Here is a 72,089-nt window from a genome sequence, read left to right on the forward strand (position 1 = left end):
TTTAATGATTGCTTTGATTTCCTCTTCATTGGAGGTGATGTCCCTCTTTTCATCTTTGATGATGTTAATTTACTTTTCTTCTTTCCTCTTTTTAATTAGATTGACCAGTACTTTGTCAATTTTGTTCGTTTTTCAAAGTACCAGCTCCTTGTCTTATTTATTAAATCAATAGTTCTATCACGTTGGATTTTATTAATTTCTCCCTTAATTTTTAGGATTTCTAGTTTGGTTTTCTGCTGGGGGTTTTTAATTTGATCTCTTTCGAGTTTTTTTATTTGCATTTCCAATTGATTGATCTCTGCTCTCCCTAGTTTGTTAATATATGCATTCAGCGATATGAATTTACCTATGATTACTGCTTTGGCTGCATCCCAAAAGGTTTGAAAGGATATCTCGCCATTTTCATTTTCCTTGGTGAAATTATTAATTATTTCTATTATTTCTTCTCTAACTAAAATATTTTGGAGTATCATGTTGTATAATTTCCAATTAGTTTTTTTTTTTTCGTTTTCCCTGTACCATTACTGATCATTATCTTTATTGCTGTGTGATCAGAAAAGGCAGCATTTTTTATTTCTGCTTTTCTACATTTCTGTGCCACGTTTCTGTGACCTAAAGTATGGTCAATCATTGTGTCTGTGCCATGTGGTGCTGAGAAGAAGGTGTATTCCTTTTTATCCCTATTTATTTTTTCCCATATGTCTATTAATTCTATTTTTTCTAAGATTTCATTCACTTCTTTTACCTCTTTCTTACTTATTTTTTTATTTGATTCATCTAAATTTGATAATGGTTGATTTACGCCTCCCACTAATATGGTTTTACTGTCTATTTCTTCCTTCAATTCTCCTAGTTTCTCCATTAGAAATTTGGGTGCTATAGTATTTGGTGCATACATGTTGATTAGTGATATTTCCTCATTATATAAAGTCCCTTTTAACAAAATATAATTATTTTCCCTATCCCTTTTGATCAGGTCTATTTTTGCTTTGGCTTTATCAGATATCATGATTGCCACTTCTGCATTCTTTCTGTCAGTTGAGGCCCAGAAGGTTTTACTCCATCCGTTAATTCTGACCTTGTGGGTGTCTACCTGCCTCATGTGTGTTTCTTGAAGACAACATATGGTGGGGTTTTGGATTATAACCCATTCTGCTATTCGTTTACTTTTTATGTGTGAGTTCATCCCTTTCACGTTCAAAATTATGACTGTCACTTGTGGACTCCCTGGCATTTTGATATCCTTCCATAATTCTAACCTTTCTTCTTCAGCTCTACCTTTTAGTTCAGTGATATACTTTAAATCAGTCGCTCTTGTCCTCTCCCTTGAGCTGTTTCCCTATCTAGTCCCTCCCTTTTTGTTCCTTCCCCCTCCCCCCTCTTCTTCTGTCCATTTTTTGTGTTCACTCTCCCCTACCCTCCTTGGTTTTCCCTTCTCCTTTACCTTGTTGGGTAAGATAGAATTCAATATCTCAATGGATCTGGATGTTCTTCCCTCTCAGAATTGATTTCCCTGAGAGTAAGGTTTAAGTTAAAATTCTCTTCCTCTCCTTCTTATAGGAGTTTTCTTCCCCTCCCCTTCCCATGTGCATCTTTGTGTGAGAAAGATTATTCTATTTGGTCTTTCTTTTCCCCATATTTACACATTACATTTTCCCCACATGTTAGTATACATAGATTGATATAAATGTAGTCCTTATAGAAGAGAGTTTGAGTAAAAGAAAAAGATAACATTTTTCTCCTTTTCCCTTTCCTTCATATTTACCTTTTCAGGTATTCCATGCTCTTTGTTTTTCGATATCGAACTTTTCACAGAGCTCTGGTCTTTTCTTTGCAAAAACTTGGAAATCTTCTATTTTGTTGAATGCCTATACTTTCCCTTGGAAGTATATAGTCAGTTTTGTTGGATAGCTGATTCTCAGTTGAAGGCTCAGCTCTCTTGCCTTTCTGAAAATCATGTTCCATGCCTTACAATCATTCATAGAGGAACTTGCAAGGTCTTGTATGACCCTGATTGGCATTCTTTTATATCTAAATTGTCTTTTTCTGGCTTCTTGTAGGATTTTTTTCTCTTGTTTGAAAGCTTTGGAATTTGGCAATTACATTCCTGGGAGTTATCTTTTGGCGATTTAGTGTAGAGGGTGTTCTGTGAGCTCTGTCAGTGGCTGTATTGCCCCCTTGTTCTAGAATCTCTGGGCAATTTTCTTTGATTATACCTTGTATTATGATGTTGAGTTTTCTGTTTATTTCTGGCTTTTCTGGAAGTGCAATTATTCTTAAATTATCTCTTCTCCCTCTATTTTCCAAATATGTCACCTTGTCAGTGAGATATTTTATGTTCTCTTTTAATTTCTTTGTCTTTTGGCTTTGCTTTATTAATTCTTGCTCGTTGTCTTCGAGTAGCCTGATTTTGTCTTTTAAAGCCTAGTTTTACTTTTCACTTTGGTCAAACTGGTTTTGTAGATGTGTGAATTTCTTTTGCATTATTTCCCACTTTTCCTCCCAGAGGGCTTCCATCTTTTTGATCATTTCTGATTCAAATTCTTCATGGGTTTGTGGAGAGTTTCCATTTAGCATTTGCTTGTGTTTCCTCTTCTCTCTCCTCTGTATTTTGTATTTTTCCTCCATAAAATGTGTCCAAAGTCTCCCCCTTCTTCTTGTTTTTCTTGGAATTTGCAGACTTCTGTGCTTCTGTGGAGTTTGCCATCTTTATCTGAGTGGGGAGGACTAGCTTTTCTTATCCCTGTCTGATGTTCAGAGGTTTTACCCCTAGGCAGATTGTCTGTTCTATGCAGTTGTTGTTCTGTCTTCCTAGGGAAGCCAGGAATTGCTGGTTTTTCTGTGTTACTATCCTCCTCAGTTCCTTCCCGATGCTTCTCTGTTGCCTTACATCCAAGCTCTGGGCCTGGCTTGGCCCTTTCCACGGGGTGTTTGTTTCTGTGCCTTAGCTGGCCAGTGGAGCAAGAGCTCTGGGGGGTCAGGGCCCAGGCCTTTCCAGAGCTCCAAGGCCTCTTGATAAGATTAATCATCTCTGGGTTGAACTGAGTATGCTTTGATGTAGGGATCTTCCGATAGACTCTTATGGAAGGATCCAGTCAGGGGGCTGCAGGCTCCCCCCATCTATCGCTGTTTCACTGCTGTCTTGGTGCCCCCATGACTGGGTCAGGTTGTTTTCTGGAAGCAGCAATCCGAATAGCCATCTCCAGAGGCCCATTTGCTAGCCCTTTGGGTTACTGTTGTTTCAGAGGACCCTGCTCTCTGAGGGGGGAGGGGACATGGCTTCCTGGAGTTCCGAGGGCTCCTGATAGGATTAACCTCATACTGAGTATGCCCTGAGGCAGGGACCTTTGGTGAGACTCAGATGGAAGGATCTGGTCAGGGGGCTATGGGCTCCCCCAGTCTCTCTCTGTTTCCCTACTGTCTGGGTGCCCCCTCGACTGGGTCAGGTTGTTTTCAGGAAGCTGCCTTCAGGATAGCCGGCCCTGAGGCTCTGAGGTTCCCTCTGCTGCCTCAGACTCAGCACTATGGGTTGGGGGGATGGGTCCTGGGACCTTCCTTCTGCCTACCTCTTAGGTCTGAGTGATCTTGGGTTCTGGCTTTTGGGGGGGGTGTACCTTTTGATCCAGGTTGAGATCCAGGAGGTGGATTCCAGGTCTATGCTGTTGTTCATTTTGAATTTAGGTGCCTTATGTTAGATTTAAAATGGTTGAGGTCTTATAATGTAGTGATTAAAATAGTGGAAGATATAAATTGTGATAGATATAAGAGAGGGTGAGTAATTCGACAGCAGAAACTATGTTTCACTACAGTATCTTGGTTTTTAATCAAACATAAGGTGGTCACCAGGGAAATATTGCCAATTATTCAAATACCCAAGTCAACTGGGTTTTATAGAGATTTTTAATTAATACAAATGTGGAATTAAAGAAAAGAGAGAAAGAGAGAGAAAGGAAATAAGTATGAAGGGCTTTAAGCCAAAATGGCTTAGTCCTGAGTCTTAAGATAGAGAGTGTACTGCTTTGGCTGCATCCCATAAGGTTTGAAAGGATGTCTCACCATTGTCTTTTTCCTCAATGAAATTATTGTTTCTATGATTTCTTCTCTAACTAAGCAATTTTGGGGTATCATATTATTTAATTTCCAATTAATTTTTGATTTGGCTCTCCATGTAACATTTCTGATCAATATTTTTATTGCTTTATAATCTGAAAAGGTTGCATTTATTATTTCTGCTTTTCTGCATTTGAGTGCCATATTTCGGTGACCTAGTGTATGATCTATTTTTGTGAATGTGCCATGTGGTGCTGAAAAGAAGGTGTATTCCTTTTTGTCCCTATTTATTTTTCTCCATATGTCTATTAACTCTAGTTTTTCTAAGATTTCATTCAACTCTTTTACCTCTTTCTTATTTATTTTTTGGTTTGATTTGTCTAAATTTGATAGTGGTTGGTTCAAGTCTCCCACTAATATGGTTTTACTATCTATTTCTTACTTCAGTTCTCCTAGTTTCTCCATTAAAAATTTGGATGCTATACCATTTGGTGCATTCATGCTGATTAGTGATATTTCTTCATTGTCTATACTCCCTTTTAACAGAATATATTTACCTTCCCTATCCCTTTTGATCAGGTCTATTTTTGCTTTGACTTTGTCAGATATCATAATTGCAACTCCTGCCTTCTTTCTATCAGTTGAGGCCCAAGAGGTCTTACTCCATCCTTTAATTCTAACATTGTGAGTATCAACCCACCTCATATGTGTTTCTTGAAGACAACAAATGGTATGGTTTGGGGTTCTAATCCAATCTGCTATTTGTCTACATTTTATGGGTGAGTTCATCCCATTCACATTCAAAGTTATGATTGTCACTTGTGGATTCCCTAGCATTTTGATATCTTCCCCTAGTTCTGACCTTTCTTCTTTAGCTATATCCTTTTGAACCAGTGATTTACTTTAGGTCCGTCCCCCTAGTCCCCTCCCTTGATATGCTTCCCTTTCTAGCCCCCCCTTTTTATGCTCCCTTCCCCTACTCCCTCTCCTTCTCTCCCTTTTTATTCTCACTTCCCCCTCCCCCTTCTTGATTTTCCTTTCTTACCCTGTTGGATAAGATAGAATTCAAGATCCCACTGGATCTAGATGTTCTTCCCTCTCAGATTTGATTTGACTGAGAGTAAGGTTTAAGTAATTCCACTTCACACTCTCTTCCTCTCCTTCTCATATGAGAGTTCTTCCCCTCCCCTTCCCATGTGTATCTTTGTATGGAAAAGATTATTCTATTGAGTCCCCCCCCCTATTTTCTTGAAGTAAATGTTAGTATTATCAATGATTCCCCCCCTCCATTTTTCTTTCTTTGACCCCCTTTCACCAAATCTTCTTGATGCCCCAATCTTTCTCTATGCATGATTCTTCTAACTATTCTTATTATGCATACAATTTTTGAGAGTTACACAATACATTTTCACCACATATTAATATATATAATTTGATATAAATGTAGTCCTTATAGAAGAGAGTTTGACTTAAAGAAAAAGATAATATTCATCTCCTTTTCCCTTTCTTTCATATTTACCTTTTCATGTTTCTATTGCTTTCTGTGATTAGATGTCAAATTTTCCACTAAGTTCTGGTCTTTTCTTAGCAAATGCTTGGAATTCTTCTATTTTGTTGAATGCCCATATTTTCCCCTGGGAATATATAGTCAGTTTTGCTGGGTAGTTGATTCTTGGTTGGAGACCCAGCTCTCTTGCCTTTCTAAACATCGTGTTCCATGCTTTGCGGTCTCTTAGTGTATTAGCCGCTATGTCCTGTGTGATCCTTATGGGTGCCCCCCTATATCTGAAGCTCCTCTTCTTGGCTTCTTGTAGGATTTTCTCCTTTTCTTGGAAGCTCTTGAATTTGACGATTACATTCCTGGGTGTTGTCTTTTGGGGATTTAGTATAGAGTGTGTTCTATGAACCCTTTCTGGGTTCCCAGTGAGCGCTCTGATAGCTTACTCTGGTTTGGTGGGGGGAGGGGAGGTGGGCAGCTCAGTTCACATTTTTGTGAGAGCTTTTCCTCCTCCTTATAGTGTGGAAATGTTCAAACCCCATGTACCTTCGTTTTTGTGGGGTACTGGAGAGTCCCTCCATTCTTCCAAAGGTGATTTTTATGCTCTTTTGAGGTAGTCTTTTTCGTTCAGTGCCAGGGAGGGGAAGCAAGTCACATCTAGATTGCAGCCATGCTTACCTGGAAGTCTCTTTTTCTAATATGTGGTTATTTAGGTATTCTATTTCTTCTTCTGTTTATCTAGGCAACTTATAATCTTGTAAATATTCATATCACCTAGATTGCCATATTTATTGTCATATAGTTGGGCATAATGGTTTTTCATGATTGCCTTAATTTCCTCTTCATTTGAGGTGATGTCTCCCATTACATCTTTGATACTGTTAATTTGATTTTCTTCTTTCCTTTTTTAAATTAGATTGACCAGTACTTTGTCTATTTTATTTCTTTTTCCAAAATACCAGCTTCTAGTCTCATTTATTAATCCAATATTTTTTATTTTTTATTTTATTAATTTATCCTTTAATTTTTAGGATCTTTAATTTAGTTTTCTTCTGATTATTTTTAATATTTTCACCTTCTATTTTTTTTAAATTTGCATGCCCAATTAATTGACCTCTGCTCTCCCTAATTTGTTAATATATGATCTCGAGTATATAAATTTCCCACTGAATACTGCTTTGGCTGCATCCCATAGATTTTGAAAGGATGTCTCATCATTGTCATTTTCTTCCATGAAATTTTTTTTCTATGATTTGTTTTTTAACTAACCTATTTTTGAGAATCATATTATTTAATTTCCAATTAACTTTTTATTGCTTCTCCATGTACCCTTACTAATAATTATTTTATTGCATTATGATCTGAAAACATTGCACTTATTATTTCTGCTATTTTGCACTTTTTGCAATTTTTTATGCCCTTATACATGGTTAATCTTTGTGAATATAACATGTGCTGCTGAAAAGAAAGGTTTTTGTCCTTTATTTTTCTCCACATATTTACTAACTCTAATTATTCTAAGTTTGCATTCACATCTCTTACCTCTTTCTAATTTATTTCTTGGTTTGATTTATCTAGATCTGATAGAGGAAGGTACAGGTCTCCCATTAGTATAGTTTTACTATATATTTCCTCTTTCAATTTCACTAATTTATCCTTTAGAAATATGGATGCTATACCATTTGGTGCATACATGTTGATTACTGATATTTCCTCACTGTCTATACTGCCTTATACCAGCATTGATTACCTTTCCTATCTCTTTTAATTAGATATATTTTTACTTTGGCTTTGTCAGGTATAATAATTGAAATTCCTGCCTCCTTTTTCTCATTTGATGACTAACAGGTTTTGCTCTATCCTTTAATATTAACCCTGCTTGTATCTACTTGCATCATGTGTGTTTCTTGTAGACAACTTATGGTAGGATTTTGGTTTTTAATCCACTTTGCTATTTGTTTGCATTTATGGGTGAGTTCATTCCATTCATGGTTAGAATTATGTTTCCCCCCCCCATGGATTCCCCTACATTTTGATTTCCTTTCCTAGTCCTGCCCCTTTTTCTTTCCCTATTTCCTTCTACACCAGTCTTATTGTTTTAATCAGTTCCTCTTATTCCCACCCTTATTTTAGTTCCCTTTCTCCCTCTACCCCTTCTTATCTCCCTCTTATTTTCTAATGGTTTTTTTACTTTACCCCCACCCTTTCCCTCCCTTGTATTGCTTCCCTCCCTCACAATCTGTTCATTATCCTTCTATTTTTCTATAGGGCACAAATCAGTTCTCTGCCACAACAGATCTGATTGTTCTTCCCTCTTAGAGTCAATTTCAAGGCACATAAGAATTAAATATTTCCTGTCTCCACACTCTTTACTCTTCCAATGTATAGGTGTTTTCCCCCACTACTCTTCTTTATGAAATATAAATTTACACCATTTTGATTTTTTCCCATTTTTCTTAATATTAACATCATTTTACCTCTAGTTTTATATTTATATATTCATACAAAAATATACTATTTATATATATGAATAGTATACACATATAAAATTCCATACACACACACACACACACACATATATCTTGACATTTCATTCCATACAGTTTGTCATGGTTCCCTCTAAATATAAATCTTTTATTTACCCAGGTGATAATAACAATTCTTAAAATAAAATCCCTTTTTTCCATCTTGAATTCAATACTGTATATTGACTTCAAGACAGAAGAGTGGTAAGGGCTAGGCAAGAGGGGATAAGTGACTTGCCCATGGTCATACAGCTGGGAAGTGTCTGAAGCCAGATTTGAACCTAGGACCTCTCATCTCTAGACCTGGTTCTCAACTACTGAGCTACACAGCTGCCCCAGATAACAGTTTTTAAGAGTTACCAGTATCATCTTTTCTTATAGGATTACAAATAATTTGAACTCACTAGGTCTCTATAAAAAAGTGTGTGTGTGTGTGTGTGTGTGTGTGTGTGTGTGTGTGTGTGTGTTTCATTTTCGCAATTACCTTTTGGTGATTCTCTTGAGTTTTGTGTTTGGGCATCACATTTTCTGTTCAGGTCCAGATTTTTCTTTAATAATGTTTGGAAGTCTTCTATTTTATTAAATGACCATACTTTCTCTTGCAAGAATATAGTCAGTTTTGCTGAGTAGTTGATTCTTGTTTGTAGACCCAGGTCCCTTGCTTTCCAAAATATCATATTACATGCCTTCCAGTCCTTTAGTACAGATGCAGCCACATCCTGTGCTATCTTCACTGTGGTTCCATAGTATCTGAATGACTTCTTAGCAGCTTGTAATATTTTTTCCTTGGTCTTGTAATTCTTGAATTTGGCTATACCATTCCTGGGCATTTTCAATTCAGAAATTAATATCAGAGGTTTGGATTCTTTCAATCTCCACTTTTCCCTATTGCTCAAGAATGTTGGGTCACTTTTCTTGGATAATTTCCTATAGTATTATGTCTAGGCTTTTCCTTTTTTTCTTGCTCTTCTGGTAGTCCAATAGTTCTTAAATTATCTCTGCTGGCTCTGTTTTCAAGGTCTGTCATTTTGTGAATGAGGTGTTTCATATTTTCCTAAATTTTTTCATTCTTTTGATTTTGTTTTATAGCTTTTTGCTGCCTCGTGAAGTCATTTGCTTCTAGTTGTTGGATTCTTGTTTTTAAAGACTGAATTTCATCCCTGGCTTTTTGGTCATCCTTCTCATCTTTCATCTCCTTTGCTTCATTTTCAAATTGATTAATTTTGGCTTTCCAGACACTATTTTCTGTTTCCAGATGAATTATTTTGTTTTTAAGTTCTTTTCCCACTTGTCTTCAGTCTTCCTCTCTTAATTGTTTTTTGAATTGTATTTTGACTACTTTCAAAGCATATGTCCAATTAGCTGTAATTTCTGTGCTTTTGCTTGGTGTTCCTTGGTCTTCCTCTGTTCCATTTGCTCTTTGTTCATTGCCTGGATAGAAACTGTTGATTGTAATTTCTTTTTTTCTTTTTCTCTTGTTTACTCATATTTTCTTTCTTCCCCCCTGTAATTGCCTGTAATCGCCTGTAATCTAGTTCCTTTGATTATGTCCTGGACCTGTGGTTTCAGATTATTCTGTCCTAAAATGGTTTCTTCTCTTCTTTGCTGATTGGTCAGGTTAGGTTGATGATACTGATGTACCCTGAGGTCAGATTTTCCCCACCTGGGAAGAGAAGCTAAAAAGTATCAGGGTGGTAAACCCTGTTATCAGGGTTGTAGCCTAAAGTGTTTGCAATCATTTGTCCTTGGGGTTTAGTCAACAAGGCTCTCAGAGCAGTCTGTGGGGGAGGGGTGTTAGAGTTTGAGCTTCCCTGCCCTCTCAAGGATTCATATCTGCCCTACTGATAAGATTGAGACAGGGTGGAGTTAATCTGAAAAGCTGGATGTGTCCTGAGTCCAAAACATTGAGAAATGGGGGGGGCAAGATGGAGTGTCTCAGATGTGACTAAGCTGTCTTCTCTGTGCTTCTCCTCCAGCTACCTACCTTCCTCCTGTGTTCACCTCCCTGAGCCTGGCACAGATGTGTCAGCAAGGTACTCCCTCTGGACTAGTACCTTTGCCTGCCCAGAGATTCCAAACACTGCTGAAGGCTCAGCACTATTGGTGCAGGAGGGGTCCTGGGACCTTCTTTTTTCCTTCCCCTTATACTTGAGTGTTCTGGAATTCAGGCTTTTGGGAAGGTATTCCTTTTAAGTTGAGTCCAGTGGGAGGGTTCCCTAACTGTGTTCTGTTGTTAGATTTAGTTTTCAGTCCCCTTGAAGCATTGTGTTTTTGATTGGTGAGGAAGCATTCTGTGGAAGTCTGAAGTTTTGCTGACTCTAAGCTGCCATCTTGGCTCCACCTCCTGCTTTAGCTTAAATTTCTCTAATTAATATTTATTTAGAGAAGTGATGGTGAACTTATGGCATGGGTGTCAAGGATGGCACACAAAGACCTCTCTGTGGGCATGTGGCAGCTGTAGTCACTTCCCTCACACTCTCTATACTACCTGAGGACATTCGTCACTTCACGCACCTCTCTGACCAGTAGCCCAAAGGGAGACCTTCCTCCCTCCCCTGTGTGTGGGGTAAGAGCAGGGCATACCTGGCACTTGGTGGGGTAAGGGGCATGACACATGGTGTTTGGGGTGGCAGGCAGAGCACTCATTCAAGGGGTTCAGGGCAGGGCCTGGCACACCATCTCTAAAATATTTATCATCACTGATTTATAGCATTCTTTTTTTGCATGACTACAGAGAGCATTTATTCCTTTGATTACATCATATGGCCATTTATCAATTGGAAACTGACATACTTATGAATTTTATTCTATAATTATTTGAGGAATAAGGTCCTTATCAGAGAGATATGTCAATTTTTTGAACCATCATGATTATTGTGTGTTACTCACTATCCTATTTCCCACTTTAGCACCTAAGTACCACAGCCCCAAATTTGTCCTGTTTTCTATCACTCTTCTTAATTTATCTGCTTCTCTTACTACTTTTTTGAAGTAAGATAGATTTCTATGTCCAATTGATTATTTATGTTATTGCTGTTTGGAACTAATTCCATTGAGAATAAGGTTCACCTACTTTTCTCCCTGTCTCCCTCATGATTTGCAGATCAACTCCACCCTGGCTCAGTCTTATCAGTAGGGCAGATATGAAGGCTTCAGAGGGCAGGGAAGCTCAAAATCTAACACCCCTCCTACTGTAAAAGCTCTTTGATGATTACTTAATGTGAGATAATTTACCCCATTCTATTTCTCTTTTCCCCTGTCTTCCAATACATTCCTCTGTTCCATATTTAAAATTTCTGTTTAGATCTCTTCACATCATATTTCACTCCCATTCCTAATTTCTAGGAATGGTATTTCTAACTGTCCTAATAACTGATAAAGTTTTTAAGACTCATAAGGTGCATATTCCCCATCTAGGAATATAAACAGTTTAACTATATTGAATGTCTTTTGACTTCTTTTTCCTACTTACTTTTTTTGTGCTTCTTTTGTGTCATATATTTGAGAGTCAAAATGTTCAATGAGTTCTGATCTTCTTTATTAGTAACATATAAAACATTTCATTTAGTACTAAGTATCCCCCCTGATAGATTATACTCAGTTTTGCTGGTGTGAGATTTAAAATGATTGAGGTCTTAAACTGTAGTGATTAAAATAGTGGAATATATAAATTGTGATAGATATAAAAGAGGGTGAGTAAATTTGACCACAGAAAATATGTTTCACTACAGTGTCTTAGTTTTTAAATCAAATATAAGGTGGTCACCAGGGAAATATTCCCAGTTATTCAAATACCCAAGTCAACTGGGTTTTATAGAGATTTTTAATTAATAATATAATGAGGAATTAGAGAAAGTGTAGGAAAGGAATAATTATGAAGGGCCTCAAACCAATATGGCCTAGACCTAAGTCTTAAGAGAGAGAATCAGTCAGTCAGTCTTTTAACACTCACCACAAGGTCTGCCTAAACAAAGATTCTAGTGACATCAGGCCAGCTCCACCTCAGCTGACTTCACCAGAGAGCCTTCCAGCAAGAGACTGTTCCAAAAGGTCTCTCTCCAGAGCCTCCAGAGTGACAGAGTCCCCTTAGAGGATCTCCAGCGAGACCTCCTTAGATATTGTCCTCCAAGAGCTTCCCTTCTCCAGAGCCTCTCTCAAGAGATTCTTCCCAAGCGATCCTCATGACAGATCCTCCAAAAGGAATTCCTCCAAAAGGATATCTCCTCAAGAGATTCTGCTTTTTCTTATATAGGGGTTTTTCTCCATGTCACCTCCCCTAAGTCCCTACATCTACCAATCACTGTAGACACTTTCCAAAGGACTGCCTATCTAAATTCCTGCTAAGTCAACCAATCTCCTCAGTAAGTCTGAATCAGAACAAATGCTGCTGTGTCGACCAATCTCCTCAGTAAGTCTAAATGAGAGAAAACACAGCTGAGTCAACTAATCTCATCAAGAGAAAACTTGCCCGACCCTTTTAGGTACCTAGCATCCCATTGTATCAATTCTAAAAACAGGCCTGGCTCAAAGAACTCCTTGCCTTATTATAAGCATGGGTCCAAGTACTTTCATTGTTTAGCAAGGAGTTTTCTCTCCTAAAGCAGTCTTAAGTATGGGTAGAGTGGGGGTTCTCCCATTGCAAGGAGTTTTCTCCCCAAAAGCAGTCTTAAGTATGGTTGGAGTAGAGGTCCTCCCATTTCTGATCCTGGCGAGTTCTCACATCAAAATGGGGAATGTTTCTCAGTAGGGAATTTGTTCCAATTAAGAATTCCCTGATGGGGAAATTTTTAACATTCACAAGTCTGAGAGATTTCAAGATTTACACTGGAAATGATCTTTGGTTGGTTGAAGTTCTAGCTCCTTTGCCATGCAGAATATCACATTTAAGACCCTCCAGTTTTTTAATTTAGAAACCACTTAATCTTGTGTTATTCTATCATACCCCAATGTTTGAATTTCTTTTTATAAGCTGCTTATTAATATGGTCTTGCTGATGTTGCATAATTTCTTAACACAGGAACACAAATAAGATAAACAAAGTCTCCAAGCCATGAAGAAATAGGTTTATTGTAAGAGAGCTGGTCTCACAATAAAGTCACTTTTCTGGTCAAAACTGTGAGATTTAAAATGGTTGAGGTCTTAAACTGTAGTGATTAAAATAGTGGAAGATATAAATTGTGATAGATATAAGAGAGGGTGAGTAAATTTGACCGCAGAAATATGTTTCACTACAGTGTCTTGGGTTTTAAAATCAAATATAAGGTGGTGGCCAGGGAAGTATTCCCAATTATTCAAATACCTAAGTCAATTGGGTTTTATAGAGATTTTAATTAACAATACAATGAGTAATCAAAGAAAGAGAGAGAGACTAAGAAAGGAATAAATATGAAAGGCCTCAAGCCAATATGGCCTAGACCTGAGTCTTAAAAGAGAAATCAGTTAGTTTTTTTTTTAACACTTACCACAAGGTCTGACTAAACAAGGATTTTAGTGACACCAGGCCAGCATCCTTCCTCAAAGAGTCTTCCAGCCAGAGAATGTTTCAAAAGGGCTCTCTCTCTCAAGAGCCTCCAGAGCTCCTACCCCAGAGGGACAGAGCCCCTCAGAGGAGCTCCTCAAGGAACTCTTCTTCAGAATGAGATCCTCCAGAATGAGAATCAGAAATCGAGATTCTCCTGCTCTTCTCTGAGCTCTTATTTTTTAAGGGCAAAATTTCCTCTGTCACCTCCCCTAAGTCTTTACATCTACCAATCACTGTAGGTGTTTCTAAAGGACCACCCATTCTTATTCCACATCTAAGAAGGTGTGAATTTTTGAGTAATTCACACCAGGAAAGCTCTGAGTAAGTTTTCCAGTTCTTTGTTCCTTGTAAATTCACAAGTTGCTTGACCTTTATAGGTACTTAGCTTAAGAAAAGTATGGGTTTAAGTACTTTTCATTGTTCAGAAAAGAGTTTACAACTTTATCTTCCCCTAGGGCAGACCCAAGTAGGTAAAGTAGAATTCTCACATTCCTGCTTTAAGTAGAGTTCACTGCCCAAATGGGGAATGGTCTTAATCCAATCTTATAAAGTAGGGTCTGGGAAATTTTAAGGTTTACAAAACCAAAAGACCCAGAGCATTGTTAGAGACATTCCTATATACCCCCAAAGAATATCACAACTTATTTACCAAGTTAAAATAATCCAAGATCATATTAAAAATAGAGGACTTTCTTCTCATTGGTAGAGGAAGTCAGGCCTAGTGATATATACTGGATCACAAGTTCAAGATCTTAATTATGGCTGAGGGTTTGTGACATAGCAATTTTAAGGCCAAGGCCCAAAACTCAGGCCAATATTAACAATAATTACCTATGCTAAAGCAGTTATTTGCTTAATTCAAAACCTTAATACTTATACTAAAATAATCACAAAAAGCCACTAAAATCATCACTTATGATATCATTAGTTACTTATCTTAGAATTTCAATTATGATTAACTCAAATCTACTGATAACATTAAGATATAATCCTTATATGAGGGGGTATGGGATTTTTCACTTACATTATCCCTCCTCTTATCCAAAGAAAGTTTTCTGCAATGCAACAATGAAAATTAATGAAATTTAATTAAGAAAAAATACAGCCCCCAAATCACATGTAAGTACAATAATTAAAAGTACAATAGGGACTAATTAATGTTCCAGGAAATAATTTTTTCTGATCCTACAGTCCAGAAAAAAAAAACACATTGTAGGATCCTTGAGGTTAGACACATGATCAGTGTGTACCTCTCTACTGTTTTCTTGAAGAGCAAAAGATAAAGTTCATGCAGTGCCAATGAAAACTAGCTCAGAAAAGTCCATTCCCAGAGCTGGAGATGAAAGACTTGTTTGTAGTGTGATAAGGAATTTAAAGGAAGAAAATCAGGTTGGCAGCAAAAGGGAATGGAATTGGATGCACTTATATCATCAGAAGTAACCCTGGTTGGAATGCAGAAAGGAAGAGGTCTGAGGTTTCCAAAAGTCAACCTTGGGGAGTGAGTTGAAGGCTGGAGAGCTGAAACCAATTCTGAGACCAAGCTCTGAGCTTCAGGAGATCTCTAAACTTCCCAAAGATCCCATTCCTGGTCAGTCCCTGTCATCATAGAAGCTGATGCTTTATTTCCTCTCTACCATTGAATTGCTACCAGATTCTTCTCTACCACTGCCTATGAAAAGTTAATCAGAGAGAGGAAGAAGTTTAAATTGATTAAGGGAGCCTCTGAGGGGGTTTCCTCTGAGAGGTGAACCAGACCATTTCAACTCTGAGTTTCCTGAGCTACAAGCCTATTCCTACATACTCTGACTCCTGAGTGGATTTTCAGTTAGTGTTAGACATTTTAACAAAGGGACCCAGAGTTACAGCAGTGGAGAATAGGCTCAGCTGGCCAATCAAAAAAAAGTCTTCAGAGAAAGACAGAAGGTGATATCAAGGTAGCTGTAGCAGTCCACAGTGATGTTTACTCTAGAGAGATAATTAGGCTGTAAAGTTGGCCTTAGGAGAGCGAATTCTCTGTCCTGCACATGGCCAGTAAGGAATGTGGCGAAAGGGACTGGCCAGCAGCCCTCACATAAGAGGAAAGATAGATAGAAGTTTATCTCTGGGGGAACCAGGATCTGAAGCCAGGAGGGATGGCAAGAGAGAGAACCAGGCACCAAATACATAAATCGAGCCCACAGACTTTAGCTCCGTCCTTCCACTTCATAGATACATGAGACAGTGAGAAGACCATAACACAACATCATGGGCGACAGAAATAAGCTTAGAGATCAATAGAGACAAGCCACAGTCCTTAAACCCATGCTGTTAGCATGGACTGTTAGGGCTTAATAATAGGGATTAGAGAAATAGAGGTGTTGAGCATGGCCAGAGGCCAGCTCCAAGAGAGAGAGAGAGAAAGAGATAGTAGCAAGGAGGAGAGATAAGTGGTAAAAGCTGGGCTGGGTCTGTGAGCTCGTCTTTTATTGATTTCCACATGCAAAGATACATAATACATATTAATTAAAGACATAGCGGATTATCATTGGTAGAAAGGTAAATTGTCATAAGATAAGAGCGGATCCTTTTTCATCCTGGGAAGAACAAAGAAACCTGATTTCATGCCCAAACTAGTTGGGATCAAAGTTCAGTGCCTTACTGGCCATGCGCAGGACAGAGAATGCGCTCTCCTAAGGCCAACTTTACAGCCTAATTATCTCTCTAGAGTAAACATCACTGTGGACTGCTACAGTAGCCATTCTAGAGACAGGGATTTCTCCTCAATGCTCTTACCTAACAGCTGCTCCAGACATCTTTCTGAATACACCCTAGTTGTTCTACCATGCAGTCATATCCATCTATGTTGGCCGACGATGAAGGAGAAACCATCTTTACTCTCAGTCAGTGGAGAGAATGGTCCTGTTTGGATCTGTTAAAATCATTGCAAACTGTTATATTCATCATTGAAGGGTCTCTCTTCCACTTAATTGAGTTACTTACCCACCAGATTGTAAGGCCTAGGACTGAGAGTATAATCATCTTTACTCTCAGTCTCAGAGGGAGTCACCCTGTGTCATCCAGTTATATAAAATTCCTGGTCACCCATCTGTACTAACATCTCAGGATTTCCCTTCCTTATAACATTAGTGGTGCCAGTTGCCAGTTGAATTGTTCCATCCTTAGGTTCCAAAGAAGGGCCAAGTATTTTACAGATACCATAACAGCAATATTATGAGGCAGGTAATTCCCATTGTCACTAGAGTACCAGTTGCAATTTGCATGGACTTCCAGTTCACTTCTTAAAGATGTCTTGATTTCTTTTTAGATCAGAGCCATAAACTCTGCCCTACCTCCACTGTTGTGGATGTAGTTAACATAATACAACAGGTAACTAAATAGGATTCAAGATATTAGCAGCATCTTTGAAAGATATCATATATAAACTCAGAATGGGTAAATGCCTTGAATATAAAGAAGGAAACTATAAGTAAATAAATTAGGTGAATACAAAATAGTATACATGTCAGATCATTGGGAAAGGAAAAGATTTTAAGATCAAGCAAGAGTTAGAAAAAATCATAAAATATAAAATAAATAATTTTGATTACATTACATTAAATTTTTTGTACAAACAAAACCAATGCATCCAAAGTCAGAAGGAAAGCAACAAATTGGGGAACAATCTTCATACCAAAACCTCCTGTCAAAGGTCTAATTACTCAGATTTATAAAGAACTAAATAAATTATACAAAAAAATCAAGCCATTCACCAATTGATAAATAGGCAACAAACATGACTAGGCAATTTTCAGTCAAAGAAATCAAAATTATTAATAAGCACATGAAAAGTGTTCTAAATCTCTTATAATCTGAGAGATGCAAATCAAAGCAACTCTGAGCTATAACCTCACACCTAACAGAATGGCTAACATGACAGCAAAGGAAAATAATGAATGATGGAGAGGATGTGGCAAAGTTGGGACATTAAGGCATTGGTCGTGGAGTTGTGAATTGATCCAGCCATTCTGGAGGGCAATTTGGAACTGTGTCCAAAGGGTGCTAAAAGACTCTCTGCCCTTTGATCTAGCCATAGGACCACTGGGTTTATACCCCAAAGGGATAATGAGGAAAATGACCTGTACAAGAATATTTATAGCTGTGTTCCTTGTGGTGGAAAAAAATTGGAAAATGAGGGGATGCCATTCAATTGGGGAATGGCTGAAAAAATTGTGGCATATTTTGGTGATGGAATACTATTGTGATCAAAGGAAAAATAAATTGGAGGAATTCCATGTGAACTGGAATGACCTCTAGGAACTGATGCAGAGTGAGAGGAGCAGTACCAGGAGAACATTATTCACAGAGACTGATACATTGAAGCACAATCAAATGTAATGGACTTCTCCCATAGTGGCAATGCAGTGATCCTGAACAACTTGGAGGGATTCACAAGGAAAAACACTATCCACATTCAGAGGAAGAACTGTGGGAGTAGAGTAACTGAAGAAAAACAATTACTTGATTACATGGGTTGAGGAGGATATGACTGGGGATGTATAGACTAAAGGATCATCCTAGTGCAAACATCAACAACATGGAAATAGGTTCTTATCAAAGACACATGTAAAACCCAGTGGAACTGCACATCAGTGATGGGAAGGGGGAGGGGGAGAGGTGGAAGAGAAAGAATATGATTCTTGTAACCAAGGAATAATGTTCTAAATTGACTAAATAAAATGTTCTGGTGTTTTGTAAGTAAAAAAAAAAGTTCATATCTAAAAAATACATCTGAATAGAAATCTATAAGATTTGCTTAGAAGCAAGCTAACATATAGAAAACTGAGTAGTACAACAGTTTATAATTATAAGAATAATATTTAAATGATGTGTCAAAGAAGATTATCCCGTCCCCCTCCTCTATAGCTTGATCTGTCCATCAAATATCCCTAATATAGCATAGTTGTGTCAGGTTTGTGTCTGCATATGCATTGTACATAAATAAAAGTCAAGATTTTGGGCTTCTTGGGGGGAGAATTGGGAGAGAATTGAGAAGAAAAGGAAGAAGAAAGAAGTCAGGAACAGAGCAGGCAGGTGAGGGCATGAGGGGAAAGAGACTGGCAGGCTAGGGACCATGTGGTCAGGTTACTTATAGGAATGATTATCTAACCTTGCTAATAAACTTTATAAAATATATATCTGGGTAGAAATATTATTCCAATTCTTACAATGATTAGGACCTATTTAAGAATGAGTTACAATAAGCCACCACTAGTAAACCATGTGGCAATCCATGAGGATGGGTTCCTCCCAGATGTAATATCCTCATTTATATGAATGTGTTGTGATTTTTGCAAAGTATCATTTAGCAATTTTTATAATTCTCCAATATCATTAATGAAAATAACTTCTGTATATGTATGTGTCTGTATATATGCATACCTCTGCATATATAGGTATATATATGTATATATATGTATATATAAACAATGTGATTAATTATAGCACAGGCTCATTCCATAACCATATGAGCAAAAATCTATCCTGAAACTTGTTACAGAGCACTAGATGTATCCAATGGTGGCTATTATATTCTGAGCCAGTCTCTCAATTTCCAAAGATGAGTTCTTTACAGAATTTATCACTCTGTAATTCTGGGTTTGGGAATTAATGACAAAAAATTTATACCAAGGACTACTTCCATATGCTGCTATTGGATTAGAACTTTCCCAAATAGATTTCTTGTTTCTTTGTCATCATGCAATTAAATGTCTTATAAAGCTCACTCTTAGCAAACCTTCAGTATAATTTTGTTTGTTTGCAGTAAGGATCAGATAGACTACTCCTTAGGTTCAATCCCAACCTGTGGAAGAAAGGAAAAAGTTTGACCAAAACAGATAAAAAATGTTCAGGGGTTACTAATCCATAGTATTATTTTATTGTGTTATTGTAATTGACTATTGCAAATGTCAAATTATTTCCTTTTTTCCTGAAATAGTTATAACAACAGAGATGAAGGGAGTCAAATTGCTTTCAGGATGGACTTCAAAACTAGAACCTAGGTTAATCGTAGTATGAAAACTCCTATACCTAGATACACACAAGGTGAAATTTCATAATAAAAACAAACCATTCAGAGCAGAAATCCTGGACTTAAAATTGACATGAGTTTGGTTAGAGAGAATCCTCATGTCTTAATAGGAATTCTAAACCAGTTTAAAGATTTAAATGTTCATACCTATTGAGATCTTACAATCTGCAAATTATGACTACTCTTAAGCCTACATTGGTATAAACAAATGGACAAAAAGACCAAACTATTGTAAATTTAATCCAAGTGTTGAAGATATAGATTCTCCTGAACTCACAGGGACCACCATCCACTTTGGTGAAGTTTGTTCATGGAGTTGTTGACTAATCCAAGCACTCAGAAGGCCTATCTGATTAGTTTGACACAGCTTGTGACCTTTATTACTATGTAACCTCAAAAAGTGACTAGAAAGTATCCACTCATTTCTATGTACTTTATTATTGTTTTTAACATTATGGGCTGGTCACATGGTAGAGTTTAGCCATCACATGGCAGGTTGAGGTTGAATACCACTAATTAATCTTTCCAAGGTTTCAAATATATTTTAATATGGAATGTATGTCTATAATGTAGTCTAGGGTAACATAATCCATGATAGTATCTAGGAAATGTACACTTTGGGGTGTTCAGAAGCCCAAAATGACAATCCAGGTAATAGAGGCTTTCTTAGTTGAGGGATAACTAGGCTTTCATTGGATTTCATGTCTTTTTAGATATCCTCACTATATCTTTTGTTATCAGTTTTCCCAGTTTCAGTATGTTAAATACTGAGTTTATAATATATTCCTGATTCCCATAATTTGCAAATCACAATAGGATTCTCTTACTATATTCTGAACTACAAAGCTGTTATGGGGATTTGAAATAGTTCTCCTAGTTAGTACAGCGATGGAAAATTCCCTAGCATCTTAGGCAAAACCACACAATACATAACATAATTATCAGAGAAATCCATATGGAACAAGATGTTTTACTTTTTCTATATGTTGGATGAAGAATGGATTTGCTAGGTTTGATTAGTATCTCTGTCCCTTTCAATTTCTTACATTAATTAAGTTTCCAGGCAAAATTTCAAAATTGAAATACATACCAAAATGTTACTTCTTATTGTACCAAAATAATTTCAGTTATAAAACATTTTTTATGAAATTCTACTAATATGTCTGTTTCTCCTATGTTTGCTATAGAATTTTTCAGTAAACAATTTCTTTAAAATTTTCTATATTATCATACACATTCAAAGTTAACTTTAAACTACATTTCTATATTTCTATGACCCAATTTTATGACTAATTGCATTTCAAAAACTCATTTCTGATTTTATTTTTCAAAACTATAACTATAAAACTATTTTAAAACTTTTTAAATCAAAAGTATTTCAAAACTAAATTATCCCTCAAAATTAATTTTCAAAACTATATTATCCTTCCTCTTTCTGGAATTTTCCTACAATTTTGGGATCTCTTTCATGAAGTGTCAGTGGATTCTTTCAATTTCTATTTATCCTCTGCCTCTAGAATATCAGTAAAGTTTCCCTTGATAATTTCTGCAGGATCATGTCTAAGTTCTTTTTTATCATGACTTTCAGGTAGTCTAATACTTCTTAAATTTCCTCTCCTGGGTTTATTTTCCAGATCAGCTATTTTGCCAATAAGATATTTCACAATTTTTCTAATTTTTAATTCTTTTGTTTTTGTTTCTTGATATCTCATGGAATCATTAGCTCCCACTTGACCAATTTTAATTTTTTTAAACATTATTTTCTTAAGTAAGCTTTTGTACGTCCATTTCTATTTGTTCAACTGTATTTTTAGAGTTCTTTTCCACTGTGAAATTTTGTACCTCCTTTTACCAATGATCAATGTGTGTGTGTGTGTGTGTGTGTGTGTGTGTGTGTGTGTGTGTATGTGTCCATTTGGCCAATTTTCTTTTTTAAAAATTTTTACTCTTTAATAAATTTTCATGCTTTAAAAAAAAAAAAACTAATTAGCCTATTCTGTTTGTTAAAGTATTAATTTTTTTGTACTTCCTTTACCAAACCATTCACCTGTTTTTCATGATTTTCCTTTATCACTCTTTTCCCAATTTTTCTTCTATCTCTTTTAGATTTTTAAAAGCCTTTATGAGTTCCTCCATTAATTTTTTGGGCTTGAGACAAATATATGCATTCTATACACACATATTTATATATAAAACAGTTTTTAGAGGCTTTGATTAAAGTAATATTTACTTTTTGTGTTTTTGTCTTCCTTGTGACCAAAATAACCTTCTTTGCTGAATTTTTTTTTGATGTTTGTTCATTTTCTAGCCTTTTTTTTCTGTTAACTTAGAAAAAATGTTAGTTGTGCTTTGTAACTGTGGTGAAGAGGGTATTGTTCCATGTTTCAGTTTCTTGATCCAGCTTCCTCATGTGTTTAATAATTTCCCAGGCTGTGCATTTTTCTGTGAGTAATTGCAAGGATTCTTTTCTGTCTTGGAACTGTGACCAGGGTTACTTAATTCCCTAGCACCACAAACACTGGTGTGTACTAGTTATCCTCTTTACCCTGAAAGCATGACATAGGACTACAATCTGGATCTGGCTATGTTCAATGTGATAAGAGTCTTGCACCCAGAGCCAGAAAAGAGGCACCTGTAATCTGTCTGAGTTGTTCAACCCCTTACCTTTTGTGTCCAAGAGCTCAGGAAGCCTTAGCTTCTTATTCAACTTACCCCCCTGCCCCATGTCTCTAGCTGTAGTGGGGCCTTTCTTGATGTGCTTAATTGTGCTCCACTTTCACTCCCCAGTGAACTTGATCTTTCCTTCTGATCTTCTAAATTGTATTGGGTTGAAAAATTATTTCATGAATTTTTTAATGGAAATTTGATAGAGTTCAGATGGGTCTGTGTACTTTCTCTTCTGTATTGGCGACACCTTTACCTACTCCAATAAATACTTGATAATTTGAATTGTTTAGTCATTCTTTTAAAATCTTTCTTGAGGTGAAAATAGGAAAAAATAGTCTTTGCTAGTGGTCCTTCTAATTTTGAGTGAGTTTCAGTTGTTAAGAACCTTTTCCTTATGTTATGTTTAAATATACTATGATGCAAATTCTACCTTTCACCACTAGCTCTGTTCTTTTCAGACAAGGAAAAGAAATCTGAAACTACTTCAAATTATATTAATCAAAAAACCTGGTAAACTATTAACATTCAGATACCCCTATGCTATTCTCATCTTAAACTGAATAAATTCTCTTTCTATAACTGATATTTACATGGTTTCAAGATATTCATTATTTGGCTAGTCCTTCTAAGGATTCTTTTTAGCTTTACAAAGTCCTACTTTAAAGGTGGCTTCTAGATCTAAATAGTGCCCCAGATATTTTTCAGAACAGGAAATAAGCCTGTGGCAGGATTTTATTCCACTTTATGGGCTTTATGTCTCTCAATTCCAGATAAAATTATATTATTACTAAATGCTATATCACACTTTTGACTCATACAACTCATATCTTAAAACTACTAGAGCTTATTAAGAGAGTTGACTATTTAGCCTTAAATCTTTCATGTACTTAACTTGAAGTCATCTAAAAAAAATCAGAGTTTTAGTTCATATTTATTCTTTATACTTCCTCTTAGTTTTGTCACAACATTAGGACCCGCTAAGAGATTTGGAGAACTTGTGAGTAATCACAATTAATGGATTGCCCTATTTTCTCCAAAAGTGTTGTGGCTATTCTAAATCTGTTAAGACAAAATCAATACTCTTATCATTTACAGGAGAATCTTAGAGATATTGGAGGGGAAAAACTACTAAATAACCATACAAAACTGTGTGTATTTATACATGTTCATGCATATGTGAGAGAGAGAGACACAGACAGAAAGAGGTATTTAATGGGGACCATCATGTAAATGGATTATTAGGGAAATTATAGCTAGCTATAAGCATACAAATGCATTAATGTTACATCTTTATAGTGAGAATAAGATCCTTAATAAAATACTCTCTTTTTGTTACTTTTTCATTTGGTATCTTTTCCATAAAATAACTAATATGGAAAAATTACATGATTGCACATGTAAAAATCTTTATCAGATTGCTTACTATATGGGGGGATGATGGGAGTCCTTTAATGGAGGGAGGGTCATAAGAAGGGAGAGAATTTGAAACTCAAAATTTTAAAATAAAGAATGTCAATATACAAAATAATGATAATGCTAATAAAACATTAACAATACTTTTGTAAATGAAAATGATGATACATTCTGCTTTGGGACCTACTTGGTATTATATTGAAATCAGACCATGCCACTTCCCAGATATCAAGCAGAGAACAAACAAACAGAAAACAACAACAGAAAACAAGAATGAGAGGCAAGACAAGAAAGTTGTTCCTACTCTGTCCATTAGAAAACTTATCTCTTGCTTCCCTAAATGAATGAATAATACCTTTCTGTAGCATAAGTACAAGAAAAACAGAAGACTTTTGAGTAAGAAATGATATGAATACCAAAACAAAGGCAGATCTGATTTTCTCCTCAGCCAGAAGGGAAGAAAATGAGCAAAGATGAAGCCAGATGATTTACATCTTCAAGTGCTACCTGCTCCTTCATATCCAATCAATTCCAAGATTACTAGTCATATTATTTCTTGCTTTCCATCTCTGCTCTCTTCTCCTGAGATGGAGTGAATGTTTCCATTTCAAAGACATTGGTTGTTACTAAGTTCATGGGTTGCCTTTGAACCACTAATAGCAACTCATGCTTTGAGCACTGTTTTTTATGTTTAAATAAAATCTAAACTATTTTATATGTTGAAATAGATAGTTTTCTGAGATTCCTTCCATGACTATGACTATAATTCTGTTTTAATATCTATGGCCTGTCCTTTACTCAGCAGCAATGAACTTTTATGTACTTGCTTTTCACTTGACTTTCCTTGTTGAAATTAACTTTGCTCTAATTTATAACTTTACAACTTTTATATGACTTAACTATATTTAAATATATATTTTCACTGTTTGTTTGCCTCTATTTCCATAATATTTATTTAGATTATCATCTTAACTGCTTTCCTCTAGCATTTCATAATATGTGAATTTTGAGGGCTATCAAACTCTTCATGACATAGGTTTATATGTATAAAGATGGATTTCACATTAGAGATTACTTAATCCAATTATTTTTATTTTAGCACAAGGAAAAAATGAGTCCTGGAGAGTTTTTTGTGACGCATGTATCAACACTACAACAGTATTGGAAAAAAGAGACAGGATTTGAATTCAGATTGTCTAATAGCAAAGCCAGTGTTCTTTCCACAATCACACACAATGTTATATTCAAACCTGATATTCCAGTATCTATCTTGGAAATATCTTCACCCTGGGATAATGAACTAGTGACAGATTTATCTACTTCTTGGTACTGTCATATTGGAGTTATTTTATTTAAAATAAGAATAAATATGTAGGCTCATGTCAATTAACCACACTGTCTATGGGCTTGTATCCATATAGAAAAGATACAATATTTACATTTTCAAAAAAGGGGAAAAATAAAAAGATAGATAATAAAATATTGTTAAGTACAGTGGATATTTTAATATCCTTACTTAAAAAAGGATAAGAAGTATATACAACAAATCAATCTTCCCTTAGTAGGTCTGATCATATATCTTTACTCAAACTCCAGCAACATCTTATTGTCCCTAGGAACAAATACAAAATTCTGTATATGGCATTCAAAGTACTTCATAACCTACCCAGCCCTTACTTTTCCATTCTTCTTACACCTTACTTTCAGTAGAGTGACATTGATCTCCTTGCTGTTCCACAAATGAGATGCTTTATCTCTTGGCTCCAGACATATTTTTCTGGAAGTTCCTCTTGTCTGGAATGTTCTCCAACTGCATTCAAACTGCTGACCTCCTTGTCTTCCTTTAAGTCCCAACTAAAATCCCATTTCTACAGGAAGCCTTCCTCAAACCCTCTTATTTCTAGTACCTTCCCCTTGTTAATTATTTCCTATTATCCTGTATAAAGCCTTCTTTGCATATTTGTGTTAACTTGGAAATGACACAGAACTACCAAAATAGTCAGAAAAACCTAATCTTTAATCAGGAATAGGAATATGGTCCAACATTGGCCACCACACAGAACCCAGCACCACAATACCACATAGGGCCCACACCCCAGTGACTCTGGGGATTTATTCCTGAGAACAGACAGCACACTAAAATGCCTGCTCCCCTCCTGGGAGAAGACACAGCATTAAATGACAACTCTGAAGAGGGACAGAACATGGGGGTCCTTTATAGCCTCTGGAGAACTAGGTACAGAAATCCAGAAACAAATCTTAAAGGGTTGCAAAGGGATTTGTAGTCAGCCTCAGGGATATCAACCAGAAATCATTTATAACCATTACAAAGGCAAGGATCAAATTAGAAGCTGGACTTCCTAGAGAACTTTAACATAACAAGAGAAACTTCTAAAAAAAAATAAAAGACACTTAATATTTTTACTATCTCCACAAAACCCAACCATGCTAGGGTTCCCATACAGTCTTAAAGTCTATAATTCAAAGCAAAATAGGTGTGCCTGGTACTGGGGTTTCTCAAAGGGCAGGGGTAAACTGAGGCATCCAAATTTCATGTCAACATTTTTTGGCATGTTGTCACCCCCATTATAATATAAACTTACTGAGTCAGTGACTGTCATTGGGCTCTTTTTTTTAGCCACAGAACTTGGCACAGTGCCTGGCACATTATAGATATGTAATTAATGTTTATTGATTGGTTGATTATGACTCATAAATAGTAATGAACCTGCTTAATTTATACCTGTGCCATCTAGCCATGATTCAATCATACCAGTAAATTAGTTAATCAAATGACTTTGACATCTCTATAGACATTTAATTTGGGCTTAAACCTAATATGACATTGATATTATGTCTTAATAGTTTTTTTCAAGACATACTGGTTTTTATTGACTTAACACTTTGACCTGAACTTTTTTTAAATATTACTTTAACTTTCTGCCCTGGAAAAGGAAATGAGGTGTTTTTTGGTAATATTTTTCTTGCAAAAATACAATTTTTTCCCTGAATCCTGAATTTAAAAAAATCAAAACAAAAACAAATTGTGAAATTATATTTATGGAATATCTCTATTTGAAAATAAATTTAGCAAATGAGGTAAGAATTAAATTACATGCCTTGCCCTGCTGTGCCCTGCCTTGTCTTGACTTTATCTTCTCTTTCCTTTTTCTCTTTAAAATGTTTCTCTTAATAAAGTCTTAAGTGCCTGAAAAAATGTGGTTGTATTCTTAAGACTCTGACTATGAAGTCTTCTTCAGGACATCTTTCAGGATAGCCACAATACTATAAAATGTAAACAAAACCAGGATTCTATAAACTCAGTTTCCAATGATGAATTATTGTTTAATCAAAAAGGCATTAATTTCATATCTATTACCTTTCTATTATAAAAAACAACAACATTAAACATATTCAGTTTCATCACAATGGGCAATGTAATAATTAAAGGGATTGTAGGATTAGAGAGGTACAGGGGATAAGGAAAGTTTGTGATAGGAAATGGAGGAGTTGAAGGATGCAATATTGAAATATAATCTGAAGGTAAATAATTATGACTTTTCTATATTTCTGGGAAGATTTACAAAGTTGAAATAATTAAATTTAAAATGTGAATATATTTATAGGCTTAGAGACTTATAATATCAAAAATCCTGACAATTAAATTGTCTATGAGTTTATATTTACCTGAAAATTTCAACAAAATTAATTTGAGCAAACACTTATTAAGGACTTACATTTGTAGAAATACAAATATTAATTGATAGTCCCTGTCCTTATAAAACTTACAGTATACTAACTAGAAATAACGTGCTAGAAACATAATAGCAAATATAATTGTTATCTCTCAAAAATAACCAGTAAAACAGAATGATATCCAAAATTATTTCTAAAAAGGCACAATGAAGTTTTTAATATATACATTAATGAAGAAGTGAATTAGACTAGATGATATTTCAAAATAAGTGCATGTGTGCGTGTATTTAAAATATAATCAGGAAGTATTATGGTTTGGACATTGCATCTTAGTGTCTGAGATCAGTTTTGAATCTCATAAAAAATGAATGAGTATTCCTGACTTTAGATCTGTTACTTAATCCTTTGAGCCATGTAGCTGACCTTTATCAGCTAGGTGGCTCAGTAGATAGAAAGTCAGACCTAGAGATGGGAGAACTGGAGTTCAGTTATGACATTTGTGGCTGTGTGATCCTGTGCAAGTCACTTAACCCCAACTGTCTAGCCCTTACCACTCTTTTACCTTGGAATCAATACTTAGTATCAATTCTAACAGAATATAAAACTACGTATATACATATTACTAAAATATATTCAGAAATTACTGTACTTTGGACATTGTCATCAAATAATAATAATTAAAATAAGCTGATACTATATATTAATAATTAAAATAAGCTGATACATCAAATAAGCTGATAATTTAACATATTTTTAAATACTCAGTGGTTTATAAAAAATAAATAATTTGCTTAGATTCCATTTTTCACTGACAGACACTTTCCTTCACTCACATCTCATCTTGAAAACTTTTTAGTTAAGCACTCATTGGAGAGCTAGGACCTGAATTTTTGAGATAGTGACTTGAAAAGAGGTTCCAGATTACCACATACATAAGTAAGTTCTTTTCTTTGCCTCTTCTCCCCTGACTACATTCAACCCCAAGGAACAAGCTGTCCTCCCACACTAAGCTCATCACTTCTAAACTCAGCACTGTGGCTAACTCAAGTAACATCACCACTCAGCCTCCTCTCCCACCTGATTGGAAATTCAGAGAGGGGAATAGGGAACTCCTCTTAATGGCTTATTTTAGGAAGAATAGAATATGATTTCAGGAACTTCCACTTTCTATCTGCTATTCTACCAGTTTAACTCCAGGGGGAAAGATGCTCCTTGAGTGGGATACTCCTTGAATTTCTGTCTTACTTTCCCTTTTCCTATGTATTTCAGTGTGTCCTCCCCCATTAGACTGTAAGCTCCATTAGAGCAGTGAATACATTTCTTTTTTTTTATTGATTTTATTCTCAATTGTTAGCACATTACTAAAACAGAATAGGATTATATTTATTGTTTGTTTTGTGATTGAGAGAAATGGACAAAGACAGGAGAGATGAAATGTAAAGAAGAGTTCAAGAGAGCAGATAGAATCCTCCAGCCCAAGCAGTGGAGGGGAGAGGATTCTATGGAAGGTTGGAAAGGAGGAACATTTAGCCAAAGCTGCCTTCTGGACACTTCTTGAGTGGTCTGGTCCCTCCACCACTTGACTTCACTTCTCTCTGGCCAACCTCTCTGAAAGAGGAAGGCTGAAGAAGTGCTTGGATTTTACCCTCCTTGACCTGGCTGAATTGCAAGATTCTGGCCCAGTGAAGATCCCAGCTGAATATAAAACAGTTTTCCGTCAGGGGAAGTCAACCATATTTCTTTTGAAGGGACTTTGAATTGAAGCCTTCCATTAGAGAGAGGGGATTATACCTTAGGGAAATTCCTTCCCCCCATCCTTTTTATTTCCTTATCCCTCTTTCCCAAAAGAGAATAAATTAGACTTTCAACTATAAGAAATTGTCTTTCACCATTTGTAATAGAAGGGAGAGTTTAAAATATTCAAAGAAGAAGGCTGGGGAGGGGTGATTCACCATTGGTTAAGCAAAGATTCCATTAGGCTGCCTAGCAGGAAGAACAAGAAGGAAGGTATGTCTTTGAATTCAGTCTCCCTACCTCAACCTGCTTCCTAGGGTAACATCTATTTCAGTCCCCTTCTCTCAGTATTCCCCTCCACTACAGTTTATTTATTTTATGTTTATAGGATGGGATTAGAAAATAAACATACAAAAAGAACAAAAATCCAATGAAGCAGAAATGAAAAGGCACTTAATTTAGATAGAAATACTCTCACTTTTTTTAATTTCATTGGCACAAGGGCATGCCTTATAAGGAAAGCCTCTCTACTAATTGAGATCAGCAATATTCTTTTATTTATCATCTCAGAGATTTGTCCAGGACTTTGATTTTACGTAATTTGGCAAGGGTCAAAAAGTCAGTTTGTGTCAGAGAAAGCCCAGATTTCCTGATTCTGAGACCAGTGTCTAACTTTCTAATCATTATGTGATTTTACTAATCCCCTCTCCCACTCCTCCCCCAAATGCACCCTTTATCTCAAATTCTCTTGTATCTAACTAATTAATGTGTACTCATTAACTTTATGTTCGTGCTGTATATATTTTAATGTACTTATTATCTCCTCTATTAAAATATAAATGGCAAGGATTAATTTTACTTTTATGTACATCTTCCAACACAAGGTGGACATTAATAAATACTGGTTGAATCATTGATTCATTGAATTAAGAAAGCCTCCTCCAGGCGTCAAGAATGAGAGTAAACATGAGAAGCTGATGTGTTAAGCAATGCTATTCTCTCATCCTATTCCTCTTTATTGGTGATGCTTTCACTTCCAAGGTCTATATCTCATTCTTCAAATGAAGGTTTTTTTAGATAAACAAATTAAAATAAAATAGGGGGGAAAGGAAAGTGAATAAATTTAAAAGTAATTTTGGAGTCATTGAGTCCAAAGTTAGTTTAAAGATAAAGAAACTGAGGAATAAATAGGTTAAAGGATCTATTTAGGGACTCATAGCAAGTAAATAATTAAGATGAGATTTTGAATGTAGATCTTGCTGATTCCAAGTCAAGTGCTCTCTCCACTACACCAAACTATTTTTAAAATTTTCATCATGTCCAACTCCAGGAAAGTGAAACTTATGCCTCCCTTTGATCTCTCTATAGCAGTACAAAATTTCTGGGGCAATCTGTCATTTTCTCAGATATTTTCTCTAATTTTCTTTCTCTTACTATAAGGTTTCTTGTTTTGTTCCATGACCATATTATCTATTATCTTAAGGACATTCATTATATCTCTTTTTATTAATATAGCCATAGATGTAAATGTAGATATACAGATAGTAATAAATCTATGGAGAGAGGAGAGAAAGAGAAATACACATGCACGCATGCACACACACTCCTATATATATATATATATACATATATATATGTGTGTGTGTGTGTATATATATATATATATATATATATATTTAATCTCTATTCCTTCTTTGGTGCCATCATCTATGGAGTGTTTTGATGATTTTCTGTGGATTTCACAGTAACTAAGATAGTGTTTTACTCCTGAAAACACAGGAATTAATGTATTAAGTTTGCTACAGGCTTAGAATTTTACTTTGAACTAAAGAATAGCCTTCTGTTGTTCAGTCATGTCAGATACTTCATGACCCCATTTGGGATTTTCTTGAAAAAAAATATTGGAACGTATTTGTCATTTCCTTCTCAAGCTCACATTAGAGGTGGGAAAACTGAGGCTAAAAGTTTCAGGGGACTTACTCAGGTTAGAACTCAAGGCTTCCTTGCTTAAGGCACAGCACTATATCCACTGAGTCACCTTTCTGACCCTTAGAATAATGATCTTATAATTTAAATAAATAATCTTCTTGTAGAAAAAGTATATCTAAAGGAAATGAATTTAGAGAAGCTGAATAAGAGATGTAACATGGATAGATTGTGTGGCTCATTCGTCCCTGTAATTCATTAGATTCACCACAAGAATGTTCTTTTTCATTTCTTTTTTTTTCTTGTTTTTGCTATTGTATCTCTTTCATTTCATATGATTTCTTGAATAAAGAAGGTACTTATTAAAGTTTAACTGAATTAATTGCAAATTAACCAAGTGCAAAGAAAACATATTTTTCAATTTAAGTAAAAAAGAGGTGTTAACATTATTAGTTCAATGTCACAGTGTTTTAAATTCTTGATTAAGCTATTTATCTCCCTTTCATTCTATAGGCTTTTTCTTAGGACATTAAAAATCAGATAGCACTTAAATTTATCATACCATTTACTTCCTCTCATCACATACCCCTTAGGATTCTCTTATTGTCTTTTCCATATACTTTAGATATATCTATTTTTTTTTTTTTTTTTGGTAATAGGTATCTTTGAACCTGCAGCTTGATCTCAGCTCAGCTTCCAAACAAGTGATGAGTTAATCAATAGTCCTGTAGGTGACATGAATTTAGAAGTGTTTCTAGAACTATTTGTTCTTGTACCTGTCACACAGTTCATTAATGCTGCATTCTAGTAATCTAAGTATTCATTTTAACCCCCACGAAACAGGAATTTTTTTCATTTTCAAAGGCAATTGTAGAGAAAAAATCTGCTTGAATTCTCAACCAGCAGTCTGAAACTATCCACTGAATATTTGTATCAGTAAGTTCTACAGCTTCTCTGCAATATTATCTGCTTTTTCTTCTATTTTCTATGTTATTGCTTATAGCCTTCCTATCCCTAGACCAGTAATGGTAAACTTTTTAGAGACAGTGTTGGGCCCTGTCCTCATCAACCCCCACCCCTCACTCCCAACCTAGTGCTGTGCCTGCCTCACCCCAGAGACTGAGTGCCACACCCCATCCCCTCAACTCATCCCCCCTCCACATCCAAACAGGGAAGGGAGAAAATATTTCCATTGGGCTGCTGGGCAGAGGAATGAGTGATGAGAGGCACTTGTTGAGAGGGGGAGGAGAGTGGTCCCAACACTCCACTCCCCTCCAGCTTTGCTCTCCTGCAGATAGATATGTGCCACTTTTTGAGCTATACTCCACTCAAACCTAGTTTCTCTCTAACCCTACCAGAAGAATCACCTTCAGTGACTCAACAAGCTTCCATCTGCACAGTACCCTCCCACAACATGTGAGCCCTTCCCTAACCCCCAGAAACTTACCACAGATAGGGGAGGGAAGAAGCACTCCCATTGGGTTGCTGGGCAGATGGGTAGATAAAGTGAGAGATGTCATCAGGTGCATGAAGTGGGGAGGAGAACAACTCTGCCCTGAGTCCCATAGTTACATGATTCATGGTACCCCCACCCCCCCACACACCCCTCTTGAAGTTGACAAGCTATTCCACTGAGTTATTTATGTATCATTGTTCCAAACCTATTAACATGTTATTCATATTTGAAGCAAATTGATCCTTAAATATCAAAACCCTAATCATATCCCCATCCAAATATATGATCAGTCACTTGTTTTCCTTCTTCATTTCTATTCCCACTTTCTCCGTATGTGGAGAGTGTCATTTCTTATAAGTTCCTCTGAATTGTCCTGGATCATTGCATTGCAGCTAGTAGAAAAGTCTATTACATTCAGTTGTGCCATAATGTATCAGTCTCTATATACAATGTTCCCCTGGTTCTGCTCCTTTCACTCTGCATCAATTCCTGGAGGTCTTTCCATTTCACATGGAATTCCTCCAGTTCATTATTCCTTTCAGTGCACTAATATTCAATAACCATGAGATACCACAATTTGTTCAGTCATTCCCCAATCGGAGGACATCCCCTAATTTTCCAATTTTTTGCTACCACAAAGAGTGTTGCTATAAATATATATTTTTATAAACCCTTACCTTCTGTCTTGGAGTCAATACTGTGCATTGGCTTCAAGGCAGAAGAGTGGTAAGGGCTAGGCAATGGGGGTCAAGTGACTTGCCCAGGGTCACACAGCTGGGAAGTGTCTGAGGCCAGTTTTGAACCTAACACCTCCCATCTCTAGGCCTGGCTCTCAATCCACTGAGCTACCCAGTGGCCCCCTATAAAATTTTTTGTACAAGTCTTTTCCCTTATTATCTCCTTGGGGTACAAACCAAGCAGTGGTATGGCTGGGTCAAAGTGTTAAAGCATTTTGAGCATAGTTCCAAATTGCCTTGCAGAATGGTTGGACCAATTCACAACTCTACCAGCAGTGTATTAGTGTCTCAATTTTGCCACATCCCATCCAACATTTATTACTTTCCTATGCTGCTATATTGTCTAGTCTGCTAAGTGTAAGGTGGCACCTCAGAGTTATTTTAATTTGCCTTTCTTTAATCAGGAGGGATTTGGAATACTTTTCCTTGACCCAATTTCTTGAAACCACTAACTCATCTTTGATACTTTCCTCACCATTATTCCCCAAATCCGATTAATTGCCAGGTCCTCTCTACTATTCCTCCATAGCACATATGTCTTTCCTTTTTTTGCCCACTACTAACAACCTATTCCAAGTCCTTATGTTTCCTAAACTAGGACAATTTCTTTACTCATTGCTTTCATTCCATTCTTTTTAATCCATTCTAAAAAGTGCTGCCATCATTGTATTCCTTATATCCCTAAAATATCAGTCTGCTCTTACTTTCCCTTTTACTTAAAATTTTGAAGATTATCCCCATTGTTCATTAAATAAATAAATAAAAAGATCTTAACCTAAACTCATGAGCTTAAAGATCTTAAACCACCCAATATATAAAATGTTACTCCACAATATTGTTCTTTATGTTTTCTATGATTTGTCTATGAAGTTTGAACTGGATTGATCCCCATTTCACAGAATTTGGCTGCCATCTTGTCCAGGCATTTGCTTGCTGTCCACACTCCTGTAAGTATGCTGTCTATCCTCTTTGAATTCCAGTTATCTTTGAAGATGAAGCAAAGAATAACTTCCTTCATAAAGTATTTTATTTTTTAATTTAAAATTCTTTTTTATTGTAAGCTCAACAACCATCAAAAAGGATATTTTAATTTTCAAAAAATAATAAGAGAGATATATAAGGAACTGATGAATGATGAATTATAGTAATACTAATACATGTACATATATACATATATTCACATTAAAATGCACACATATATAAAAGTATATATGTATTTACATATACAGATACAGAGAGAGGTCATTTCACTAAAGGGGCACCTCTCAACTCTGGATGTGAACACAAAAAGAATAGATTCTTTTCAGAGTTGAGGTGGAAAGTCATATCAGGCAAACAGCGAAAAGGAAATAAATTGAGACAGAGTACCATGTGTATGGAACAGCATAAAAGTAAGTTCTTTAGAATCAACACTGTGGGAAAAGGGCATAATGTATAATCAGGCTGGAAAGGTAGATTAGAACTAGTGTTTGAAGGGCTTTAAAAACTAAACAAAGGTGAATATTTAATCATAGGGGCAAAATGAATTTGTTAGAATATAATAAATGGGGTGGGGTCATGAATATTATAAACATTGCTTTGACATGTATGAAAGATAGATCAGAAAAAGGAAATAAATGCAGGGAGACAACCTGGGAAATTATTAGAGTAGTGCAAATGAAAGGTTATAAAGCCTTGAACTAGCTTGACCTTTTTCTGAATAAATTGAAGGAAAAAGTACAATATATAGTGGCAATAGAAGCAATGACATTTGGCAGTTCATTATGGGATGTGTGCCCATAAGTATTCATGGTTAATACCAAAGTTGAGAATCTAGATGATTAGAATGATGATGATGTCCTTACCTGAAATAATGAAGTCTGGGAAGGAACAAATTCAATATTATACTCTTAAATATTTTTAAATGATTAAAAAATCTATGTTATTAACATTTTCTATATCACTTTCAAAAGTCCAATCAAGAAAATCGATGAATCAAATGAGATTTGTAGTTTTTGCTGATCTCTGAAGTATAAATATTCAGAATGGAAATTTAACATTTGGTTATGAAAGACAGTTGGAGTTTCCTCAAGCACATCACTGAGTTTAAGTTTCAAGGAAAAGATTCAAATCTGCAACAACCTTAAAATTCAATAATAACTAAGACCATTTTAAAAATCATTTAAAAATAATACTAATGATTAAAACTGAGGAAATAGGTTTTCTTTCATAAGGATTATGTTAATTCCTAATTTCCAAAATAAATTTAAATCACACAAGACAAGGAAGTTATTAATTTAAAAGAAAGTTGGCCTTAAAATGTCTTTAGAGTATTTGTATAAGTAAAATGTTGAACATAACAGAATACTTTCAAGATAATACATATATATAAATGTCTAATGATAAATGATTAAATATGTCAAATGTTTAACTTAAACTCTTATTTATTCCATTTAAGAAACTATTGAAAATGACCCTTAGAAGAATATTAATTGAACAACTACATTGCATAGAGTAGAAATATCCTAATTTATTTTCTAATTTTATTTTTTATACAAAGAATCTGCCTTTGTTTGCAAATATTTTGGAAAATATTTTAATTTGATAGAACATTTGATATTTTCAAAGTAAGTCTATTTATATTGGTTTCAAGATATTATGAAGTATATAACAATTTTTAAGTAGAAATAATGGTCACAGAGTCATAGATTTCACTGAATCTGTGGAAAGGTATATTTGCTACTTATTTAGACAAGAGAATGCTGTGCATGTCTTCAATGAGCAAGATAGGGTACTGGAATGACTTTCTCAGGTGTGTATATGGGAGAAGGGTGTATTTCCAGTTATGAGGGTTATGGAAAACCCAGAGAAGCCCAGGTCTCCCATATAAGCTTCAATAAATGAAGAAAGGCAAATGATAAATAAAACTAAAAAGAATCCTAAAGAAGCTGCCCCATTCAGTCCCAAATTATAAATCTACCATATACTCAAAATAAAAATATGCACTTGATCTAGAAATAAAGGGAGATACCATAAGCAAATTAGGGGAACATATAAAAGTTTATCACACTTATGGATAAATGAAGAAATTATGATAAAAAAGAATTAGGGAGCATGACAAAAATGAAATAGAAGGTCAACAACAAATTAGGGGGGAAAATAAAACAAGTATCTCTGGCAAAAGCCATACATATATGTATATATATGTATATACATATATATACATGAGCCAAATTCATGAAAAATGGTCAAAAGATAAGAATAAGTTGTTCTCAGAGGAAGAAATTAAAACTATTTCTACTCAGATAAAAAAAAATACTTCAGATCACTATTGATTAGAGAAATGTTAAATAAAATGACTGAAATACCATGTCCTATCAGAACTATCATAACCAAAAAGGAAAAAAAAAGATAAAATTTAGGAGGGGTATGGAAAAATTCGGACACTAATTCATTGTTAGTGAAAGTGTGAACTGATATAATACTTTTGGAGATAAATCTCAAACCATGACCAAATGTCCATAAGACTTTGCATCCTTTGACCCAGCAATACCAATGCTGAGTCAGTCCCCCAAAGAGATCAGAGACAAAAGAAAAAGATTTACCTAAACAAAACATATTATTAGCAGCTTGTTTTGTGACAAAGAAGTAGAAACTGAGGGGATGTTCATCAATTGGAAAGTGAATTGGCATGAAGTGAAGTGAGCAGAATCAGGGGAACACTGTATTCAGCCACAGAGATATTACCCAATGATCAGCTTCAGAGTACTACTACATTGTTATCAGTAAAGCAAGTTTTTAAGATATTCACAAGGGACTCATGATGGAAAATGCTATGTTAAAATGTTTTATTACATGTAATTGGGTAAAAAGAAAATATCCAAAAAAAGGGGGAAAAACAATTCTTGGGTAGTAGTAGTAGTAGTCTCTTGGTAACAGAGGATGATGATTGTCTTTGTGTGTTTTTGTGCACAAAGACACTTTTGTGTGAAGATTTAAGTGGAAAAGTCATTGCACAGAGACAGCCCCACTCTCTCGGCATTGGAAGCCTGGGTCCAGTGGCACGAAAATTCGTTACACCTGGAGACTTCCTCAGCTGCATTGGATGGCTGGGTTGTCCTTTGTGCTCCAACACGCCCTAAGCACTCCACAGTGCCTTGCTGTATCGCCATCTCAGCCGTTGAAACTTTTTGTTGGTTTCTTCCGCCTGTTCCGCCGAAACAGTCTTCACATGCTGGATGAGCAAAGCCCTGGTTCACCAGGGGACCACGACCACCAGATGGCTACCCTCACAAGGTTTAGCTGGCCTGTTGAAGCCGTTGCCTGGGGTGTGGCCGCTGCCGCATGCTAGCAGCTACTAGGACCCACAATTGAGATCTGGGTGTCAGGTGAGGGTCGGAGGCTGGAGAGCTGCCCTAAGAGGGCATGACAAGCCCTCCATACCAAAGATATTACTCTTCCCTGAGCACCCCAAACACCAGAATTCTTGGGTCTAATATGGTAATGACTTAGCTAGAATGTAGTTTCTCTACAAAATTATCTGGGGGTTTTGGTGGACTACAAGTGTGTAAATGGGATGATATGTGAACCAAAACAAAGCAAAACACATGATATTTTTGTTGAATTAAGAGATGCCTACTTCCCAGAGAAAGCAATTTGACAATCTTGTATTTTGTCAGAATTTGTTTATTGTACTTTTTTTTAGGAATGGCATTGATGAGCTCAAAACTGTTCATAGAAGGTCAACCAGAAAGATCAAGGGTCTTGAGTTGATGACATAAAGAGGGTTGGCTAAAAAGATGAAAGGATTAACAATGTCTTCTAGAGAAGAGAAAAAAGAGCAGTCAAAAGATAGTTTTACAATTATTTGAAAGGTGTCAAATAGAAGATAGATTAGAATTTTTCTTTTGCAGAGTACAAAATAAGGAGTAATGGGTAGACAGTACAAAAAGATGAATTTAGTCATGATTTAAGGAATCGTTTTCTGGTACAAGAGCAATCCAAAATATTACAAATTATTTTTGGCAGAAAGCACATGAATTCCTAATATGAAACTGGTTGTGCAAACTTTCATTGAAAAGTAGGAGGCATTTGAAAACAATAATTTTGAGAAATTGAAATGGAGCTTCATGAATAAAAATGTCAAGGATGCCAGAATGGAGAGAAAAGAATCACATGAAGTATCATTTGGTCAGGTATAAAGGGGTCAAATAACTTAAGAGTTCTGGTCCCCAATGGTCCATTCTTCCATCACTGAGATCCATTTTTTTTCTAATTCTCTTTAGCAAAGCATTGCTAATATTTTGGGAATTATTCCCTTGTAAGAAAAACACAGGAGAGTTTACTAACCAAAAGACACTGAAAGATGCTTGATTCTTCATTTAGTTATTCACAAAATCACAGAATCTCAGAGTTTGATGTAACCTTAGAGACTACTGAGTCCAATGTTAAGCAGATTAGCAATTCTTATTACAATAAGACTTTCTCTAGGTTTCACTAGAAGGCCCCTGGGGGAAATAGTGAATGAAGAACTCAAGATACAGAGAATTTATTATCTATTGAAGCAGTTCATTCCACTTCGTCATGTTGCATTCATGGGAAGATTTTTCTTAAATAAGTCACAGACCAATTCCTCTTTTCTGAAGGTAAGGATTTCATCTCTAATATATATCTCAACGTTCACCCTGGTTGTTTTAAAGCACAAGACTAAAGAATTTGTCATCTTTAAATAATTTTATCCCAGCTTAAAAATACATCTCTTTCCTGAGGATGTGCCTGTGTGAATTTTGCAGGGAATTCAGAAAGTTGGGGTAGGGGATGTGGTGGGAGGGGCAAGGTTGATTTGATACTGAGAAATAGAGAAAGAACAGGTAACACTCCTCATTAATTAAATCTGTATACTGATTAGCTCATGTAGGAGGCAAAATGATTGCACAGAAGGCCAAAGGGTTGTTAGATTCTTAGATAACTTTAAAAATTGCAGTATGTGCAGATATTTCATTCTTCATTGTTACACTTGTCTTTACATCTGAGGTATATGTTGAATTCTGTTGTTGTTGAAATTGTTTTGTTTTTGTTCCATCTTCCAACACTTTAAAAAATCTGTATAGTTCTTTCAATTACAATGTTATTTATTGAATGTCCTAGAATAGCATTTCATTTAACCTGCTCAGTGTATGGATTCTAATTTCTTTGGGGTCAGGGATGTTATCATTTTTTTGGTACCATACAATTGTTAGTGCCCAGAACAGTATCTTCTATCATAATCTTAAGGTCCCTTCAAAAATGTTTGATAAATGAATGAATGAATACATAAATGCACTTATTTGCTTTTGTTTTTCCCTTTTCTTTCCTCTCCTACATATATTGTGAAGATGGGATTAACTGCCCATTTTTAGATTTAATCACCAGAAGCATATACACCCTACTTATCCTTAAGTGGGGGAGGTCTGTGATACATAATCATACTATCTATGATTTCTTTGTTGCACAAAAAAAAATCAGTAAAACAATCTTTTGGTCCAGGATCAAGACTGATTTTGAATGAATGACAGAAATAGCTATAATTTTATGTGAGATAAAGATTGACCTTCCACAGTTGCTAAATTTCAAATCCTTGAGTCTGTTCTTAGTTGTCTCTAGAGTTTTGTTAGTCAACCCAAATAGTCAATCGCTTATTTAAGTGCTGAGAAAATTCAATGTAAGGGGATATAACTAATGGTCACATTCTTTTATTAACTAGTTTAAAAATTATTAAATTTCATTAAATGAGTTTATATGGGTATAGGATTTGGGGTTTTTTCTTTAAAAGACTACTCTGTTACCAAAATGAATAGTATGGAAATTGGTTTTGAGTGATAATACATGTATAACCCAGAGGAATGGCTTGCCAGCTCCAGGAGGGGAAAAGGAAAAAATGTGAAGGGGATAACATGAATCATGTAACCATGGAAAAATAATTAAAATAAATAATATTTTAAAAGTTTTATTTAAATGCAAAATAGATGCTGAGATTGAATATAGTATGATCAAAAGGAAATACAAATATTGACCTAAATGGATTAGAGAATGAAGTGCTTATGTTTGTTTTTGTGGCACTATGCTTTGTGTAGTGCATTTATAACTAAATTGTGGGCCAATAGAGCAATTTTTTAAAAATTGCTGCTGATGACATTTATGCAGAGAGGTCAGTTGCCTTCACTGAATCTTGTAGATGAGAATTGAGGAGCCATCTAGGTCAACTCTTAAAAGACCAATAACCTGTCCTTCAACATACTGGAGAAAAAATAATCCAGGCTCCATTTGAAAACCTCCAGCTTTCTGAGAGAAATAATGGCTACAGATTATCTCCTTACAGGACAACTAAGGGAATCTTTTGATAGAACACTAAGTATGGAATCAGGAGGAACTAAATTAAAAAATGCCTTTGGAATTTACAAGTTATTTGACCCTAGGCAGACCGCTTAACTCCCTTTACCTAAATTTCCTTTATCTATAAAATAAACTGAGAAAGGAAATGATAAATCAAGCAACAAAAGTATTTCCTGACAGTGAATCACATTCTATCTCTTTTAAAATATACTTCATTCTCTTCTCTCTAATTTTGCTTCCCTAGTCCAGATAGAAATTTACTATAACTTTTACATGATAGTTAGTAAATAGCATTTTTTTAGAACAGCCAGCATAAAGCATTTTAATGCAATAATAAAACTTTAAGCCGATATGTGTTGGAGGGACAGTGGGTGGTGGCAGCTTCTCTTACCAAATCACTACACTGGACAGCAAAAGAGAGATGGGAGTAGAAGAGAAGGAAGGTGGAAATGGAGGGAGGAAGATTATCAGTAGGTGAGCCAAGCATAAAAAACAGAATATATTGAAGCTGTGATCACCGGTATCAGTTTGTTTTTGTTTTGTTTTGATTTTTGTAGAGAACTCACAAGGATCTCCTAGGATAATGATTGGGCTTTCATTGTGTTGAAAATTTCTACAAAAAGCACCTTCAATTCAAAAATCAATTCAAGTTTTGGGAATTTAGGTAGTTGTGGAGCTTTGATGGCTATTGGAGACTTAAAACGTCCTCCAAATCCATTAGAAAATCACAAGATGGGGGGGGGGGAAGTCAGGCATCAACAAAGTGGGTTTAATATTGACCGGAGTTGTCCTGTAGATGAGACACCAAATGATGTGTCCAACACTGCATTGAAAATATCTGCTTTCAAAAGGCAGAGGTTAAGAGAAGGAGGGGAAGGAGAGTTGGGTGTTTGAAGCAGTTTCTCCTTCCCCACCTTCATTTTGGATAGGGTGACTGATATGCTCCAAGGAAATCATTCACATGGCGAATATGTCAGACCTCACTAGTTCCTCGATCTGCTATGGTTTTATAACAGCAGCAGCAGCAAATAATGATAATAATAATATTTAATAAATAATAGATAAATTTCATTAAAAAAAGAAAAGGACAAAGATTTTCTCTGTCCAAACAATTCCTATTCTAAGGTTAACCCATCTGTGTGCTGTTAATGCTTGATCAAATATTTAATCTTAAATCTATACCCAAAAGATTTCAATTTAAATCTAGACCTCAAAAAACAAAAAGATGAATGGTTTGACAAGTTGAGGCTTATAGTATATAGTTTCAAGACAACACCTGTACAAGGAGGAAGAATTGGAAGCAAAGCCAAGTGATAACCACTTCAATTGGGGTATATGTTTATACAATGAATGTAGTGGAATATCAGGGGAAAGCTCCATACAAATTCATGTGCATTCTTCTTCAAGCTGAGACTCTGGACACCTCCATGTGTCCAATTCAACAAACAGGGAGCTAGGGGAAGAAACCATTCCTGTCATTCCAATTTTAAAAGTTCCACATCAAAGATGAGAGTAACATTTGGTGGAATGGCACCTAGGTGCCTAGTAGATCCATAAGCATAGTCTGGAGAGATAGTCATTTTTGCTGTCTGGCTCACACTCATCTGGACAACTCCTTCTTCCCAGCCTCGGATCACCACCTGCTTGCCCATCACAAATTTGAAGGGCTTTTTTCTGTCCGGAGAGAAATCAAACTTTTTCCCATCTTCAAATATCCCAGTGGTCTGGCCATGCTTGGGGAAGGTGAGCCCCTTTCCAGGGAATATGGTCTCCACCTGCACTCCCATCCTGGCTGGCCTTGGGCAGGTGGATGGTCACTGCTTGGGGGGCGTGGGCAAGAAGCAAGGAGAAGGGGAAGCCAGGCAGGTCTAGGGGACCATGCTTACACACTACTTCTGGTGGGCAGGGGGACAGACTGTTCCCGCACATCAGTCCAGGTGACTTTTCCCCATTCCCCATCTCCCCTCCCACCCCATGCCTGAGCCACCCACCCCTCTGTGGCACACTAGCCAGTAAACAGCACTGTAAATGTGCTTCCCTTGTGACAAATCCAGTATTACATGCCGTGGATACAAAGAAAGGGGAAAAGTTCCTGCTCCTCAGGAGAGATCACATTCTAATAGAAAAACAATGTTACCAAATTGCATTGGATCGTGGGAGAGACAAGCAAAGTGATATAGAAGCTTAGACTTGAAATAAAACTTTAAGGAAACCAGAGACACTAACTAAAAGTCAGAGTTGAGGAGGAAGAGCGTTCTGGGATTACATTCTCCAAGGAGGTTACAATTCATAACCAGACAAGAAAATAAGAATACTACAAATGAAGAGATTAAGATGTGTCCTCTAGGAGGTAATACATATTAGTTTTGATGATTATACAAAGAGAGATTTGAAGAGATAGAGGAGAGAAGGGCTACATTCTTGCATCCTAAATATGGAAACAATCTATTCAAAATGGAAAAGGCAACAAGTATTTAATTACCTAACATGTGCCATACAGTGTGCTAAAACCTTTACAAATATTACATAATTTGACCCTCACAACTGCCCTGAGAAGAAATTATTGATACCTATTCTACAGTTGGGAAAACTAAAGTAGACAAGGATTTTGAACTCCTGGCCTTGATTCCTGGAAATGATTTTATCTTACCATCTAGCTGTCTTTCTAACGAGCTGACCAAGTAAGTTTGAGGTTTTGAAAGGTTGTGAAAAGTTTTAAATGACAAAATAAAAAGTTTGTATTTTATCCCAGAAACAACATAGGGATACCAAAAATCATTGGGCATGAGAGAGCTTTGGTTAAACTTGTGCTTACAGGAAAATTATGTCTCCAATACTATGGTGGAAGTGCTACTAGAAGACAGAAGTCTAAACAAGAGAATGTTATGACATGACATACAAGGTGAGAAGAGAGGACAGTGTAAACTATAGACAATAGATATACAAAGGAATAGAAGCAGAATATAAGAAAAAACTAGAATGATTAAGACTTAGTAACTGATTTCAAGTAGATGTTAGGGCTAAAGAAAGGTAGATGATGCCATGCTTGCTAACCTAGGTGACTAGAAGGATTGTGGTTCCTTCATCAGAAATATGAAAGTTAAAAGGAGGAAGGAGGGTGAGGTTAGGAGAGAAGATTTTATTATACCATGTCAGGGTCAATTAAATCCCTTAAATGCCAGTCTGGGGAGTTTAGAAATTGTCTGATAAACATATTAACTGTGTCTTATATGTGCAGTGATATTCACATAAGTGACAAGAAGGGACAATCCTGGAGGAAACTATTTATGAAACAGATTTTTAAGAAAGGGATATTTGTGCTTTATTTAGTAAACAGACTTTTCTGAATTTATTTAGTTTTTGTGCAAGCATTTATTCTGTTTACACATACACTATTATGCTAGATTGACTAGGTAATTCGCACTGAAATTTTTATTCTGATTCTGTATCAGACTCTTATCTTGGACAGAAATTACATTAATCAACTTTCTTCCCTTTATTCAAACAAAGATCCTAAACCTTATAAACTGAGTTATCACTGAAAATAACACATTGTTGAACAGTGCATCAAAGGAGAAAATTCAATGAATGTGAAAGGGCAAAATGACTTTGGAAGGGGCAAGCCCTTTGCATTTAGTGTCATAACTGAATGCAACTAGAGCCTTGCCAGTAGATGCATGAAATGTTTATGTCTAATTTTTCAAAGGATTATGTAACATCAACCTATTACAGAAGTTGCATCCCACTTTTGGATCAGCTTCATCAGCCTTTCCTAATAAGCCATTCAAAACTGAAACAATTTACAACAATGTAGCATTTATAAATGTGGCAGAAAGAGCCATCTGGGCTATGCCAATCAGGAATGGAGTATCTTCATTGGAATAAAGACACTGAACAAGCTGGTGAGTAAGACAAATCCAAGAAATAGTTGTAGCGAAACAAAGGTCAGCAGGCCAAAGTTATTAGGTCATTTGGGGACCCTTAAGACACAAAAACTTCATTTCAAACAGCATGGAGAGTTGGTTTCCTATGTTCTATGTGTCTGTGTCTTTGTGGGAGGTGGGGTAGAAGTATACTAAATCACTAAGAAATTATAGCTTATTTACTTCATTTTTCAGCCTTGAAGAGTTAAGAAGTTTTTGTTTGTGCTTCTTTTAAATTTTAAAAGTGGTCCCTTGGGGGCACCTGGGTGGCTCAATGGATTGAGAGTCAGACCTAGAGACGGGAGGTCCTAGGTTCAAATCTGGCCTCAGACACTTCCCAGCTGTGTGACCCTGGGCAAGTCACTTGACCCCCATTGCCTAGCCCTTACCACTCTTCTGCCTTGGAGCCAATACACAGTATTGACTCCAGGACAGAAGGTAAGGGTTTATTAAAAAAAAAAAAAGTGGCCCCTTGCTGAAATTCCATAAAGGTGAACAACATGAAGATCATTATTTTGGCCTATATTTTAGGATGTTGAATTTCCTAGGACTTTCATGCTATATCAGTCTAATTTTTCTAACTTACAGAATTCAAAAGCCTTTTTGAACAAGTTCACAGAACCCATCCCCCAAAGCTGCTTTTAAAACATGCTGGCATGTGTTAGGTTTAATACAAAATGAGTGAGGCTTGCCAGATCTATTGACCACTCACAGACATTAAAGTTCCCATGGCACTCTTTGTAATAGCAGAGGTATTAACCCTGGAGTTCTGGTCACATTCCAGCTGTAATAATTAAATTTTGCCTACCTTAAATTCCCCATGTATTTCCAATTAGGTAAATTATTTTCTCATTCCTCCTTGAAATCACTTCTGGAAAATATTTCTGGCAGAAGTAACCTCTACCTTCTTTTTCCCCTGGAGTCTAACCTTTACCCTACTTAAAGGTTTGGAAATTCAAGATGAAAGGGACCTTTTAAATAGATTTTACCAGTTTCATATAGTAAACACAGGCTAAAGGAACATGCCCCATTGGACATAACATAGGACATATCAAACATGGTTTCCTCCTGTACTTGTCCTTACCAGGAGAGATTGTTAGAGAAGTAAATACATTTAGGGGTAATTTTCAGGATATGTTAATGTGGAAGGAAATCAGATATTGATGCTTGTCAACATGAGTCCAGGAAATGCCAGCATTGCTTTCCAGTCCCCTCCCCCTTAGTTTTAAGATCCTACAGCTGGCAAAGTAGTGGGAAGAACAGATGGGATAAATTATATATTTGAACAGTCTTTGACTTCACATCAAACACCTTGGGTTTCACTTTATGAAGAGAGCTCTGCTATTTTTTTTCACCTTTTGCTACCAAGAAAAAACCTGAGAGTCCATATGACTTGAGGGTCATATGGGTGTAGGCCAGTGAAAAAGCTATACTAAATTGTTAAAGCAAATGTTATAGATTATAATATATCAAGCAATATTGAAGTCAATTATATGCTGTCTTTTGAATAACATTAACCTTATTTGTTAAGGGGAGAATACCATCCCTTTATCTTTGTTATTCGGTGGATTATTAAATTTGTGTCTCCCTCAGGGGCTTAATTGTTACATGGATTGGACTGATATTTATAAGCTACTGCCTACAATGCTCTCTACACAACTTTGAGATAATATCTTACCAATTGCTAACACTACATATAGCATTTTGCAGTTTACAAAGCTCTTTATATGTGTTATCTTTTTATCACTACAACTCTATAAGGTAGGTGCTACTATTTTCATCCTAATAATGAGGAAACATGCTGAAAGTTTAATTAATTTGTTCTGGATCACAGAATTAGGACATTTTTGAGGTAGGATTTGTGGAAAGGAAAACTGAATTAAACTCTGGATGTTCTGTCACTGAGTTGGAGCGAACAGCAGTTGGAAGGTTAGAGTGAAATTGATGGATAGCAATGACAGTTGATGGGGGGAGAGGCAACTGGGAGACTGACAGTTGCCCTCAAAGGTCTCTCTTTCATGGCTGTCCAACTGGAAAGAGCACTCTCTCCCTGTCTCATGATAGAAGTACCTCCATTCTTGGTTATTTTCCCAACTGTATCCTCTACCTGGATTCCTGTTATCATGTCATAAAAAAAAAAGGATTTAAGGGGAGTGGTTTAAACTGTAAGTCGAGTCTTCTTTAGGGGCATTAGCCTGAAGAGACAGGTGCAACCAGCTCTGAAAGTAAGAATCTTTTCTTCCTCTTGCTGTCTACTGTTAAAGAATTTGAACTTAAGAAAACTAGCATAGATTAGCTTAGACAGGAATAAAAGAAACCCTCCACTAGTCTGCAAGGTCTGACCTGAGCTCAAAATATGAGAGAGACTCAAACTCAATCTAGGGAAATCCCAATTCCCTCTTCTCTGATATCTCCCCAATCCAAACTTGTTAATAAATTCATCTTGTGTTAAATAAACCATAGTTAGATAAGAGGACTATCATTTCAGGGGGACATACAGGGAGCTGAACCTAAGGACAGTCATTCAACCATAAAGGCTGGGCAACCTTGGTCTGGGGTGAGGCTTGTCCCTCAGGGGGGTTCATGCTTACTGCCCAGGGGTATCTCCAACATCAATCAATAGAGAAGACATCCCTTCAGGCAATCAATGGCCCACTTCTCTGGAACCCCATTTTTCAAAGATAGCCTCTCAGCAGGGGATATATATCTCCTTTTACCTCACCAGAATCCATATTCCCTATATCCCTTCAACTCCTCTATTCCCTGTTACAAAACCTTCCATATCCTCGCTACCTCTTCAATTCTCTATAATTACTTTAAATATTACAGATTTCAACTCAGGTCTTCCTAACTCCAAGGAAAATTCTGTTTACTGGATCATGTAACATCATTCACTTTAGAACCTATTGATGTCCTTCTGACCTAAAGAGTTTATCTTCTGAAATCTTAACAGAGTACACAGTATTTTATATATTAGATAAAGTAGGAGGTGATAAATATCATAATGTCTGGAAATAAAATTTATCTATGATACCTTTGAGGAATGTTATGGCTGGGAATATCACACGAAGTACATGAAACATATTCCCTTTTGAAGGATGGAATGGATTTTAAAGTGAACAGTTAAAATGAACACAGAGATAGGAAAGACATTGACAATATCAACTACCTTTGATGTAGTATGATGTAGTAGATAGTATGATCTAAGTTAAAAAATAATAAAGTATTGGATTTGATGGGGCAGGGTAGAAATAGTCATCATTTAGGCAGGAGTTTAGGCAGAGGCACGTTGGAACTAGTTTAAACCATTTTACAAGAGTCACTTATTAAATTACCAACATAAACATTTATACCTCAGAATCAGAGTTTGCTTTATTGTCTAGATTTTTGAAAAGCCAGAGCTCTAATGTATATGTGTGTGTGTGTGTGTGTGTGTGTGTGTGTGTGTGTGTGTGTGTGAGAGAGAGAGAGAGAGAGAGAGAGAGAGAGAGAGAGAGAGAGAGAGAGAGAGAGAGGGCAATTATTCAGGAAAAAATGCTATTCAAGTATCAAGGATCTAGAGAATGAATGTAACAAGACCTGGCTGTTCTCCTAAAAATGAAAGATCTTAAGGTCTAATATTCCAAAAGGCAAAAGAGATAGGAGTAAAACCAAGAATAGACTCCCCTCCAAAGCTATATATATATTTCTCTTAACTTATTAGATATTGTATCATATACATGTGTAAAATATCCATTATTATAAAGGAAAACAATCTAATATAATTAGATAACAACTAATTATGGTGACTGTTATTGTTCTGTATAGCATTTGATAATCTATTCTGGAACTGTCTAGTCAGAATCCCACTCTTCCAAAGAAAAAATATTAGATTTTAAGTAGGCAGTTTTTTTAAGATAAAATGAAATATGCCAGTAATTCAGAGGGTAATATATGGTATTGCACACACATTTTTATTCATACTTTGAAGATGGAATTAATTATGAATCAAAAGGAAAGAATTATTGATAAATAAAGGGTCAAAACACATTTTATGCTTTTTGCATTTTTAAAAATTACTGTCACTTAATACAATACCTGGGAGACATTTAATAAATATTTGTTGATTGGCTGATTAAGAATCAATTAAATGATTGCTAAAATGGAATTGTTCCTTTAAAAAGGCATGTTGAATATGTAAGAATAAAATTAATATCCAATAACTCACACTATTATATTTATGATTTATTAATAATCACATGAAGTAGGAAAAAATACAAGAACAAAAGTAAAAACCTGAGTAAAGACACATGAGAAAAATTCTCCTGCCTTGCTCTCACCCAACATTCCAGCCATGATCAGGTGAAAAGAGAGAGAGGGTGGGGCTAAAAAATTATATCTTCCCTACATTAGCACATAGCATGGATATGTAACTGGGATGCTGGAAACGAGGGTCCCTGGGGAAGGAATTTTATCCACACAATCATCCCTGTGATTCCATTGTGGAACAAGCATTTAGAAATCTCCCACATTTACATGTTTATTTTCCCCAATAAATCATTATACATAACCAACTTATATCTCTAAAGATCTTTAACTAGAGACACATACAATATTGTACTTTCTAAGGGAAAATTATAATATTTTGGGGATAAGAGGGAAATAAACATAAAGAGAGTAAAGCCAATGATTTGTAGGTGCATTGACCAAAAGCCAATTGGGTGCAGTCCCCTTTGGCACAAGAAAGTACATTCAAAATGAATGCATTCAACCCCCTACAGTTCAATCCACTACATCCCAAAGTCCATTCTGGATTTTTTGTGCAGTGTGTGTTTTCTGCAAGCATCTCCATGGGGCCTTCTCCAAACAGTTCACATTCTTGATTTGGGGAGGTAGCAAGTTTCTTATCCTAAAATTACTCTTAAACAAGAATTTTTTAATAAATCTAGAATTTTATGAAAATAATACAATTCCCCCTGAGGAGGGTATTGTTAACACCTGGATCACCCCAGGATACATGGCTGAGTTATGAGGTATATCAATCAATTTTCAAAAGAAAAAAAATTTAAAAAAATACTTAAATAAAAGAGAAAAAATAACTTCTGGATGAAACAGCAAATACCAAAGTGTCATGTTTAAAAAATTCTAAGTAAGAAGAATAAATCCATAACAGGTAATATAATCAGGGCCTGATTAAAGTGATATATGTCCCAGAAACCTGTAGTAGCAATTATACACTTACCCAATCAGCAGTCAGGACTAGAGAAAATTGCCATACTATGATTAAGAGAAAAAATGGACTAGATTTTATAGCAGAAGGGGAAATAGTATTAGCTGGTCTGATTCTACATTTGCTCTCAGGGTTAGGGGAGCTAAAATGGCAGCCAAACTGAGATACTTGGTAGAGGTCTGGATCTGGCATGAGGGAATCCTGAGACTTACTTTACAAACAGCTGTTTCCTCAAACCCCAAAATAAGTTCAAGTCCCCTGTTTGGCACAGAACCTTATCAATCCCACCAGTATTGGATGATCTCCTTGACTTTGTACTCCTAGATACTGTGCAGGTTAACTTTGTGCTCCTTGGCATTGTGCATTGGCTCTTTTGTGATTCCTTCTCCTGGAATCAGATACCACCATTTATCAAAGTTCCATAATATTTAACAATCAATAACAGGTTTCCATAATCTAAAGCTTTTGGATATTCATTGACATTAGGGCTAATGGACATTTTAAACTTATCCCAGTGCAAAATAAAACAAAACAAAAAACAACATTAATACTGGTAACATGGGCTTCAAGTACAAAAAATGAAAGAAAAAAGAAAACTCAAATACTCTATTGCACATAGAAGAAAAAAATAATAAAATTAAAAAAAATAAAAAATATATATATAGTTTACAGTCAGTGACACTCTGTGTTAACCAAAGAGAGGCACAATACAAAGGTTTCTCACTCAAAATGAGATACATTTTCCTTTTTAATTTGCTTATTATTCAGAGTGTGAGTATACATAATTTTCACCAAGTAACAGCTGTATAAAACAGTAATACAGCATTTAATGCACATTCAAAGAAGTGCCAAAATCCTCCAAATCATAATAGCTTATTTAATGACAATAGCAAACAAACTCTCTATCATTAGGATTCACATGAGTTGCTGTGTGACATTTAAAAAACCTTTGAAACTCATGGATACTTTTCACAAGTTCTCAAGATGTAGTCAATCTTTCAACCTTGGTGAACATATTTATTTTTAAGTTCTTTTCCCAGTTTTCTTCAGCCTCTCTTAATTGTATTTTGAGTTCTTCCAAAGCCTGTGTCCAGTTCTCTGGAGTTTCTGTGCTTTTTGTTTGACGTTCCTTGATCCTCTTCTGTTACATTTGCTTTTTGTTTATTGCCCAAATAGAAGCTGTCAATTATAATTTCTTTTTTTTTCAATTGTTTGCTCATATTTGCCCCTTCTTTCCTCCCTGTAGTTGCCTTCACTCTTGCTCCTCTCATTGTGTGCTAGATCTGTGGATTTGGGCTTTTCTGTCAGCCTTCACCCTTGGAACTTAGCAAGGCACTCAGATCAATCTGTGGGAGAGGGATGTTGGAAATTGAGCATCCCTGCCCTCATAAGACTTGATGAAATTAAGCTCAGCTGAGTTGAACTTGCAGAGCTGGATATGCCCTGAGGTCAAAACTTTGGGAAGGGGGAGGGGAAATATGGAGTATTTTCTCTGCTGATACTAGGCTGTGTCCTCTGTGTTTCTCCTTGAGCTGCCTCCCAGATGCCCATATTTGGAGCCCTGAGTCTGGCACAGCTTTGCACTCAAAGTAGCCTCTCCAGACTAGCCTGCCCAGAGATTCCAGCCACTGCTGGAGGTTCAGTACTGTGGGTGGGAAGAGGGGTCCTTCGACTTTCCTTCTTCCTTCCCCTTAAACACGAGTCTTCTCAAATTCAGGCTTTTTTTGGGGGGTGGGGGGGCTACCTTTTAAGTTGAGTCCAGCAAGAGGGTTCCTTACCTCTGTCCTGTTGTTAGATTTGGTTTTCAGTCCCCTATGAGCTTTTGATTTTTAATCTATGAGGAAGGGTTTTCAGAGGTCTGAACTTTCACTGCCTCCATGACGCCATCTTGACTCTGCTCTCTGAGGAAGATATTTCTAACAAAGTCTATTTGTAACAAAGTCTATTATTGCCATCCTTCCAAAATTTGGAAGGAGAGCCCAGAAAAAAAAGAAAGAAAAGAAAACCTCTGTACTGATGATGAAAACCTTTTGAGTATAAAATGTCACTAAGAATCTAGATTGTTCTGGTGGAATGGTAGAGTAAACTGAAGAGTTACAAATATAAAAACCCATCTAGGGGTTACAAAGCTTGCTAGGAAAATCCTTCCCACCTCCCAAATGAAATTATAACCATAACAGAGTAACCAAGACCCTTGGGAAAACTCCCTCCTCTGATATGAGACTCTAACAGCTGTAAAAGGCATGTATTTCATGTATTTTAAATGTCCCATCCATTGAAATGTGAAGGAGAGGACTACAATAGAGAAAATCACTTCTAATGTTTAATCCTTTACATTTTTAATAAAAATGGAGTTGGGGAATACAATAGTGCTATTGCATTTCATTTCAACTACTAAATGGATCCTTACTTTTTGTTACAATCAAGTCAAAGGTAGTCAAATGATCAGTCAGAGGTAGTGGTGCTACTAGATATCTGAAAATAACTTCTGAAGACCCCTTAAAATAAAATTGAATTTTCATCTCATTAAATTCTCCAAAGATGGCTAATACAGGTTTTCTTCAACTAGTTCAATGGAGTCCATCCATCATTATCTATGTGACAACTGACAAAGGCAAAAAAGGAACAAAAGATCATTAAGGCAACATGTGACCCCTATGTATCTGGTGACAAATCCAGCATCCATAAGGACCTATTGTTTTGCCAAGGAAAAGTGTTTGTCCAAGTTGTTTCACTTCCAGACTAAGGTTCCTTCCTCCTGAGTATCATCATCCATTTAGATTTCTTTGGTCACACTTTTGGGGTTCCTCATATCCTCACTAAGTATACTGTGGATGAACCCCATATTGGATGTGCTGCAGATACTTGGCAAGCCAAAATGGTAAGAGGGATGGAGGAAGATGAATCTCCCCTCTCAATACCGAGATTACTCAAACTCTCAACTACAAGGACAAGTGCACCCAGAAATGGTAGGAAGAAAAGACTTTAATGCTTTAATGCACTGCTCTTTCATAGAGTGGGCCATGCTTGAAATTCTATTTCCTTTCTGTAGGTGACACAACCCTACTATGTACTGGTTACAAGTAAAGTTAAGAGGTTTGGAAGAGTAACCTTCATTCCCTTCGCCCAGGGGTAAAGTCAGTTACCTTATGACACCTCAGTCCCCACTCCCAAAGCCAGGAGCATGGAAGCCCCCCTGGATTAGCCAGGCTGGGGTTGGGGTAGATAGCATGTAAGGGGTTGCTCCAAATTGTGTTCCCCTGCTAAAAAGGGTCTAGTGCAGGCTTGAGACCCCCATGGTTGTGGGGGGGGGGGTTAGCCCAAGGAGATTTGGATCTCACCCTTCTGGCAAGAAAAAAATAGGTGCTTGAAAACATCTCTTAGACCTTCAGGCAAACAGCAGTGGTGGGGAGACCTCCGCAGTGGGAGCAAGGGGAGCAATCCCATGAACTGCAGTAGTTTGTGGACAGTAGAAATGGCAAGGACTCCAAGCAGTGTCTGGTAAATTGTGGAAGGCAGAGGTGGTGACTGACAGCTGCAGGCTAGGATCCTCCCATGGGCAGGTCCCCACCAACTGAAAAGAGTCTCCCAGAGGGGGAGAGTAAAAACCATGGCAGGAAAGAAACTTTTTTCCCCAAAATAACCTACTCCCTATCTTTATTCAAAGGTTATCTTAAAAAAAATCAAGGATTTTATCCCTTTGTGGCTCACTAAAAAATAAGATTAAAATTAATATCCAATAACTCCAAGTATTACATTTTATAAGATGTATTAATAATCACTTGAAGTAGGAAAAATATATAAGAAGAAAAGTAAAAACCTGAGTAAATACATATGAGAAAAATTCTCCTGCCTGGCACTCACCCAATATCCCAGCCTCAATTAGGTGAAAAGGGAAAGATAGGGCAGAGTTATACAAAACTTAGATCTTCCCTATGTTAGCCTGTAAGCATGGATACATAACTGGGATGCTGGGAAAGAGAGTCCTTGGGGAGAGAACCTTATCCAAACAAATAACTGTTTCTACTTTGAGATGTTTATTTTGCTAATACCAAACCCAAAGCCCTGCATAAGCCCATGAAAAATTGATTTATTCATCTTCTGCTCAATCCTGCTCAAATGCTATTAATCTTACTATCAACCTTTTCTTATTTGCATCCTGCCTCCTATAGCTAGTCCCTTGACTTTTCACCCTTTTTATCAAATCACTTTCTGGTAACATCTCTGGCTATGCATTAAACAATTCAACTTTTAGAGCTTCTCTTTGAGTAGAGAAACTTCTGATCTCAACCATACTCTGTCTCCCAAATAAGAAATTCTCATCTTTCATTACTGTGCACTCTGTTTCATAGTCTATGGCCTTTATTGTCTATGTCTCCAGTCTTGGATGGAAAAAGTAAAACTGGGTCTTAGGCAGCAGAATTTACTACGTTATTCACACACATACACACATTTTGAATCCATATTAATCCTTTACGTTATTTGATTGACTAAAATGGCTTACAAAAAAGGTGCTCCTTTGTTCATTTTGTGTTTTATAATTACATTTTTTTATCCTCTTGATTTTTCCATTCTTTGATAACTTATATACATTTTAACACATTTCAACATAATTATACCTTTTAAAAAAAATCTCTCCATTTGATTATCTGTTCCTTGTAAAACTGACACACCTACTTATTTGGGAGAGCAAAGAGACTTCATTAGGTATTCTACCTCATGTCATGTACCTTTAAAAATAGCAGGAAAGAAGTTGGAAAGAACAGAGCAGATTTATGATTCAAGACCTCCTACCTTTAACCTCCCACTGGCACAGAAAATCTCCACACTTCTTTCTCAATGGATAATAAGAAAAAAAAAAGAAAAAATACCTACAATAAGTAATTCCATTCATTAGCTGAGCTTAGGCAAAAAAATAAGTGTGAGGCAACCCAGTTTTAAAAGAATAGCTGAAGCTGAATTCTCACATTTTGCCTGTAACTGACAGATATGTAGATAGAAAGCACAGGAGACAGAACATCAATTAAGCAACAATTTCCTCAAAGGCTAAATGAAATATAGAAATATATGAGGAATAGTTAAAGCCTTTCCATTCAAAATCAGTTATCATCTCACAAAAATGGTTTAATAATAACTCTATACCAATTAATTTTTCAAAAATAATTGATTTCACTGGACAGTGAAATAAACAAAGGGAAGACAGCTATGACTTAAACTTAATCTGTCTCTCTTGTGTTGTTTTCACTAATATCCTTGACTATTTCATTTCAGGATTAAACAGATTTTTTAATCCCTTGAAATTAAGACCAATGATACTTTAAAATTAGTTTATATTATCTTCTTAGGAGTTGCAATCACAGAAACTCACCTAAATGTGACTATGTAATTTGTTTCTGAAAAAAAAAAACCTATCAGTGAAGTAAGATTATTTTCTATTTAATAATATTCCCTTAAATTGGCCTTTGAGCAATACTCCCATAACCTCCAAACATGAAGTATGTGAAGAATGGGTTTAGCTATCTCCTAACTGTAACAATAAAGGCACTTAGCTCTTCCTTTATAGTGAAGCTAGAATTGTAAGCTACAATCTATTTTTAGATTTTAACTACAAAAAGGTGTTAAATAACTACAAAAAGTGAACTTAACAAAAGAGGTGTTAAGTAACTGAAAAAGATATAATCTCACCAAAGAAGGTGAGAACTAAAGATTGGGCAGTCCTGGAGAAAAGTGTCTGCTGTGATTGGTAGGTGTGAAAATTTAGAGGAGGTGACACAAAAGAAAAAAAAAGGGAAAAAAAAGACTGAAGAGTCATTTCAGATGCAGACATTTGGATGAGTTTGGACACAATCAGTCACCTGGTCTTTGAGTGAATGATCAGCTACTCATAGCTGAAGGGAAGATGGACATTCAGAGATATGGAGATTCATTCAGACAATCAAATATTCGTTCAGATGTTCAGGCACTGACTTGGAGAAGCGACTAGAATACAGACTTTTAGATTTCTTTTAGACTGTTACCATTGGTGAGTGAAAATGTGACTTAGTGACCCCGCCTTTCTGGAAGTGTGAAGCCTCTAGGTAAGGTCCATCTTCTTGAGACTCTCTTCCCCTGGTTGGGACTTAGGAATTCTAAGCAGTATAAGAAGAAGCCAGAGTTTTCTCACTCTCTCTCATTCCTTAATATCTTCCTTCTATTGTAAATATTATAAATAAACTATTATAAATTCCATTTACTTTAGTAATTCATTTTGGGATTTAGAAATTAAATCCCTGGCGACCACCTAATTAATAATATATTTCAGTCTCAACCACAATTTATTTTAACAGGTATTAACAGTAGTTGAAAATGCCTCCTTGTTTAACTTAAAGGTCCTACATTTTGTAACAAATGTTCAATTTAGACGCAGGGAAATAATAGTATTTTATGGAGCTATTTCACAAAATCTTTGGAATGTAGAAATAAAACATATAGTGAGGTATAATATAGTGTGAGGACTTCTTTAAAAAAATTTTAATAGAGTATATAAATACCAATGGAAAACTTGAAAACTGATTGTACAGCTTAAGGCTTAATTTCAAGGTTTTTTTTTTTGTTTGTTCGTTTTTGTTTTTTATCTTACTGTGTACTTGATCTAATCAGGTACATCCTTGATTGTCATGTCTTTGAGCTCAGTCCTGAATATTAGGCAAAAATATTAGTACTTAGAACTTAGTACTATCATCTACCCCGAAGTGTCAATTAAGTCCTTGTCTCAAGCTCAGACTAGAATTCCCTGGGCTGGAGTTCTAGATTTCTCCACAGGTTTGAAATTCAAAGGGGGATGGGATGTCTTTTACCTGTATTAGCTCAGGTAGAGTTTCAGGGTCTGGATTTTGACTAGTGCATAAGTTCCCAAACCTTAGGCAACTGATGTGGGGTATTGGGGTATGGCTTGCTCTTCCTTCCTTGCTACAGCTTCTTGCTGGGTCTGCTCTCCTCTCACTCCAGTGGCTCCGATGTTCATTGCCTACCTTTTGAGTTTTTTTTTTTCTTTTAAGTTGTTTCATTCTGTCTCCTTCCTTCTTTCACTCCTGTATTCATTTTAATCTTGGGTTGGGATATATTCTCATGGTGGCACAGAGTTGCAAAATATTATTCCTCCATCTTGGCTCCACCCATAGAACTCCCTCCTCTTGGATTTCCCCCCCTATTGTCCAGTAGGTCAATTCTTTATTTTTAAATACTTTTTTTCCATTGGAATTTTTTGCCTCTTTTTTCACTTGACCAATTTTGCTTTTTAAGCTATTATTTTCTTTTTGCATTATTTTCATTTCTTTTTCCTATTTTCATAAACATGTCTTATTTGATTTTTTAATGCCTTTCTGAGTTCTTCCAGACCTTGAGACCAATTTCCATTACTTTGAAAATTTTCCTTTAGTTACTTGGATTTCATCATCTTCTGTTGGTTCTGTTCCTTGCTCTTTTTCCCCATAGAAAATTTCTAGGGTCAAATGTTTCTTTTGCTGTTTGCTCATCCTCCCATGCTTTTAAATTATTTTTGGTTTTGGACTGGGAACTCTGAAAACTGCTTGCTGATTCTTTCCCTTCTGATGACTTTTGTTTGGGGCCACAGAGACTTGAAAGGGACCAGCCAGATGTGCTACCTAACCTCTCTGCAAGCTGGGCTGGTGCAAGGGCTGGAGTTTTCAAGGGGTGGGTTTGAGGTATTCCTCTGCTGGTGTACCCCATGTCTCGGGTTCCTGATGTCAGTTCATGCTTTGGTCAAATTCTGACTCTGACATGGTAGGTGGAGATATGGTCATCCAGCACTTCTCTGTTCGCAGTTTTGCTTCTTGTTCCCCCTTATCTCATTAAATTCAACTCTCTCTCTGCCTACCTTTCAAGTTGTATTCAGTAGGAGAGTCCCTTCACTTGTCCTCCACTGGTTTCTGTCCTTTTCAGGTACATTCTAAAGTTGATTTGGAAGGATAGTCAGAGCAGTTTTGGCTTTTGCTCCTACTATGGTACAATCTTGACTCTGCCCCTTTCTGAGTCATACAGGTACTAAGTACCTGAGGACAGATTTTTATTCAAAAAATATGTCTTGATAGTGTCACTTCCGGTCAAGATGGCGGCTTAGAGAAAGCTAAAGTTCAGATCTCTGGAAACCCTTCCCTACTGAACTCAAACTATATGCTCCTAGGGAACCTAAATTCAAAATAAACAAAAGCATAGACTCCAGGAATCCTCCTCCTGGACCTGGACCTGGATCAAAAGGTAAGGCCCCCGAAAAAGCCAGAACCCGAGATCACTTGGACCTAAGGGGTAGGTAGAAGGAAGGTCCCAGGACCCATCCCCCCAATCCAGAGTGCTGAGTCCAAGGCAGCAGAGGGAACCTCAGAGCCTCAGGGCCGGCTATCCTGAAGGCCTCTTCCTGAAAACAACCTGACCCAGTCGAGGGGGCACCCAGACAGCAGAGAAACAGAGAGAGACAGGGGGAGCCCATAGCTCCCTGACCAGAACTTTCCATCTGAGTCTCATCGAAGGTCCCTGCCTCAGGGCATACTCAGTTCAACCCAGAGAATGTTAATCTTATCAGGAGCCCTCGAAGCTCCGGGAAGCCCCGGCCCCTCACCCCTCAGAGTGCTGGCTCTCCTGGCCATCTAAGGCACAGAAACAAATACCCACCCACCCCCGAAAAGGGCCAAGCCAGGCTCAGAGCATGGAAATAAGGCAAAGGAGAAGCATCGGGAGGGAACTGAGGAGGGTAGTAACACGAAAACAGCAGCTATTCCTGGCTTCCCCAGGAAGACAGAAAAACAACTGCATAGAATGGACAATCTGCCTAGGGCTAAAACCTCTGAACACCAGACAGAGATAAGAAAAGCTAGTCCTCCCCACTCAGATAGAGATGGCAAACTCCACAGAAACACAAAATCCCTCAAATTCCAAGAAAAACAAGAAGAAGGGGGAGACTTTGGACACATTTTATGGAGCAAAAATACAAAATACAGAGGAGATAGAAGAGGAAACACAAACAAATGCTCTGAAACCGTCCAAAGGAAATGGAAACTCTCCACAAACCCATGAAGAATTTGAATCAGAAAGGATCAAAAAGATGGAAGCCCTCTGGGAGGAAAAGTGGGAAATAATGCAAAAGAAATTCACACATCTACAAAACCAGTTTGACCAAAGTGAAAAGGAAAACCAGGCTTTAAAGGTCAGAATCAGGCAAATCAAAGACAATGAGCAATAATTAATAAAGCAAAGCCCAAAGACCAAGAAATTAGAAGAGAACATAAAATATCTCACTGACAAGGTCATAGACTTGGAAAATAAAGGAAGAAGAGATAATTTAAGAATAATTGGACTTCCAGAAAATCCAGAAATAAACAGCAAACTCGACATCATAATAAAAGATATAATCAAAGAAAATTGCCCAGAGATTCTAGAACAAGAGGGCAATACAGCAACTGACAGAGCTCACAGAACACCCTCTACACTAAATCGCCAAAAGATAACTCCCAGGAATGTAATTGCCAAATTCCAAAGCTTTCAAGCAAGAGAAAAAATCCTACAAGAAGCCAGAAAAAGACAATTTAGATATAAAGGAATGCCAATCAGGGTCACACAAGACCTTGCAAGTTCCACTCTGAATGATCTTAAGGCATGGAACATGATTTTCAGAAAGGTAAGAGAGCTGGGCCTTCAACCAAGAATCAGCTACCCATCAAAACTGACTATATACTTCCAAGGGAAAGTATGGGCATTCAACAAAATAGAAGATTTCCAACTTTTTGCAAAGAAAAGACCAGAGCTCTGTGGAAAGTTCAAGATCGAAAAACAAAGAGCATGGAATACCTGAAAAGGTAAATATGAAGGAAAGGGAAAAGAAGGAAAATGTTATCTTTTTCTTTTACTCAAACTCTTTTCTATAAGGACTATATTTATATCAATCTATGTATACTAACATGTGGGGAAAATGTAATGTGTAAATAGGGGGAAAAGAAAGACCATATAGAATAATCTTTCTCACACAAAGATTCACATGGGAAGGGGAGGGGAAGAAAACTCCTATAAGAAGGAGAGGAAGAGAGTTTTTACTTAAATCTTACAGGGAAATCAACTCTGAGAGGGAAGAACATCCAGATCCATTGGGATCTTGAATTCTATCTTACCCAACAAAAGAAGGGAGAAGGGAAAACCAAGGGGAGTAGGGGGGAGGGAACACAAAAAAGGAGGGAAGCAGAGGGGGGGGGGGAAGGGAACAAAAAGGGAGGGACTAGAAAGGGAAACATCTCAAGGGAGGGAACAAGGGGGACTGATTTAAAGTAAATCACTGGACTAAAAGATAGAGCTGAAGAAGAAAGGTTAGAATTAGGGAAGGATATCAAAATGCCAGGGAGTCCACAAATGACAATCATAACTTTGAATGTGAATGGGATGAACTCACCCACAAAACGTAGAGGAATAGCAGAATGGATTAGAATCCAAAACCCTACCATATGTTGTCTTCAAGAAACACACATGAGGTGGGTAGACACCCACAAGGTAAGAATTAAAGGATGGAGTAAGACCTCCTAGGCCTCAACTGATAGAAAGAAGGCAGGAGTGGCAATCATGATATCTGATAAAGCCAAAGCAAAAATAGACATGATCAAGAGGGATAGGGAAGGTAATTATATTTTGTTAAAAGGGACTTCAGATAATGAGGAAATATCACTAATCAACATGTATGCACCAAATAATATAGCACCCAAATTTCTAATGGAGAAACTAGGAAAATTGAAGTCAGAAATAGACAGTAAAACCATGTTAGTGGAAGACTTAAACCAACCATTATCAAATTTAGATAAATCAAATAAAATAAATAAATAAGAAAGAGGTAAAAGAAGTGAATTAAATCTTAGAAAAATTTGAATTAATAGACATATGGAGAAAAATAAATAGGGATAAAAAGGAATACATGTTCTTCTTAGCACCACATGTCACATTCACAAAGATTGACAATACATTAGGTCACAGAAATATGGCACACAAATGCAGAAAAGCAGAAATAATAAATTCAGCAATAAAAATAATGATCATTAATGGTACATGGAAAACCAAATCAAAAACTAATTGGAAATTAAACAATATGACACTCCAAAATCATTTAGTTAGAGAAGAAATCACAGAAACAATTAATAATTTCACCTAGGAAAATGACAATGGCGAGACATCCTTTCAAACCTTTTGGAATGCAGCCAAAGCAGTAATCGGAGGCAAATTCATATCCCTGAGTGCATATATTAACAAATTAGGGAGGACAGAGATCAAGGAATTGGAAATGCAAATAAAAAAAATTGAAAGCGATCAAATTAAAAACCCCCAGCAGAAACCAAACTAGAAATCCTAAAAATTAAGGGAGAAATTAATAAAATCCAAAGTGATAGAACAATTGATTTAATAAATAAGAGAAGTTGGTACTTTGAAAAAACAAACAAAATATAGACAAAGTATTGGTCAATCTAATTAAAAAAAGGAAAGAAGAAAAGCAAATTAACAGCATCAAAGATGAAAAGGGGGACATCACCTCCAATGAAGAGGAAATTAAGGCAGTCATTAAAAATTACTTTGCCCAATTATATGGCAATAAATACACCAATTTAGGTTATATGGACTAATATATATACAAAAATACAAACTGCCTAGACTAACAGAAGAAGAAATAGAATTCTTAAATAATCTCATATCAGAAAATGAAATCCAACAAGCCATCAATGAACTTCCTAAGAAAAAATCCCCAGGGCCTGATGGATTCACCAGTGAATTCTATCAAACAATCAAAGAACAGTTAACCCCAATACTATACAAACTATTTGACATAATAAGCAAAGAGGGAGTTCTACCAAACTCCTTTAATGACACAAACATGGTACTGATTCCAAAACCAGGCAGGTCAAAAACAGAGAAAGAAAACTATAGACCAATCTCCCTAATGAGTATAGATGCAAAAATCTTAAATAGGATACTAGCAAAAAGACTCCAGAAAGTGATCAGAAGGGTCATCCACCATGTTCAAGTAGCATTTATACCAGAGATGCAGGACTGGTTCAATATTAGGAAAACCATCCACATAATTGACCACATCAACAAGCAAAACAAAAAGAACCACATGATAATCTCAATTGACGCAGAAAAAGCCTTTGATAAAATACAACATCCATTCCTATTAAAAACACTAGAAAGCATAGTAATAGAAGGATTGTTCCTAAAAATAATAAACAGTATATATCTAAAGCCATCAGCTAATATCATCTGCAATGGGGATAAACTAGATGCATTCCCAATAATATCTGGAGTGAAACAAGGATGCCCATTATCACCTCTACTATTTGACATTGTACTAGAAACACTAGCAGTAGCAATTAGAGAAAAAAAAGAAATTGAAGGCATCAAAATAGGCAAGGAGGAGACCAAGTTATCACTCTTTGCAGATGACATGATGGTCTACTTAAAGAATCCTAGAGATTCAACCAAAAAGCTAATTGAAATAATCAACAACTTTAGCAAAGTTGCAGGATGGAAAATAAACCCACATAAGTCATTAGCATTTCTATATATCTCCAGCACAGCTCAGCAGCAAAAACTAGAAAGAGAAATCCCACTCAAAATCATCTTATACAAAATAAAATACCTAGGAATCTATCTCCCATGACAAACACAGGAACTATATGAACACAATTACAAAGCACTCTCCACACAACTAAAACTGTCCTTGAGCAATTGGAAAAACATTAACTGCTCATGGATAGGATGAGCCAATATAATAAAAATGACCATCCTACCCAAACATATCTATTTAGTACCATACCCATTGAACTCCCAAAAAAGTTCTTTACTGATTTAGGGAAAACAATAACAAAGTTCATTTGGAATAACAAAAGATCAAGGATATCCAGGGAAATAATGGAAAAAAAAACACAAATGATGGGGGCCTTGTAGTCCCGGACCTTAAAATATATTAAAAAGCAGCAGTCATCAAAATAATTTGGTACTGGATAATAGACCGAATGGAGGATCAGTGGAATAGACTGGGGGAAAGTGACCTCAGCAAGACAGTATACAATAAACCCAAAGATCCCAGCTTTTGGGACAAAAATCCACTATTCGATAAAAACTCCTGGGAAAATTGGAAGACAGTGTGGGAGAGATTATGAATTGATCAACACCTCACACCCTGCACCAAGATAAATTCAAAATGGGTGAATGACTTAAACATAAAGAAGGAAACCAGAAGTAAATTGGGAAACACAGAATAGTATACATGTCAGACCTTTGGGAGGGGAAAGACTTTCAAACCAAGCAAGACATAGAGTCACAAAATGTAAAATAAAGAATTTCAACTACATAAAATTAAAAAGATTTTGTACAAACAAAACCAATGTAACTAAAATCAGAAGGGAAACAACAAATTGGGAAAAAATCTTCCTAGAAACCTCTGACAAAGGTTTAATTACTCAAATTTTTAAAGAGCTAAATCAATTGTACAAAAATCCAAGCCATTCTCCAATTGGTAAATGGGCAAGGGACATGGATAGGCAGTTTTCAGATAAAGAAATCAAAACTATTAACAAGCACATGAAGAAGTGTTCTAAATCTCTTATAATCAGAGAGATGCAAATCAAAACAACTCTGAGGTATCACCTCACACCTAGCAGATTGGCTAATGTGATAGCAAAGGAAAGTAATGAATGCTGAAGGGGATGTGGCAAAGTAGGGACATTAATTCATTGCTGGTGGAGTTGTGAATTGATCCAACCATTCTGGAGGGCAATTTGGAACTATGCCCAAAGAGCGATAAAAGACTGTCACCCTTTGATCCAGCCATAGCACTGCTGGGTCTGTACCCCAAAGAGATGATGGAGAAAAAGACATGTACACGAATATTCATAGCTGCGCTCTTTGTGGTGGCCAAAAACTGGAAAACGAGGGGATGCCCATCAATTGGGGAATGTCTAAGCAACTTGTGTTATATGTTACTGATGGAATACTATTGTGCTAAAAGGAAGAATAAAGTGGAAGAATTCCATGGAGACTGGAAGGACCTCCAGGAAGTGATGCAGAGCGAGAGGAGCAGAACCAGGAGAATATTGTACACAGAGTCTAATACACTGTGGTATAATAGAACGTAATGGACTTCTCCATTAGTCGCGGTGTAATGTCCCTGAACAATCTGCAGGGATCTAGGAGAAAAAACACTATTCATAAGCAGAGGACAAACTGTGGTAGTAGAAACACCGAGGAAAAGAAACTGCCTGACTACAGCGGTTGAGGGATCATGACAGAGGAAAGACTCTAAACAAACACTCTAATGCAAATACTAACAACATGACAATGGGTTTGAATGAAGAACACATGTGATACCCAGTGGAATCACGTGTTGGCTATGGGGAGTGGGGGGGGGAGGGAAAGAAAATGATCTTTGTCTTTAATGAATAATGCTTGGAAATGATCAAATAAAATATTATAAAATTAAAAAAAATATGTCTTCCTGACTCCAAATTCAATGACATATATACTGTAACACATAGACAACCTTTTTTATAGGGATGCTATTAGGATCTAACATTTTTATTCATTTCAGTTTATAATATTTTCTGACTCCTTTGGGGGTTTTCTTGACAAAATTTCAGGAGTGGTTTCCAATTTCCTTATTCAACTCATTTTTCGATAAGGAAACAGAGGCAAATAGGATTAAATGAATTTCCTAGGGTCACCTACTCAGTTAATGTCTGAGTCTAAGTGACTCTAGGTCCAGTGTTCTATCAAATGCATTACCTAGCTAATCATGGGCTTAATACTTCTTTTATGAATTTAAATACCCTTTCAGTTAGCTTTTCTATAATTCTAATCTACATGTTTTTACTACTACATGGTAACTTTTCCTGTCCCAATTTTTCCCACAGTTCTCATAACCAAAACTACAGTGGTCAACAGACTATAAATCTATTCTTTTAATAGTGATATATTTTAATTAGTTAATTTATTACAGTTTAATTAATATATTGATATATTCATTTTAATATTAATATTACCAATATTAATCAACATTAATAATAATATTGTTAACATAAGTTTAATTAATATGTTGCTGTATTCATTTTGCCAATATTTTATATAATATTTTGTTTATATGTTCATTACTAATATTAGATGTGATTTTCTTTCTCTGCTATATTCCTTCCTGGTTTGATTATCAAAAGAGAACACTTATCTCACATAAAGAGTTTGGTAAAACATCTTCCTCCTCAATTTTTTTTTTCATATTGTGTTTCTGACTAAAATATGTTTATCAAAAGGCTTTCCCCATAGCTGAGTATTTTGTTATAGTTTGTTATTTTTATTTATTTTATAAGATTCAATTACCATTTTATTAACCTTAGAATATTTAGAAGTATTTGTCAATTTACATTGTTTTTTGCTTGTTAATCAATATTTAATAGAGAATTTATTAATGACTTCATTATTTTTTCTATCCACTGTAAATTTCCCCTTCACATTTTTGTGTTAATTAAATTTTCCTATTTTAAAATACAAATTAGCTATACTAAAATTTACTTTATGTTTAAAAAAGCTCTATAGTAATTTGTTTTCAATCTTATCTCTTTGATATTCAAATTTTCTACCTTTATACCTGCTGAGATCTTATTGACTTATGGATTTTCTAGGCTTTTAAGTTGCATCTTTAATTTTGTTTTATAGTCCCTCTTTCATTGTTATGAGTTTGGTGGGATAAGGTTTCCTCAGATTTTTACACTGCTTATAATCCACATAGTCACCTTCATTCTACTTAGTTCGATATTATTTTTATAGTTTTTATTTATTATTTTGTTTATTCACTTAACAATATCTAATGTATTTTTTGTATTTCTATCATTAGTTACTTTTTAATTGCATTATTGTCTACTGATACTATATTTGATAAATATGCCTTTCAACACTAATTTATAAATATATCCTATATCTATATCACTATATATATCCTATATCTATATACATAAATATACCTATATCCTAAAATATAATGAGGCTTTAAATAAATTTTCTCACTAATGTTTCATAAGACCCATATTTTTTCTAATCTCTCAAAAAGTTCTTAATTTCTAAATGAGGCAGGATAAATTCATCATGTTATAATTACTTGGAGTCAGGAAGACAAATATAAATACAATCATTTATGTAATGTAAATGTTTATATATCTGTATATATATATGTATATATACACACAATTTCTGTAAAAAAGGAAAATCACTTATCAACTTTCTGAATATTAATTTACACATATATAGATATATAGGTATATATGTATGTGTAATGTAATATAATATATGTATATATGTATATTTATAGATACATATCTATATAGATATATAGAGATTTATAGATATGTATCTATAAATATACATATATTATTTATATATATGTAATTTATATATATATAATGATGGTGATAATATCACCATAAATCATATGGTTATTTTGAGAAGCAATTAAAAAAAAGCATGTTAAGTGCCAGCTATAAATATCAGCAGTGATATGAATGTATATGGTATTTTCTCTTGACCACATATGAGATGAGGAACCCCCCCCTTTTTTATTCAGACAAAGCATAATATACTATATATTATCTTTTCCCTTTAATTATTTATGCTTTCCCCCTTAATTCTTGATTTTTCTTTCTTTTCCATTCTACTATTTTCCTTCAATTTATCTGGTAATATTACCCATTAACTTTTATTTGATATTTTATTTTATATATATAAAGGTTCCATTAAATAATTCTTCAAAATAATAAAAATAAAATGTATATTGTATTCATGTGACTTGGAATATCTATTTTTATCTCTTCATATTTGCATCTACATTAATGGTAAATCATAGAAGCTTGCCTAATTTCTTCTTCTATTTTCTCAGGTAATTGGGAGTAGGGGAAACCAGTGATTCTTATCTCTAATTTGATATTTCTTCCAATTTTTTTTTACCAACACCAATTTTATCATCAAACACCTATTTTAACTGATTATGCCATTGCTCAGTCTCTTAAAATGTGGTAATCTTTTTAAGATATTACTTTACTACTTAAAATAAATTAGTTCATTAAGTTTCCCTCTAGCCTTACCTCTTACTCAGTGTTTGAATATCTTTATATGTTGTACAATAATTTCAAGGGACAGATATGCAATTTGCTTCTTCCCCTCTTCTCTCTCTCTGACTCTCTCAGACCAACGTCTATACTTGTTAGACCATGTGATTTTTAATGTTATTCCCGCCTTTAGCATAATATAAAAGCATTATATCATCAAAATGTCCTTTTGAATCTTTTCCCTACTATTTATTTTTGTTTAGTTATTTCAATTATATCTGACTCTTTATGAACCCATTTGTGATGTTTTTTTTTTTTTTTTTGGCAAATATATTCAAGTAGTTTGTTATTTCCTATTCTATTTCTAGGTTATTTTACAGATGAGGAAATTGATCCCGACATGGTCAAATGACTTCTCCATGGCCACAAGGCTAACATTCAGGTACTCTTCTCAGGTCTGGGGCTTTATTTTTTTAGCCACTCAGCTATCTAGTATTCTCAAAAAATGTTTTTATGCTAACATTTAATTTAATTTTTACTTTTAAAAAGCTAATAGTCTTATAAGAATGAGAGGAAGAGAGTGCTAATAAGTAATACTTAAATTTTACTCTCAGTGAAATCAATTCTGAGAGGGAAGAGCATCTAGATCCATTGGGATCTTGAATTCTATCTTATCCTATAGGGTACGTGAGAAGAGAAAACTAAGGGGGGCAGGGGAGAGAGAGTACTAAAAGGGATGGAAGGAGAGGGGGGAGGGAACTTAATAGACCCTAAATAAAAAAAAAGGAACACAAAGGTAGGGACTAGGAAGGGAAGCATATCAAAGGAGAGGATTAGGGGGACTGATTAAAAGTAAACCACTGGTTTAAAGAGAAATAGTAAAAAAAGAAAGGACAGAAATAGAACTAGGAGAAGATATCAAAATGCTAGGGAATTCACAACTGACAATCATAACTTTGAATGTGAATGGGATGAACTCACCCATAAAACGTAGACAAATAGGAGGGTAGATTAGAATCCAAAATCCAATCATATTTTGTCTACAAGAAATACATCTGAGGCGGGTAGATATTCACAAGGTCAGAATTAAAGGGTGGAGCAAGACCTATTGGGCCTCAACTGATAGAAAGAAAGAAGGCAGGAGTTGCAATCATATCAGACAAAGCCAAAGTAAAAATAGACCTGATTAAAAGGGATACAGAAGGTAAATATATCCTGATAAAAGGGAGTATAGACAATGAGGAAATATCACTAATCAACATGTATGGACCAAATGGTATAGCATCCAGATTTCTAAAGGAGAAACTAGTAGAATTGAAGGAGGAAATAGATAGTAAAATTATACTAATGGGAGACCTGAACCTACCACTATCAAATTTAGATAAATCAAATAAAAATTAAATAAGAAAGATTTAAAAGATGTGAATGAAATCTTAGAAAAATTAGAGTTAATAGATATGTGGAGAAAAATATATAGGGACATAAAGGAATGAACCTTCTTTTCAGCAGTACATGGTACATTCACAAAGATTGACCATATCCTAAGTAAAAAAAAACATGGCATACAAATGCAGAAAAGCAGAAATAATAAATGCAACCTTTTCAGATCATAAAGAAATAAAAATAATGATCAGAAAGGGTACATGGAGAGCCAAATCAATAATAAATTGAAAATTAAATAATATGATTCTCCAAAATTGGTTACTTAGAGAAAAATGACAATGATGAGACATCCTTTCAAACTCTATGGGATGCAGCCAAATAGTACTCAGGGGGAAATTTATATCCTTGAGTTTATATATTAACAAATTAGGGAGGGTAGTGGTCAAAGAATTGGACATGAAAATAAAAAAAAAAACTTGAAAGCGAACAAATTAAAAACTCCCAAAAGAAAACCAAATTAGAGATCCTAAAAATTAAGGGAGAAATTGATAAAACTGAAAGTGATAGAACTATTGAACTAATACGTAAGACTAGAAGCTCGTATTTTGAAAAAACAAACAAAATAGTATAAAAATGGAGATTTGAACCCTGGGCTTCAATCCCCAGAAGTCCTTGGTATTTCCCAGAATTCCCTATAATCTCACCTGAGTCTCCACCTGGGTGAGATCAAAATTAGTATTTAACTGGCTTAACGCCTCCCACTCTCATCGCTTCCAATGCAATGATGTAGCAAGTTTAGCAAGTAAGCTAATCATGGGGATTTAAATGGGCTACTCAGCCATGGGCACATGGGTTTTTTATTTGTATTTTCTTTATTCCTTGATTTCTTATAATCCTTTATACATCTAGTAAAATATAATATTTTTATTATTAGACATCAAATTAATTTTTACAGCTAAGTGCAACCACAAGACTGGACCAGAACTTCTCAATTTTTTAAAGCCACATTTCTCTTGCCAAGGCTCTTCTGAGTCAGCTCACTCCTGCTGCCTGCTTCTGTGCTCCATCTGTGCTTGCCTCCAGCCATCCTCTCTGAACCTGCTTGACCCAGGTCTCTTACTCTCACAGTCCTGCCCCACCCCGCCCCGATCCAGCTCCATGATGATCTCCAGCCGCCGAGCCAGATAGCTCTAGGCCAGCCCCAGGACCCAGGCTTCTGGTAGCTGGCCCTGTGTCTTCGGATTCACAAACCAACTGGTAAAAACTGGGGTGTTCTTTCCTTGGGTAACAATTAACGTCCATGTGGCAGGGGACCTTGGGGGTGGGGGGAATGAGGAGAAGGAAGAGACTTTTCCAAATAGGAAGTTAAAAGTATGGCATAATCTATGAGAGAGCAGTGCATTTCCTATTTCAAAGGATGTTTTATGAGTGCACTGATACTTTTACTTCTTTACCTGAGATTCAGGGGAGAAATTCATCTCCCTGCAACTGTTTGCCATTTGGGCCTGCCCAATTTGAAATTCCTAAAACCCATGTTCTTCCTTGCTATGGAAAATCCCACCACAGTCCTGACAAAAGGCATCTCAACAGATAAAAAAGAAAGAAACAAACAAACAAATGAACTTTTAAGAGACTGGAGGTTATAATTTTGATGCTTTTCAGACTCCAATGTTTTAAAAATATCTCTGTATTTCATTGCATTTTGCTATTGTTTTGTTTAAGATTTAATTTAATTTTGTTGGTTTTAAGTTCATGTATTAATGTATTCAATACTATTCTGTTACACTGAATCATTTTAATGTACTGGGTTTTAACTACTGTTATATATTGTTTTTCCATTATTACTATACTGAACAAATATTATTGAATAAGCCCATATATAAAAAAAAAACAGACTTTTTTCTACTTTGGCTTTGTAAACTGTCACATAGAGGATGGATGGACTTCACTAAAACTGGTTACAATTGTATAACAACCTTAGGAAAATTTAATGAGCTAAATATCTCAAATTTATTTTAAGGGGTCTTTAGACAGGTAAGGTCCATGTTAATAGCTGCAGTGAAATACAATTATAATCCCCACCTCCCACATTTATTAAAATGTGAATGGATGAGATATCACAGTCTCATACCGAAGGAAGTTAATCCCAGGGCATGGTACCCCTGGATGGGTCCCAAAACAGGAGCATCTCTCATTTATAACTCTTCAGCTCACTTTATCCAACATCAACAGTACATAGGTTTGGTTTTTTTCTAGACTCCTCTGCCACATTTGTGAAATGATATTTGTTCTTGATGATGTTCTAGACCCAAATAAGGTTTACTTTGTTTCAAAATGTATTTGCCAAGGTTTAAATATTGCTACACCTGAAAAACTTGTGATAAGTATCCATTTTCTTTAAATGTCATAGAGCAGACTCGTAAAATATTGTAGTGGGTTTGTTTGCTATTGCCATTAAATGGACTATTATAACTCTGGGGATACTGGTATTTTTTGAATTTGCATTACATGTTGTACTGCTGTCTTTTATTAAAAAAATCTATTACCTTGTGAAAATCATTTGCTTGTACTCACAGTGGATCATGGCCAGGTATGAAGAGGAAATGGATCTCATTTTTGGTGAGAAACCTTTGTATTCTATATTTTCTTAGCTGACACAGTGTGTCAATGATTACAAGCTATATTTTTGAATTTTGAAAGTCTTTTATTATTATATTTTTCTTGCATGTGCAATATACTATTTCAGTTTTTAATTTTTCTCTCCTTTTTATATTTGAAGCACATGTCACAAGTATTAAGATTTTCTTTAACTTTTTTGATTTAACAGTAATATAATTTTAAAATATATTTGCTATAATGTCAATGGATACCCAAAAGCTTGAGAATATAAAAATGATCCCATTCATTGTTTAAAAAAATAATGGGACTTTGCTTAATGATTCTATCTGATGCCAGGACAAGAGAATACAAAAGAGCCATTGCATAGGGCCAAAGAAGAACAAAGCTAAACTGCACATTGACAAGGTCAGAGACCAGCCAATTCTGATGGGGTTATGTGAATCTTAAAATTGCTCAGACTCTACCTTAGAAGATTTGATTAAGCTATTCCCCATTTTCTACAATGGAGGTACTTGGTCAGGAATGTATTGAGAACTTTAAAATTACTCCACCCTGCTCAGACAGTGCCTTAGGGGAAGATAAAGTTGCAAATTTCTGATTGAACAATGAAAAGTCCCCAACTTGTACTTATAGTGAATAAAAACCCCAAGCTAGGTGGTCTATTTTTAGATCTACTACAAAAAAGGTGGTAAGTACCTATAAAGGTTAAATTAATCACTAAAAGTATAAGCAACTTACAAAAGGCAAGCTGAACCAAAGAGGTGTGAAGTACTGTGATGGTGAAATCACTTTTAAAGATTCATATAATATTAATTTAAGTTCGCCAAGGAATTCACTTATGAAATTCCTAAATGAACACTCAAGTCAGTATGGAGTTTTATTGTGGTTTAATTACAATGGGAGTAAGAAAGAAGGAGAGGGAGAAAAGGAAAGAAGGGGAAAAGGAAAAGGTTAACTCAACCTTCTGTCAGAGCCAGAGGGAGTTCAGGCCTAGAAGGCCAAGGTAGAGAAAGGAATCAATCCTTGACTCATGTGACCAATCTGAGGGAATGCTGTCTGTGGGCCTCCTTCCTGCTTGAGTTCCTAGAATGAACTGCACCCTAGCCCTGTCCACAGGAAGTGAGCAAATTCCAGAGGCTGTTCTCTACCTTACTTCCTGTACCTCACAAGTGCCAAAGGTGGCACAAGCTTGGTTTAGGACAGCCCA

General features: G+C 35.8%; 1 protein-coding gene across 1 annotated transcript; it reads right to left on the minus strand.

The window, feature by feature from the left end:
- Window positions 1-41,975: 41,975 nt before the first annotated feature.
- LOC100021904 (peptidyl-prolyl cis-trans isomerase FKBP1A-like) lies at window positions 41,976-42,427 on the minus strand. The gene has a single exon (XM_056825877.1). The coding sequence runs from the start codon at window positions 42,425-42,427 to the stop codon at window positions 42,116-42,118; it is 312 nt and encodes a 103-aa protein (XP_056681855.1). The 3' UTR covers window positions 41,976-42,115.
- Window positions 42,428-72,089: the final 29,662 nt, after the last annotated feature.

Source organism: Monodelphis domestica, chromosome 4 (assembly GCF_027887165.1).
Source record: "Monodelphis domestica isolate mMonDom1 chromosome 4, mMonDom1.pri, whole genome shotgun sequence".
NCBI classification, from domain to species: domain Eukaryota; kingdom Metazoa; phylum Chordata; class Mammalia; order Didelphimorphia; family Didelphidae; genus Monodelphis; species Monodelphis domestica.

Excerpts from the sequence above, each read along its gene's own strand:
- LOC100021904 (XM_056825877.1), bottom strand. The coding sequence starts at position 42,427 with ATGGGAGTGCAGGTGGAGACCATATTCCCTGGAAAGGGGCTCACCTTC.